Source organism: Mustelus asterias, unplaced genomic scaffold (genome assembly GCF_964213995.1).
Source record: "Mustelus asterias unplaced genomic scaffold, sMusAst1.hap1.1 HAP1_SCAFFOLD_1464, whole genome shotgun sequence".
Lineage (NCBI taxonomy): Eukaryota > Metazoa > Chordata > Chondrichthyes > Carcharhiniformes > Triakidae > Mustelus > Mustelus asterias.
Window position 1 is genome coordinate 1 of NW_027591409.1, and position 52,102 is coordinate 52,102.

At 54.1% G+C, this 52,102-nt stretch overlaps 2 protein-coding genes across 4 annotated transcripts; both read left to right on the plus strand.

Moving 5' to 3' along the window:
* Positions 1-5,576: 5,576 nt before the first annotated feature.
* Positions 5,577-20,805, plus strand: LOC144488323 (ras-related protein Rab-13-like). The gene is made up of 5 exons (XM_078206370.1): positions 5,577-5,649; positions 10,526-10,615; positions 12,879-12,944; positions 15,107-15,157; positions 18,580-20,805. Exons 1-5 carry the CDS (start codon positions 5,632-5,634, stop codon positions 18,655-18,657), a joined length of 303 nt encoding a protein of 100 aa, XP_078062496.1. The 5' UTR covers positions 5,577-5,631; the 3' UTR covers positions 18,658-20,805.
* Positions 20,806-24,744: 3,939 nt separating this feature from the next.
* Positions 24,745-43,139, plus strand: LOC144488324 (gamma-secretase subunit APH-1A-like). 3 transcript variants are annotated; one of them, XR_013496558.1, is made up of 8 exons: positions 24,745-24,953; positions 31,612-31,782; positions 34,631-34,704; positions 36,722-36,844; positions 38,133-38,260; positions 39,974-40,097; positions 41,439-42,512; positions 42,565-43,135. XR_013496558.1 is itself a non-coding variant. In XM_078206371.1 (7 exons), exons 1-7 carry the CDS (start codon positions 24,841-24,843, stop codon positions 41,501-41,503), a joined length of 798 nt encoding a protein of 265 aa, XP_078062497.1. In that variant the 5' UTR covers positions 24,745-24,840; the 3' UTR covers positions 41,504-43,135. The 3 variants fall into 3 exon arrangements, 2 of the variants coding, with proteins under 2 accessions (XP_078062497.1, XP_078062498.1); XM_078206371.1 differs by having other exon boundaries at positions 41,439-43,135; XM_078206372.1 differs by lacking the exon at positions 36,722-36,844 and having other exon boundaries at positions 41,439-43,139.
* Positions 43,140-52,102: the final 8,963 nt, after the last annotated feature.

The following is a 52,102-nucleotide window of genomic DNA, read 5'->3' on the forward strand; positions in this document are numbered from 1 at the left end:
TTCTCCTCCCCTCTCCCGTCTCTCCTCTCCCGCTCTCCGTCTCTCTCTCCCCCTCTCCGTCTCTTCTCTAGCTCATCTCTTCTCTTTCTCTCTCTTCTTCTCTCCTCTCTCTCTCCCTCTCCGTCTTCTCTCTCCCCCTCTCTCTCTCTCCCTCTCCTCTCTCTCTCCTCTCCTCTTCTCTCTCCCTCTCTCTCCCTTCCCCCCCTTCCCCTCTCTCCCCTCTCCTCTCTCTCTCCTCTCAGTCTTCTCTCCCCCTCTCCGTCTCTCTCTCCCCCTCTCCGTCTCTCTCTCCCCTCTCCGTCTCTCTCTCCCCTCTCCGTTCCTCGTCTCTCTCTCCCCCTCTCCGTCTCTCTCTCCCCCTCTCCGTCTCTCTCTCCCCCTCTCCGTCTCTCTCTCCCCCTCTCCGTCTCTCTCTCCCCTCTCCGTCTCTCTCTCCCCCTCTCCGTCTCTCTCTCCCCCTCTCCGTCTCCTCTCTCCCCCTCTCCGTCTCTCTCTCCCCCTCTCCGTCTCTCTCTCCCCCTCTCCGTCTCTCTCTCCCCCTCTCCGTCTCTCTCTCCCCCTCTCCGTCTCTCTCTCCCCCTCTCCGTCTCTCTCTCCCCCTCTCCGTCTCTCTCTCCCTCCCCCTCTCCGTCTCTCCTCTCCCCCTCTCCGTCTCCCCTCCCCCTCTCCGTCTCTCTCTCCCCCTCTCCGTCTCTCTCTCCCCCTCTCCGTCTCTCTCTCCCCCTCTCCGTCTCCCCTCCCCCTCTCCGTCTCTCTCTCCCCCTCTCCGTCTCCTCTCCCCCTCTCCGTCTCCCTCTCCCCCTCTCCGTCTCCCCCTCCCCCTCTCCGTCTCCCCCTCCCCCTCTCCGTCTCCCCTCCCCCTCTCCGTCTCCCCCTCCCCCTCTCCGTCTCCCCCTCCCCCTCTCCGTCTCCCCCTCCCCCTCTCCGTCTCCCCCTCCCCCTCTCCGTCTCCCCCTCCCCCTCTCCGTCTCCCCCTCCCCCTCTCCGTCTCCCCCTCCCCCTCTCCGTCTCCCCCTCCCCCTCTCCGTCTCCCCCTCCCCCTCTCCGTCTCCCCCTCCCCCTCTCCGTCTCCCCCTCCCCCTCTCCGTCTCCCCCTCCCCCTCTCCGTCTCCCCCTCCCCCTCTCCGTCTCCCCCTCCCCCTCTCCGTCTCCCCCTCCCCCTCTCCGTCTCCCCCTCCCCCTCTCCGTCTCCCCCTCCCCCTCTCCGTCTCCCCCTCCCCCTCTCCGTCTCCCCTCCCCCTCTCCGTCTCCCCTCCCCCTCTCCGTCTCCCCCTCCCCCTCTCCGTCTCCCCCTCCCCCTCTCCGTCTCCCCCTCCCCCTCTCCGTCTCCCCCTCCCCCTCTCCGTCTCCCCCTCCCCCTCTCCGTCTCCCCCCTCCCCCTCTCCGTCTCCCCCTCCCCCTCTCCGTCTCCCCCTCCCCCTCTCCGTCTCCCCTCCCCCTCTCCGTCTCCCCCTCCCCCTCTCCGTCTCCCCCTCCCCCTCTCCGTCTCCCCCTCCCCTCTCCGTCTCCCCCTCCCCCTCTCCGTCTCCCCCTCCCCCTCTCCGTCTCCCCCTCCCCCTCTCCGTCTCCCCCTCCCCCTCTCCGTCTCCCCCTCCCCCTCTCCGTCTCCCCCTCCCCCTCTCCGTCTCCCCCTCCCCCTCTCCGTCTCCCCCTCCCCCTCTCCGTCTCCCCCTCCCCCTCTCCGTCTCCCCCTCCCCCTCTCCGTCTCCCCCTCCCCCTCTCCGTCTCCCCCTCCCCCTCTCCGTCTCCCCCTCCCCCTCTCCGTCTCCCCCTCCCCCTCTCCGTCTCCCCCTCCCCCTCTCCGTCTCCCCCTCCCCCTCTCCGTCTCCCCCTCCCCCTCTCCGTCTCCCCCTCCCCCTCTCCGTCTCCCCCTCCCCCTCTCCGTCTCCCCCTCCCCCTCTCCGTCTCCCCCTCCCCCTCTCCGTCTCCCCCTCCCCCTCTCCGTCTCCCCCTCCCCCTCTCCGTCTCCCCCTCCCCCTCTCCGTCTCCCCCTCCCCCTCTCCGTCTCCCCCTCCCCCTCTCCGTCTCCCCCTCCCCCTCTCCGTCTCCCCCTCCCCCTCTCCGTCTCCCCCTCCCCCTCTCCGTCTCCCCCTCCCCCTCTCCGTCTCCCCCTCCCCCTCTCCGTCTCCCCCTCCCCCTCTCCGTCTCCCCCTCCCCCTCTCCGTCTCCCCCTCCCCCTCTCCGTCTCCCCCTCCCCCTCTCCGTCTCCCCCTCCCCCTCTCCGTCTCCCCCTCCCCCTCTCCGTCTCCCCCTCCCCCTCTCCGTCTCCCCCTCCCCCTCTCCGTCTCCCCCTCCCCTCCCGTCTCCTCCCCCTCTCCGTCTCCCCCTCCCCCTCTCCGTCTCCCCCTCCCCCTCTCCGTCTCCCCCTCCCCCTCTCCGTCTCCCCCTCCCCCTCTCCGTCTCCCCCCTCCCTCCGTCTCCCCCTCCCCCTCTCCGTCTCCCCCTCCCCCTCTCCGTCTCCCCCTCCCCCTCTCCGTCTCCCCCTCCCCCTCTCCGTCTCCCCCTCCCCCTCTCCGTCTCCCCCTCCCCCTCTCCGTCTCCCCCTCCCCCTCTCCGTCTCCCCCTCCCCCTCTCCGTCTCCCCCTCCCCCTCTCCGTCTCCCCCTCCCCCTCTCCGTCTCCCCCTCCCCCTCTCCGTCTCCCCCTCCCCCTCTCCGTCTCCCCCTCCCCCTCTCCGTCTCCCCCTCCCCCTCTCCCTCTCCCCCTCCCCCTCTCCCTCTCCCCCTCCCCCTCTCCCTCTCCCCCTCCCCCTCTCCCTCTCCCCCTCCCCCTCTCCGTCTCCCCCTCCCCCTCTCCGTCTCCCCCTCCCCCTCTCCGTCTCCCCCTCCCCCTCTCCGTCTCCCCCTCCCCCTCTCCGTCTCCCCCTCCCCCTCTCCGTCTCCCCCTCCCCCTCTCCGTCTCCCCCTCCCCCTCTCCGTCTCCCCCTCCCCCTCTCCGTCTCCCCCTCCCCCTCTCCGTCTCCCCCTCCCCCTCTCCGTCTCCCCTCCCCTCCCGTCTCCCCCCTCCCCCTCTCCGTCTCCCCCTCCCCCTCTCCGTCTCCCCTCCGTCTCCCCCTCTCCGTCTCCCCCTCCCCCTCCGTCTCCCCCTCCCCCTCTCCGTCTCCCCCTCCCCCTCTCCGTCTCCCCCTCCCCCTCTCCGTCTCCCCCTCCCCCTCTCCGTCTCCCCCTCCCCCTCTCCGTCTCCCCCTCCCCCTCTCCGTCTCCCCCTCCCCCTCTCCGTCTCCCCCTCCCCCTCTCCGTCTCCCCCTCCCCCTCTCCGTCTCCCCCTCCCCCTCTCCGTCTCCCCCTCCCCCTCTCCGTCTCCCCCTCCCCCTCTCCGTCTCCCCCTCCCCCTCTCCGTCTCCCCCTCCCCCTCTCCGTCTCCCCCTCCCCCTCTCCGTCTCCCCCTCCCCCTCTCCGTCTCCCCCTCCCCCTCTCCGTCTCCCCCTCCCCCTCTCCGTCTCCCCCTCCCCCTCTCCGTCTCCCCCTCCCCCTCTCCGTCTCCCCCTCCCCCTCTCCGTCTCCCCCTCCCCCTCTCCGTCTCCCCCTCCCCCTCTCCGTCTCCCCCTCCCCCTCTCCCGTCTCCCCCTCCCCCTCTCCCTCTCTCCCTCCCCCTCTCCCTCTCTCCCTCCCCCTCTCCCTCTCTCCCTCCCCTCTCCCTCTCTCCCTCCCCCTCTCCCTCTCTCCCTCCCCCTCTCCCTCTCTCCCTCCCCCTCTCCCTCTCTCCCTCCCCCTCTCCCTCTCTCCCTCCCCCTCTCCCTCTCTCCCTCCCCCTCTCCCTCTCTCCCTCCCCCTCTCCCTCCCCTCTCCCTCTCTCCCTCCCCCTCTCCCTCTCTCCCTCCCCCTCTCCCTCTCTCCCTCCCCCTCTCCCTCTCTCCCTCCCCCTCTCCCTCTCTCCCTCCCCCTCTCCCTCTCTCCCTCCCCCTCTCCCTCTCTCCCTCCCCCTCTCCCTCTCTCCCTCCCCCTCTCCCTCTCTCCCTCCCCCTCTCCCTCTCTCCCTCCCCCTCTCCCTCTCTCCCTCCCCCTCTCCCTCTCTCCCTCCCCCTCTCCCTCTCTCCCTCCCCCTCTCCCTCTCTCCCTCCCCCTCTCCCTCTCTCCCTCCCCCTCTCCCTCTCTCCCTCCCCCTCTCCCTCTCTCCCTCCCCCTCTCCGTCTCTCCCTCCCCCTCTCCGTCTCTCCCTCCCCCTCTCCGTCTCTCCCTCCCCCTCTCCGTCTCTCCCTCCCCCTCTCCGTCTCTCACCTCCCCCCCTCTCCGTCTCTCCCTCACCCCTCTCCGTCTCTCCCTTCCCCTCCCTCTCTCCGTCTCTCCCTCCCCCTCTCCGACTCTCCCTCCCCCTCTCCGTCTCTCCCCTCCCCCTCTCCCTCCCCTCCTCCCCCCCTCTCCGTCCTCTCTCCCCTCCTCCGTCTCTCCCTCCCCCTCTCCGTCTCTCCCTCCCCTCTCCCTCTCCCGTCTCTCTCTCTCCCCCCTCCCTCTCGTCTCTCTCTCCCCCTCTCCCTCTCGTCTCTCCCTCTCGTCTCTCCCTCTCGTCTCTCCCTCTCTCCCTCTCCTCGTCTCTCCCTCTCTCTCTCTCTCTCTCGTCTCTCTCTCTCGTCTCTCTCTCTCGTCTCTCTCTCTCGTCTCTCTCTCTCGTCTCTCTCTCTCGTCTCTCTCTCTCGTCTCTCTCTCCGTCTCTCTCTCTCCGTCTCTCTCTCTCGTCTCTCTCTCTCGTCTCTCTCTCCGTCTCTCTCTCCGTCTCTCTCTCCGTCTCTCTCTCCGTCTCTCTCTCCGTCTCTCTCTCCGTCTCTCTCTCCGTCTCTCTCTCCGTCTCTCTCTCCGTCTCTCTCTCCGTCTCTCTCTCCGTCTCTCTCTCCGTCTCTCTCTCCGTCTCTCTCTCCGTCTCTCTCTCCGTCTCTCTCTCCGTCTCTCTCTCCGTCTCTCTCTCCGTCTCTCTCTCCGTCTCTCTCTCCCGTCTCTCTCTCCGTCTCTCTCTCCGTCTCTCTCTCCGTCTCTCTCTCCGTCTCTCTCTCCGTCTCTCCTCTCCGTCTCTCCCTCCGTCTCTCCCTCCGTCTCTCCCTCCGTCTCTCCCCCTCCCTCCGTCTCTCTCCCCCTCCCTCTCGCTGCCTCTCTCTCTCTGGCTCCCTCTCTCTCTCTCTCTCTCGCTGCCTCTCTCTCTCTCTCGCTGCCTCTCTCTCTCTCTCGCTGCCTCTCTCTCTCTCTCTCGCTGCCTCTCTCTCTCTCTCTCGCTGCCTCTCTCTCTCTCTCTCGCTGCCTCTCTCTCTCTCTCTCGCTGCCTCTCTCTCTCTCTCTCGCTGCCTCTCTCTCTCTCTCGCTGTGCCTCTCTCTCTCTCTCTCGCTGCCTCTCTCTCTCTCTCTCGCTGCCTCTCTCTCTCTCTCTCGCTGCCTCTCTCTCTCTCTCGCTGCGCCTCTCTCTCTCTCTCTCGCTGCCTCTCTCTCTTTCCTCTTTCAGTCTCTGTCTGACTCTGTGGCTGCAGTATCCACAGTCCCTGTACTGCACAGCTATTCACCATGTGTGAACCACATTGAGACATTCCTGGAAAATGACAGGGTTCTGTTTAAATGCCCGTCTCTCTCTCTCTCTCTCTGTTTCTTTGCAGGGGATAATACTGGTTTACGATATCACTGATGAGAAATCCTTTGAGAACATACAGAATTGGATGAAAAGCATTAAAGAGGTGAGATCGATCTCCCCACAGAAATCCGGTCAGAATCTGCTCCTGGCTCCTGTACCCATCCAATGCCCTGACTGCTGGGCACCACAATCATAGAGTCATAGAGGTTTACAGCATGGAAACAGGCCCTTCGGCCCAACTTGTCCATGCCGCCCCTTTTCTAACCCCTAAGCTAGTCCCAATTGCCCGCATTTGGCCCATATCCCTCTATACCCATCGTACCCATGTAACTGTCTAAACGCTTTTTAAAAGACAAAATTGTACCCGCCTCTACTACTGCCTCTGGCAGCTCGTTCCAGACACTCACCACCCTCTGTGTGAAAAAATTGCCCCTCTGGGCCCTTTTGTATCTCTCCCCTCTCACCTTAAACCTATGCCCTCTAGTTTTAGACTCCCCTACCTTTGGGAAAAGATATTGACGATCTAGCTGATCTGTGCCCCTCATTATTTTATAGACCTCTATAAGATCACCCCTCAGCCTCCTACGCTCCAGAGAAAAAAGTCCCAGTCTATCCAGCCTCTCCTTATAACTCAATCCATCAAGTCCCGGTAGCATCTGAGTAAATCTCTACTGCACTCTTTCTAGTTTAATAATATCCTTTCTATAATAGGGTGACCAGAATTGCACACAGTATTCCAATGTGCGGATTCCATAAGACCATAAGACATAGGAGCAGAATTAGGCCACTCGGCCCATCGAGTCTGCTCCGGCATTCATTCATGGCTGATATTTTTCTCATCTCCATTCTCCTGCCTTTTCCCCGTAACCCCTGATCCCCTTATTAATCAAGAACCCATCTATCTCTGTCTTAAAGACACTCAATGACCCGGCCTCCACAGCCTTCTGCGGCAAAGAGTTCCACAGATTCACCACCCTCTGGCTGAGGAAATTCCTCCTCATCTCGGTTTCAAAGGATCGTCCCTTTAGCCTGAGGTTGTGCCTCTGGTTCTAGTTTTTCCCACTCGTGGAAACATCCTCTCCACGTCCACTCTATCCAGGCCTCGCAGTATCCTGTAAGTTTCAATAAGATCCCCCCCTCATCCTTCTAAACTCCAACGAGTACAGACCCAGAGTCCTCAACCGTTCCTCATACGATAGTTCCACTCCAGAGGCCCGAACATGTAACCTGGACCGACCTACCCGTGCGGTGCTGAGGGAGTGCCGCACTGTCAGAGGCGCCCCTCTGGAGGGGTCGTTAACCCCTCTGCCCCTGCTCAGCTGGCTGCAGAAGACCCCAGGCCCACCATGTCAGCAAGGCGCTAAGCTCTTAGTGAGTGGCCTGGCCATCGGTTGACCCTGAAAAGGCGATCTCATAGAATCATAGAAACCCTACAGTGCAGAAGGAGGCCATTCGGCCCATCGAGTCTGCACCGACCACAATCCCACCCAGGCCCTAATTCCATAGCCCCCATGCATTTATGCTCCCCCTCTCTCTGCCTCCCTCTCTCTCTCTCTCTGCCTCCCTCTCTCTCTCTGCCTTTCTGTCTCTCTCTCTGCCTCCCTCTCTCTCTCTCTCTGCCTTTCTGTCTCTCTCTCTGCCTCCCTCTCTCTCGCTCTGCCTCCCGCTCTCTCGCTCTGCCTCCCTCTCTCTCTCTCTGCCTCCCTCTCTCTCTCTCTGCCTTTCTGTCTCTCTCTCTGCCTCCCTCTCTCTCTCTCTGCCTTTCTGTCTCTCTCTCTGCCTCCCTCTCTCTCTCTCTCTGCCTCCCTCTCTCTCGCTCTGCCTCCCTCTCTCTCTCTCTCTGCCTCCCTCTCTGCCTCTCCCTCTCTCTCTCTGCCTCCCTCTCTCTCTCTCTGCCTCCCTCTTTCTCTCTCTCTGCCTCCCTCTCTCTCTCTGCCTTTCTGTCTCTCTCTCTGCCTCCCTCTCTCTCTCTCTCTGCCTCCCTCTCTCTCTCTCTCTGCCTCCATCTCTCTCTCTCTGCCTCCATCTCTCTCTCTCTGCCTCCCTCCCTCTCTCTCTGCCTCCCTCCCTCTCTCTCTGCCTCCCTCCCTCTCCCTCTGCCTCCCTCTGCCTCCCTCTCTGCCTCCCTCTCTCTCTCTCTCTCTCTGCCTTTCTCTCTCTCTCTCTCTGCCTTTCTCTCTCTGCTGCTCTCTCTCTCTCTCTCTCTGCCCCTCTCTCTCTCTCTCTCTGCCCCTCTCTCTCTCTCTGCCTTTCTCTCTCTGCTGCTCTCTCTCTCTCTCCCCCTCTCTCTCTCCCCCTCTATGGGGCAATTTATCATGGCGAATCCACCTGACCCGTAAATCTTTGGACTGTGGGAGGAAACCGGAGCACCCGGAGGAAACCCACGCAGACACGGGGGAAGAACGTGCAGACTCCACACAGACAGTGACCCAAGCCGGGAATCGAACCCGGGACCCTGGCGCTGTGAGGCAGCAGCGCTAACCACTGTGCCACCATGTCATTGTGTGGGAGCTTGCTGTGCACAAATTGTTTCAGGCGTTCCTGGCATAGAAACGCCTGTACCCAGAAACATAGAAACTAGAAGCAGGAGGAGGCCATTCGGCCCCTCGAGCCTGCTCCGCCATTCATTACGATCATGGCTGATCATCAAATTCAATATCCTGATCTCCCTCATATCCCTCGACCCCTTTAGCCCCAAAAACCTGAATCTAATTTCTTCTTGATGTGGAGATGCCGGCGTTGGACTGGGGTGGGCACAGTAAGAAGTCTCACAACACCAGGTTAAAGTCCAACAGGTTTATCTGGTAGCACGAGCTTTCGGAGCGCTGCTCCTTCCTCACCTGATGAAGGAGCAGTGCTCCGAAAGCTCGTGATTCCAAATAAACCTGTTGGACCTCAACCTGGTGTTGTGTAATTCCTTCTCCAAATCACACAACGTTTTGGCCTCGACTACTTTCTGTGGGAGTGAATTCCACAAATTCACCTCCCTCTGGGTGAAGAAATCTCTCCTCACCTCAGTCCTAAAAGGTTTACCCCTTATCCTCAAACTATGACCCCCTGGACTCCCCCCACCATCGGGAACATTCTTTCTGAATCGACCCTGTTAGAATTTTATAAGTTTCTACGAGATCCCCTCTCACTCTTCTAAACTCCAGTGAATATAATCCTCACCGACTCAGTCTCTCCTCCTATGACAGACCTGCCACCCCAGGAATCAGCCTGGTAAACCTTCGCTGCGCTCCCTCTATAGGTTACAACACCTTCAAAACATAAAATTCAGCAAAGGCCAACATGCCATTGGCCTTCCGCACTTCTTGCCCCACCCACTTCTCTGCTTTCATTGGTGCGGCAACATTAATCTCTCCCTCAATGTCAACAAAACGAAGGAGATTGTCATCGACTTCAGGAAGCGTAAAGGAGAACATGCCCCTGTCTACATCAACGGGGACGAAGTAGAAAGGGTCGAGAGCTTCAAGCTTTTAGGTGTCCAGGTCACCAACAACCTGTCCTGGTCCCCCCACGCTGACACTATAGTTAAGAAAGCCCCACCAACGCCTCTACTTTCTCAGAAGACGAAGGAAATTTGGCATGTCCGCTACGACTCTCACCAACTTTTACAGATACCCCATAGAAAGCATTCTTTCTGGTTGTATCACAGCTTGGTCTGGCTCCTGCTCTGCCCAAGACCGCAAGGAACTACAAAGGGTCGTGAATGTAGCCCAATCCCATCACACAAACCAGCCTCCCATCCATTGACTCTGTCTACACTTCCCGCTGCCTCGGGGAAAAGCAGCCAGCGTAATCAAGGACCCCCACGCACCCCGGACATTCTGGGCGGCACGGTAGCACAGTGGGTTAGCACTGCTGCTTCACAGCTCCAGGGACCCGGGTTCGATTCCCGGCTCGGGTCACTGTCTGTGTGGAGTTTGCACGTTCTCCCCGTGTCTGCGTGGGTTTCCTTCGGGTGCTCCGGTTTCCTCCCACAGCCCAAAGATGTGCGGGTTAGGTTGATTGGCCGTGCTAAAATTGCCATTAGTGTCCTGAGATGCGTAGGTTAGAGGGATTAGTGGGTAAATATGTAGGGATATGGGGGTAGGGCCTGGGTGGGATTGTGGTCGGTGCAGACTTGATGGGCCGAATGGCCTCTTTCTGTACTGTAGGGATTCTGTGATTCTTTCTTCCACCTTCTTCCATCGGGAAAAAGATACAAAAGTCGGAGGTCACGTACCGACCGACTCGAAAACAGCTTCTTCCCTGCTGCTGTCAGACTTTTGAATGGACCTACCTCGCACTAAGTTGATCTTTCTCTCCACCCCAGCTGTGACTGTAACACTACATTCTGCACCCTCTCCTTTCCTTCTCCCTCTGTACTCTATGAACGGTATGTTTTGTCTGTATAGCGCTCAAGAAACAATATTTTTCACTATATCCCAATACATCTGATAATAAACCAAATCTATGTACTCTATGAATGGTATGCTTTGTCTGTATAGCGCGCAAGAAACAATACTTATCACTGTATCCCAATACATGTGACAATAATAAATCAAATCAGATCATTAGAACATAGAACAGTACAGCACAGAACAGGCCCTTCGGCCCACGATGTTGTGAAATCATCATAGAAACCCTACAGTGCAGGAGGCCATTCGGCCCATCGAGTCTGCACCGACCACAATCCCACCCAGGCCCTACCCCCACATATTTTACCCGCTAATCCCTCTAACCTACACATCCCAGGACTCTAAGGGGCAATTTTTAACCTGGCCAATCAGCCTAACCCGCACATCTTTGGACTGTGGGAGGAAACCGGAGCACCCGGAGGAAACCCACGCAGACACGAGGAGAATGTGCAAACTCCACACAGACAGTGACCCGAGCCGGGAATCGAACCCGGGACCCTGGAGCTGTGAAGCAGCAGTGCTAACGCACTGTGCCACCGTGCCGAGATCATTGACAGATACTTTTCCTTTTCACAGAACGCTTCAGCCACTGTGGAGCGAATGTTACTGGGGAACAAATGTGACATGGAAAATAGAAGAAAGGTGCCCAAGGACAAAGCTGAGAAGGTGAGTCGGATGATCCCTTACCCCCACCATCCCCCTCCCCAACCTGCCGGTCTACCTCCTGGGGTCAAGAGCTTCAGACCACCCTGACCCCGGAGTGGCCTCAACGACTGCCAGTCGAGCTCCCCCCTCCCCACCGCCCCCGATGGTTCAATCTCTTCTCCTGAGACTGCGTCGCGCGGGATTCGCACTCTGAAATACGGAGCGCAGTTCCAACGCTCTGGCAGACCACTGGCTTCACGGGGGCTGTCGAAGCCCGCGCTGGCGGGGCGCGCCGACAAACCGGTCGGGAAGGTAACGACGGGAAACGGCGCTTGTGACGTAGCGTCGGGACTGGCCGATTGGAATTTGACAGCGCGGCCTGACCGGGCTACGAGTGGTGCGCCGAGTCCGGGTTTCAACCTTCGCACATATCGAGCGGCATAGCGAGGTATCGGGGCAGGTGGCGGACAGCTTGGACAAAGAGAAGGGTTGAAAGAGCATCTTAAAAGTGACAGCAAGAGAGAGAGGTGGAGAGGGGTGGGGGTGTGTGGAGAGAGATTTAGGGAGGGACTTTTAAAAATTCTTTCACGGGACATGGGCATCGCAAGCTGGCCAGCATCTGTTGCCCATCCCACGGTGGCACAGTGGGTTAGCACTGCTGCCTCACAGCGCCAGGGACCCGGGTTCGATTCCCGGTCTCGGGTCACTGCCTGCGCAGAGTCTGGACATTCTCCCGCCCCCCCGTGTCTGCGTGTGTTCCCAGACCGGAGAATCCCGCCGCTAGCAATCAAGGTGCCTCCTCCCACTGGCAGGAAACGCACGGCTGGGAGGCCAGAGAATCTCACCCCGAGTCTCCAACTTGTCCCTCACAGTGTACCATCTGCAGCGACTCGCCAAGACAGCACCTTCTAAACCCGCCACCTCTACCCCCTAGAAGGACAAGGGGGGGAGGTACAGCAGACACATGGGGAACACCACCGCCTGCAAGTCCCCACCCCGCCACTCCAAGCCATTCGCCACCCTGACTTGGAAATACATACACTCTGGCGCCCGAGGGAGAATTTAGCATGGCCAATCCACCTAACCCGCACATCTTTGGACACGAAGGGGCAATTTAGCATGGCCAATCCACCTAACCTGAACTTCTTTGGACACTAAGGGGCAATTTAGCATGGCCAATCCACCTAACCTGAACTTCTTTGGACACTAAGGGGCAATTTAGCATGGCCAATCCACCTAACCTGCACATCTTTGGACACTAAGGGGCAATTTAGCATGGCCAATCCACCTAACCTGAACTTCTTTGGACACGAAGGGGCAATTTAGCATGGCCAACCCACCTAACCTGAACTTCTTTGGACACTAAGGGGCAATTTAGCATGGCCAATCCACCTAACCCGCACATCCTTGGACACTAAGGGGCAATTTAGCATGGCCAATCCACCTAACCCGCACATCCTTGGACACTAAGGGGCAATTTAGCATGGCCAATCCACCTAACCCACACATCTTAGGACTGTGGGAGGAAACTGGATCACCCGGAGGAAACCCACGCAGACACGGGGAGAACTCCGCACAGACAGTGACCCAAGATGGGAATCGAACCCGGATCCCTCGTGCCGTGAGGCAGCAGTGCTAACCACGGTGCCGCCCTGTAGGGTCTGTTCATTTCTTAGAATAGACGTAGGCAGCACTGGTTCCAAGTTGAATCTCTTTTATTGAGCATCATTTAAAATTAACACGACAGAAGTGAAGATAACTGGAGAGAGAGAGAGAGAAAAGACAGAGGAAGCAGCAGACCAGAGGGACCAGTCCTAAGATAGACTTGATCCAAACTTTGGACAGGACAGGATCAACAGATAACTGTTGCTACAATGTATGAATTCTTATCTGTGTTATTGAAAGAGCTGGGAACACACAGTCTCCAACTTACATAAAGAATTGGCAGCTGTGAAATCTCTGTTTCGTCCTTTCTGCATTTTCAAATGCAGTCAATTTCTCAGCTCATCCCATAATTCCCAGCCGAGGGCCAAGTTAGCTTTAAAGCTTAGCATCGTTAGGCAGAAATACCTTAAGTTGAAGTCTGGCTTGCTTCAGACGTCATACAAAGGATCCCACATACCCCCCCACTAGAGGGGAGGGTGGGAGTAACTGCGTCACTCTTCCAAAGAGCCAGGCGCAGGCATGACCAGGCCGAGAGGCCGCATTTCGTCAGCACACACCCAAACCTGTACGTCCCATAACGAGCCTGAATACGTGTCACTTTGTGTTCCCTTGGCTGCAGCTGGCAAAAGATCACGGAATCCGATTCTTCGAGACGAGCGCTAAATCCAGTTTAAATGTGGAAGAGGTGAGTCACCAATTGTCTCGATTGAATCAGAGGCATTCTTTTTCAGTTAAACAAAAGAGTTCCCGCATTGGAGGCAGTCCATGGATGCTGCCATGTTGGTTTGAGTGATAAGGAGAGACTGGGACTTTTTCCCCCGGAGCGTAGGAGGCTTGGGGACCTCTCGGGCAAGTTCTGAAGTTGTCAGTTAAAAACAGGATGGTTATACGTTTTCTTTATCAGATTTCCCGCCCTTCGTTAGTTTAAAATTAATTTCTTTTCGTATACACAGATCAGCACAAATGTCTTGTCAAGTACCGCAGCCAACTGTACAGGGATGGGGATGTTTTGCTGCAATTATCTAGGGCGTTGGTGAGGCCACGCCTGGAATGTTGTGAGCAGTTTTGGTGTCCTTATCTGTGGAACAGAAGTCTCACAACACCAGGTTAAAATCCAACAGGTTTATTTGGTAGCATCTCCACATCTTATCTGAGGAAGGATGTCCTTTCCAACGAGGGAAATTCATCCGTCCATTAAACCCGGATGCTAACTCCCTTTTTGGCTACTTTCCTGTTATCTGGTTACGGTAGACGCCTCAGTAACCAATGTTTGGCAGCACACCGGTTAGCATTGCTGCCTCACAGCGCCAGGGACCCAGGTTCGATTCCTGGCTTAGGTCACTGTCTGTGCGGAGTCTGCACGTTCTCCCCCCGTGTCTGCGTGGGTTTCCTCCGGGTGCTCCGGTTTCCTCCCACAGTCCGAAAGATGTGCCGGTTAGGTGCGTTGGCTGTGATAAATTCTCCCTCAGTGTACTACCCAACAGGCGCCGGAGTGTGGCAACTAGGGGATTGTCACAGTAACTTCATAGCAGTGTTAATGTTAGCCGACTTGTGATACTAATAAATAAACTTTAAAACTTTTAACTTTAAAACTGTAAGGGTCAAAGTGGATGTTCCCACCGGCTCACTGAATAAACATGTGTTCCTGCATCCAGGGGCATATCTAATCTGTGTCTGGGCAGTGACTGACCTATTCATTATGTATCAACATATGTTCCCTTGTGAGAATCTTCCAGATATGCATTTCGCTAACTAATGAGTTCCCAGGCCTTTGGCTCTGAACTGTTCACCTTTCCCATGATGCCTTTCGTTAACTTGGTTTGGCCAAAGTGAATAGTGATTCATAGAGTGTTTAAAATACATTTAAAATATCATCATATATGTTTTAAAATTATAGTTACTTATTTAATTATCTTGCTGCATTCACACGTGTAAGCTACTCTTGTTTTAAGAATCATTTAACCCTTTACTAAGAGCTAAGAAAAATGTAAAATAATCACTTTTACCACCTTAAACATAAAATATATTAAAATAACACAGCATCAGCGCACCTATTATTTATTTGAATGGGTGTAAATTGAGAGAGGTGGATACTCAGCGAGACCTTGGAGTCCTCGTGCATCAGTCGCTGAAAGTAAGCGCGCAGGTACAGCAGGCGGTAAAGAAGGCAAATGGTATGTTGGCCTTCATAGCGAGAGGATTTGAGGGATAGGGATGTTTTGCTGCAATTGTACAGGGTGTTGGTGAGGCCACACCTGGAGTATTGTGTGCAGTTTTGGTCTCCTTATCTGAGGAAGGATGTCCTTGCTATAGAGGGAGCGCAGTGAAGGTTTACCAGGCTGATTCCTGGGATGGTAGGTCTGTCATATGAGGAGAGACTAAGTCGGTGAGGATTATATTCACTGGAGTTTAGAAGAGTGAGAGGGGATCGCATAGAAACTTATAAAATTCTAACAGGGCAGATTCAGAAAGAATGTTCCCGATGGTGGGGGGAGTCCAGAACTAGGGGGTCATAGTTTGAGGATAAGGGGTAAACCTTTTAGAACTGAGGTGAGGAGAAATTTCTTCACCCAGAGGGTGGTGAATGTGTGGAATTCACTCCCACAGAAAGTAGCTGAGGCCAAAACGTTGTGTGATTTCAAGAAGGAATTGGATATCGCTCTTGGGGCTAAAGGGATCGAGGGGAAGGGGGGGAATCCGGATATTGAATTCGATGATCAGCCATGATAATGAATGGCGGGGCAGGCTGGAAGGGCCGAATGGCCTCCTCCTGCTTCTAGTTTCTATGTTTCTGTGTGCTAATTTTTACGTGCTGAATGGGACTCTCCCTCTTTTTGTTCTGAACAGGCTTTTCAGTCGCTGGCCCAGGACATATTAACAAAGATGAGCAAAAAATCAGTAAGTTAACCACACGGCTGATTGCCTTGCACTGGTTACAATGCACCGCAGACACCTCTCCTCATTCGAGCCCTAAAGTATGGCTCCTGCCTTCCCTACACATGGGGAGGTGATGGCCTAGTGGTATTATCGCTGGACTATTAATCCAGAAACTCCACTAATGTTCTGGGGGACCCGGGTTCGAATCCCCGCCACGGCAGATGGTGGAATTTGAATTCAATAAAAAATATCTGGAATTAAGAATCTACTGATGACCCATTGTCGGAAAAACCCATCTGGTTCCCTTTAGGGAAGGAAATCTGCTGTCCTTACCCCGGTCTGGCCTACATGTGACTCCAGTGCCACAGCAATGTGGTTGACTCTCAACTGCCCTCCAAGGGCAGTATCTCTCTCTCTCCCCGTCTCTCTCTCTCTCTCCCCGTCTCTCTCTCTCTCTCCCCGTCTCTCTCTCTCTCTCCCCGTCTCTCTCTCTCTCTCTCCGTCTCTCTCTCTCCCTGTCTCTCTCCAGCTCTCTTTCTCTCTGTTTCTCTTTCTCTCTGTTTCTGTCTCTCTGCCTGTCTCTCTCTGCCTGTCCCTGCCTTTCTCTCTCTGCCTTTCTCTCTCTGCCTTTCTCTCTCTGCCTTTCTCCCTCTGCCTGTCTCTCTCTGCCTGTCTCCCTCTGCCTGTCTCCCTCTGCCTGTCTCCCTCTGCCTGTCTCCCTCTGCCTGTCTCCCTCTGCCTGTCTCCCTCTGCCTGTCTCCCTCTGCCTGTCTCCCTCTGCCTGTCTCCCTCTGCCTGTCTCCCTCTGCCTGTCTCCCTCTGCCTGTCTCCCTCTGCCTGTCTCCCTCTGCCTGTCTCCCTCTGCCTGTCTCCCTCTGCCTGTCTCCCTCTGCCTGTCTCCCTCTGCCTGTCTCCCTCTGCCTGTCTCCCTCTGCCTGTCTCCCTCTGCCTGTCTCCCTCTGCCTGTCTCCCTCTGCCTGTCTCCCTCTGCCTGTCTCCCTCTGCCTGTCTCCCTCTGTCTTTCCCTCTCTGCCTGTCTCTGGCTTTCTCTCTCTGCCTGTCTCAAAGTGGCAAAGATTAGTGGGAACCTAGAAGATTGGGAAATCTTTAAAGGTCAGCAGAAAGCCACGAAAAAAGCTATAAAGAAAAGTAAGATGGAATATGAGCGTAAACTAGCTCAGAATATAAAAACAGATAGCAAAATTTTCTACAAATATATAAAATGAAAAAGATTGGCGAAAGTAAGCATTGGTCCTTTAGAGGATGAGAAGGGGGATGTAATAACTGGAAATGAAAAAATGGCTGAGGCATTGAACAGGTATTTTGTGTCGGTCTTCACAGTGGAAGACACAAATAACATGCCAAAAATTGATGACAGGAAGACTATGGTGGGTGAGGATCTAGAAACTATCATTATCATGAAAGAGGTAGTGTTGGGCAAGTTAATGGGGCTAAAGGTAGACAAGTCTCCTGGTCCTGATGGAATGCATCCCAGGGTACTAAAAGAGATGGCGGGAGAAATAGCAAATGCACTAGTGGTAATTTACCTAAATTCGCTGGACTCTGGCGTGGTTCCCGCAGATTGGAAAACAGCAAATGTGACGCCAATGTTTAAAAAAGGAGGTAAACAAAAGGTGGGTAACTATAGGCCGGTTAGCTTAACTTCTGTAATAGGGAAAATGCTTGAATCTATCATCAAGGAAGAAATAGCGAGATATCTGGATATAAATTGTCCCATCGGGAAAACGCAGCATGGGTTCATGAAGGGCAGGTCATGTTTGACTAATTTGGTGGAATTCTTTGAGAACATTACATGTGCAGTGGGCAATGGGGAACCTGTGGATGTGGTGTATCTGGATTTCCAGAAGGCATTTGACAAGGTGCCACACCAAAGACTGCTACATAAGATAAAGGTGCACGGTGTTACGGGTAATGTATTAGCATGGATAGAGGATTGGTTAACTAACAGAAAGCAAAGAGTGGGGGTAAATGGGTGTTTTTCTGGTTGGTGATCAGTGATGAGTGGTGTGCCTCAGGGATCAGTGTTGGGACCACAATTGTTTACGATTTACATAGATGATTTGGAGTTGGGGACCAAGTGTAGTGTGTCAAAATTCGCAGATGACACTAAGATGGGTGGAAGAGCAAAGTGTGCAGAGGATGCTGAAAGTCTGCAAAGGGATATAGATAATCTAAGTGAGTGGGCGAGGGTCTGGCAGATGGAGTACAATGTTGGTAAATGTGAGGTCATCCATTTTGGTAGGAATAACAGCAAAATGGACTATTATTCAAATGGTAAAAAGTTGCAGCATGCTGCTGTGCAGAGGGACCTGGGTGTCCTTGTGCAAGAATCACAAGGAGTTGGTTTGCAAGTGCAGCAGGTAATTAAGAAGGCAAATGGAATTTTGTCCTTCATTGCTCGAGGGATGGAGTTTAAAAACAGCGAGGTTATGTTGCAGCTGTATAAGGTGCTGGTGAGGCCACACCTGGAGTACTGTGTACAGTTTTGGTTTCCTTACTTGAGAAAGGATATACTGGCACTGGAGGGGGTACATAGGAGATTCACTAGGTTGATTCCGGAGTTGAGAGGGTTGGCTTATGAGGAGAGATTTGAGTAGACTGGGGCTATACTCACTGGAATTTAGAAGAATGAGGGGAGATCTTATAAAAACATATAAGATTATGAAGGGAATAGATAAGATAGAAACAGGGAAGTTGTTTCCACTGGCGGGTGAAACTAGAACTAGGAGGCATAGCCTCAAAATAAGGGGGAGCAGATTTAGGACTGAGTTGAGGAGGAACTTCTTCACCCAAAGGGTTGTGAATCTGTGGAATTCCCTGCCCAGTTGAGGCTACCTCACTGAATGTTTTTAAGGCAAGGATAGATAAATTTTTGAACAGTAAAGGAATTAAGGGTTATGGTGAGCGGGTGGGTAAGTGGAGCTGAGTCCACAAAAAGATCAGCCATGATCTTATTGAATGGCGGAGCAGGCTCGAGGGGCCAGATGGCCGACTCCTGGTCCCTAGTTCTTATGTTCTCTCTGCCTGTCTCTGTGTGTCTCTCTCTCTGACAGATGGAGAGAGAGAGAAGAGAGACAAAACCTGTCTGCAGCTTGAAAACCAAGACAGCCTCCGACGCTGAACCAAACTGGAAGGAAAAGAACTCCTGTCACCTGACCTCTCAAATCGTTCTACCCCCGAACAATTCAAAAGGTTGTAAGCTCCCAGAAAGTGCGTTAGGCCCGGAGTAAAAATAAACAAAACCCCATTCAAGCAGGACAGCCAGGCAGAAACCTCGACAACAACGAAAAAAAAACCCAAAAGCTGCTTATAACCGCAGAGATCATGATTTTAAAAAAAAATTCTTAAAGTCACAGTAGCGTCACATGTGTTTGAATGTTATTTTCTGGTCTAACTCTTGCTTTTATGTTCTCCAAACCTAGGGCTTCGGCTCCCCGAGCACCAAGACGCCCCTGGACAATGCGCCAAAGAGCAGCTCCTCCAAGTGCTCCTTAGTTTAAGACTCTTAAAACACTCCACACACAACTCCCCCCTCCAGCCACCCACCCACCACCGCTGAAAGAGGGCCGCGGAACCTCCTCGGATTTCCCTTGGGGATAATTTATTGAAGTCGGATACCGGGGAAGCGGCAGTCGTATCGATCCTTCAGGAGAACGTGCCTGGTTTAACGTCGCTACAATCCCTGCCCCTCCCTCACTTCCCCCTGCCACCCTCCTGGGCCCACGTACCCTGCCATTCCTCAGCAGAAGACTATGATCCTCTTCGCTCGCTCTCTCTCTCTCTGATTGAGAATTCAGCCAGGTTGACCCTGGGAAATAGTATTCCAGGCCTTGTTGCTTTGTATTTTGAGTGCCACTGTGGTTGGGGGAGGGAGTGGGGGCGGGAGGGGGGGCGAAGGAGGGTGGGTGGCAGACAAAGAATGTTCTGAATCTCAGCCGCGGGCTTGCACAGAGTGGGGAGGGGAGAGGGAGAGGAGATTGAGGTTGCGTTGAGGTGTCCCAAGCGCTCAAACCTCTTTTACCAGAACCTTAACCGGCGTTGTGTTTTCCGCCGTTTCTGGACTTTTTTTTCCCCAAGAGGCACGACGGCACAGTGGGTTAGCACTGCTGCCTCACAGCGCCAGGGACCCGGGTTCGATTCCGGCCACGGGTGACTGTGCACATTCTCCCCGTGTCTGGGTGGGTTTCCTCCCACAGTCCGAGAGACATGCAGGTTAGGTGGATTGGCCATGCTAAATTGCCCTTATTGTCCAAAGATGTTCAGGTTAGGTGGATTGGCCATGCTAAATTGCCCCTTAGTGTCCAAAGATGTGTGGGTTAGGTGGATTGGCCGTGCTAAACTGCCCCTTAGTGTCCAAAGATATGTAGGTTAGGTGGATTGGCCGTGCTAAATTGCCCCTTAGTGTCCAAAGATGTGCGGGTTAGGTGGATTGGCCATGCTAAATTGTCCCTTAGTGTCCAAAGATGTGTCGGTTAGGTGGATTGGCCATGCTAAATTGCCCCTTAGTGTCCAAAGATGTGTGGGTTAGGTGGATTGGCCGTGCTAAACTGCCCCTTAGTGTCCAAAGATATGTAGGTTAGGTGGATTGGCCATGCTAAATTGTCCCTTAGTGTCCAAAGATGTGTAGGTTAGGTGGATTGGCCATGCTAAATTGCCCCTTAGTGTCCAAAGATGTGCGGGTTAGGGGGATTAGCGGGATAAATATGTGGGGTTACGGGGTAAGATGCCCTGCAGTAGAGTCGGTGCAGACTGGATGGGCCAAATGGCCTCCACCTGTACCGTGGGGAGCCTACGAAAGGGCGAGATTCCTTCCCTTTGGTATTGTGTTTTCTTTTAGATGTTCTGGCAGGAGTGTGTTTGGGAATTGCCCTCCCGTCGAAACAGAGTCCCAGTCGGTTGTGGAAATAAGGTTGGAAGGAGGGAATTGGGACCAGCAAGGCACTTATTTCCCTCCTCCCACCTGTACACGTGTTGCGGGGGGTGGAATGGGACGCACATGAATGCAGGTTGCCGCATAGCCATTGGTTAACATCGAGAGACCGGCGACAGAGAAATTGCGTTTTATTTGTTGAGTTCATCACTCCCAATCTATTTCACCCTCCCCACCCCGCACCATGAGGGGTCACTGTTCCCCCCCCTGCCCCCCCCCCTTGCCCCCAATATTCAGGATGGGGCTGGCACCAGATCCCGGAGGATCCTGCACACTTTGCGGATTGACCAAGCCGGGGAGGTTCCCCGCAGCGATCTGGGATCTTGCGGACGCTAGCCACAGCTGCCTCAGGCAACTCCGGGCATAGCCCCATCTGTGTCACGAACGGACGGCGCGAGAGTTGGCCGCAGAGAGGGGGGACGGAATCCGGAACGGCGGCGCCCCCCCTGGGCAGGGGAGGTACTGCCAAAATACTCTTGGCGGCAAAGGATTCCTTCTCCAATCGAAATCGATTACTACCAGCTATGTCGGGCTGGTTCTTCCCCCCCGCACCCCCCTCATGTTTTGCGAGACGGAAGCTTCCAGATGTTGGGGGTGAGGGTCCATCTCCTCCGGTTGGGGACCATGGCGTTCTTGTGGCTGCAATAGCGCCCCTGTACGATGCTGTTCTAATAAAAGATTTGCGGTTGCTGTGAACTTTGACCCAGTGACTAATGGACCTCTGTGACTCGAATGTTTGTTAAGCAGGATTATCCAATTGTGGACCGTCAGGGGGGGGGGGGGGGTGGTGTGGTGGGGGGGGGGGGGGTGTGGTGGTGGTTGGGGGGGGGGGGGAGGGGTGGGTGGTGGTGGTTGGGGGGGGGGGTGGTTTGGGGGGGGGGGGGTGGTTGTGGGGGGGTGGCGCTGGCATTTGGAACATGAGTGGAGAGGAACGTCCCTTACTAAGACAGATCGGTGAGGTTGGCACTGCCAAGCGCACAACAAAATGGGGGTCGGAGTAGCCCACTCGGCCCATCGAGCCTGTCCCCCCACGCTTATTTATTCTTTTAAAGTTTGCAGACGACACCAAGTTGGGTGGGAGGGCGAACTGTGGCGGGGATGCCAGAGAACTGTCTGTGCGGAGTCTGCACATCCTCCCCGTGTCTGCGTGGGTTTCCTCCCACAGTCTGAAAGACGTGCTGGTTAGGGTGGATTGGCCGTGCTAAATTCTCCCTCAGTGTAACCCGAACAGGAGTGTGGCAACTTGAGGATTTTCACAGTAACTTCATTGCAGTGTTAATGTAAGCCGACTTGTGACTAATGAATAAACTTCAACTTTTACTTTATCCTTCAGCGTGATCTGGACAGGTTGGGCGAGTAGCTTAGGGGTTTAAAAAAAAAGGACGGCATGGACAAGTTGGGCCGAAGGGTCTGTTTCCATGCTGTAAACCTCTATGACTCTGACTGGACAAGTCAATGACAGACGCAGTACAATTTGGATAAATGTGAGGTTATTCACTTTGGAAGCAAAAACAAGAAGGCAGATTACTACTACAGTGGAACCCCGATTTTATGTGCCCCGATTCGATTCCCAGCTTGGGTCCCTGTCTGTGTGGAGTCTGCACGTTCTCCCCGTGTCTGCGTGGGTTTCCTCCGGGTGCTCCGGTTTCCTCCCACATCCCGAAAGACGTGCTGGTTAGGGTGGATTGGCCGTGCTAAATTCTCCCTCAGTGTTACCCGAACAGGAGTGTGGCGACTAGGGGGATTTTCACAGTAACTTCACTGCAGTGTTAATGTAAGCCTTACTTGTGACACTAAATAAATAAATACCTGGATGGCTGTAAATTGGGAGAGGGGAGTGTGCAGCGGGACCTGGGTGTCCTTATCCATCAATCGCTGAAGGTAAGCATGCAGGTGCAGCAGGCAGTAAAGAAGGCAAATGGTATGTTGGCCTTCATTGCGAGAGGTTTCGAGTACAGGAGCAGGGATGTGTTGTTGCAATTATACAGGGCCTTGGTGAGGCCACACCTGGAGTATTGTGTGCAGTTTTGGTCTCCTGTTCTGAGGAAGGATGTTCTTGCTCTCGAGGGAGCGCAGCGAAGGTTTACCAGGCTGATTCCGGGGATGGCGGGACTGATGTACGAGGAGAGATTGACGAGGTTAGGATTGTTTTCACTGGAGTTCAGACGAATGAGGGGGGATCTCATGGAGACTTATAAAATTCTAACAGGACTGGACAGGGTAGATGCAGGGAGGATGTTCCCGATGGTGGGGGGAGTCCAGAACCAGGGGGTCAGTCTGAGGATTCAGGGTAGACCATTTAGGACGGAGATGAGGAGACATTTCTTCACCCAGAGAGTGGTGAGTCTGTGGAATTCATTCCCACAGGAAGTAGTTGATGCCAAAACATTGAATGTATTGAAGAGGCGGCTGGATATAGCACTTGGGGGCGAACGGGATCAAAGGTTATGGGGAGAAAGCAGGATTAGGCTATTGAGTTGGATGATCAGCCATGATCGTAATGAATGGCGGAGCAGGCTCGAAGGGCCGAATGGCCTCCTCCTGCTCCTATCTTCTATGTTTCATGGGATGTGGGGGACAGCACTTGTTACCCATTCCTAATTGCCCTTTGAACTGAGTGTCTTGCTCAGAGGGGGAGGGGCAGTTAAGAGTCGACCACATTGCTGTGTGTTGGGGGGTGGGGGGGGGGGGGCAGATGTCTGGAGATACAAGTAAGCCAGACCGGGGTAAGGATGGCAGATTTCTCTCACTGCGACAGTCCAGAACAAGAGGTCATAGAAATAGGGCATGGATTTTCTGGCCGTGCTTGCCCCAGGACTGGAAAATCCCGCCCGAGGTCAACAGACCTTTACATGGTTCGCTAACCCTCCCCACTCCGCCAGGATTCCCGTGCCAGGAGGAGCGGGAAAATCCACCCATATCGTGAGAGGAGACGTGATTTGATTTATTATTGTCACATGTATTGGGATACAGTGAAAAGTATTGTTTCTTGCGCGCTATACAGACAAAGCATACCGTTCATAGAGAAGGAAATGAGAGGGTGCAGAATGTAGTGTTACAGTCATAGCTAGGGTGCAGAGAAAGATCAACTTAATGCGAGGTAGGTCCATTCAAAAGTCTGACAGCAGCAGGGAAGAAGCTGTTCTTGAGTCGGTCGGTACGTGACCTCAGACTTTTGTATCTTTTTCCCGACGGAAGAAGGTGGAAGAGAGAATGTCCGGGGTGCGTGGGGGGTCCTTGATAATGCTGGCTACTTTTCCCGAGGCTGCGGGAAGTGTAGACAGAGTCAATGGATGGGAGGCTGGTTTGCGAGATGGACTGGGCTACATTCACGACCCTTTTGTAGTTCCTTGCGGTCTTGGGCAGAGCAGGAGCCCAGACCAAGCTGTGATACAACCAGAAAGAATGCTTTCTATGGTGCATCTGTAAAAGTTGGTGAGAGTCGTAGCTGACATGCCAAATTTCCTTAGTCTTCTGGGAAAGTAGAGGCGTTGGTGGGGCTTTCGTAACTATAGTGTCGGCATGGGGGGGACCAGGACAGGTTGTTGGTGACCTGGACACCTAAAAACGTGATGGGAGGCCATTCGGCCCATCGTGTCGTTACCGGCTCTCCGAACGGGCATTGCGATTCAGTTCCACTCCCTCCCTCCCTATGGAACCCCCTGACAGGGGGAGTGTGGGAGAGGAGAGGGGGAGGAAGGGGCAGAGCCCAGGCCACTGGAGACTACACTCCCCAGGAGGCATCGCGGTCCCGCACATGCGTGTTGCGTGACAGGCGACGTGGCCCGTCCAAGCTCGAGCCCCGCCCCCTCACAGCCTATTGGTCGAGGGGAGAGTGCCCCTCCGCCCTGGATTGGCCTGTGGGATGAGGCTGCCCATTGGTGGACAAACCCTGTCAATCATAATCCAAGAACCCACCCACTGGCTCCGATTGGTCACAGCCTCAAATGGGCCGACGATCCATTGCCTGAGGAGCCTGTCGATCATACCTAGAACCCGCCCCCGGTCTCCAATTGGTCAGTGGCTTAGCGAGGACCGTCCACTATTGGCAGAGAAGCCTGTCAATCATACCTAGAACCCGCGGCCGATCTCCAATTGGTCACTCGCTAAGGAAGACAGTCGGCTATTGGCTGAAGAGCCTGTCGATCATATCTAGAGCCCTCCCCCACACCAATTGGTCACTGGCTTAGCGAGGACCGTCGACTATTGGCGGAAGAGCATGGCAATCATATCGAGAACACGCCCCCGGTCTCCAATTAGTCACCAGCTTAGGGAGGACCGTCAACTATTGGCTGAAGAGCCTGTCAATCATACCTAGAACCCGCCCCCGGTCACCAATTGGTCACTGGCTTAGCGGGCACCGTCGACTATTGGCTCAAGAGCCTACCAATCATATCTTGAACCCGCCCCCACACTTGAATTGGACATTGCCTTAGCGAGCACCGTGCTCCTATTGGCCGAGCCGGCCGTCAATCATCTACGAACCGCCTCCCCCTTGAACAGGACGATGATTGGCCAGCCGTCTCGGGAACGTATCCATCCCATTGGCCAAGCAACCAGTCCATCACTGCTAGAGCCCGCCCCTGCATTGCAATTGGACACCTCCCTTGGAAAGGTGCGCACTCCCATTGGCGGGGCCGCCTGTCAATCAGGCCTCCCGTCGACGCCTCCGGGGCGGAGGGGAAGATGGCGGTGGGACTTTCAAATCAGAGCGGGCGTCGAGTGAGGAGGAGGTGGTGAAGGGAAAGGGAGGATGAGCGTGGCCGTTTTCTTCGGCTGTACCTTCATCGCCTTCGGGCCGGCGTTCGCGCTGCTGCTGCTGACCGTGGCCGCCGACCCGCTGCGGGTGATCATCCTGGTCGCCGGGTGAGTCTTCCTCTCCTTTGGTTTGCCTGGCCCCTCTTCCCTTCCCAAGATGGCGGGCTTTCTTCCCCCCCTTCTTCTCCTACGCTCTCAGCCTAATCCCTTCTCAAAATGGCGGCCAGCCTTCCTTCCCATCGTCCCCTGCTCAGAAAAGGCTGTTGTCAATCATTAAAGTCACCCGCGGCGGGATTTAAAGGCAAGGGCACCCGCTATGGGGGCGAGGCCAAGAATTTGCCAGACAGAAAATAAAAACTATTCTCCCCTCTCAACCACTCTTAAAACAACACCCAACTCCCATGGAGTGGGTGGGTGGCGGTGGTGGAATAGCAAAAGAAAAGGGGTTCCAGCCACCCCATCCTGGCTCCAACCCTCCTCCCCCTTACCTTCATCAGTGGGCAATTCGACTGGGTGGGGCATCGCCCAGGCTCGGCCGAGCTGTTCCGTTGTGGCTCGAACCGCTTTGTGGTTCGTGTTACCCCCCCCCCCCACCCCCCCGAGCTCATGGCCCCGGGGGTGTGGGGAGGAAGACGGTTGCCGGTGCAGACTAGATGGGCTGAATGGCCTCCTCCTGCATTGTAGGGATCCTATTGTTTGATGGTTTATGTCACGCTCGTCCCGGTTCAGAAGCCCCACTGTCCATTCTCTTCCCAGCTCCACCTGAGCCTTCTCCCATTGAGGTTTAAGTTTATTTATTAGTGTCACCAGTCGGCTTACATTAGCACCACAATGCAGTTACTGTGAAAATCCCCCTAGTCGCCACACCCCGGCGCCTGTTCGGGTACAAAGTACCTGAAGAGTATTGAGAGGCAGAGGGATCTGGGTGTACAGGTACACAGGTCACTGAAAGTGGCAACGCAGGTGGAGAAGGTAGTCAAGAAGGCATACGGCATGCTTGCCTTCATCGGCCGGGGCATTGAGTTTAAAAATTGGCAAGTCATGTTGCAGCTTTATAGAACCTTAGTGAGGCCGCACTTGGAATATAGTGTTCAATTCTGGTCGCCACACTACCAGAAGGATGTGGAGGCTTTGGAGAGGGTACAGAAAAGATTTACCAGGATGTTGCCTGGTATGGAGGGCATTAGCTATGAGAAGAGGCTGGAGAAACTTGGTTTGTTCTCACTGGAATGACAGAGGTTGAGGGGAGACCTGATAGAAGTCTACAAGATTATGAGGGGCATGGACAGAGTGGATAGTCAGAAGCTTTTTCCCAGGGTGGAAGAGTCAATTACTGGGGGGCACAGGTTTAAGGTGCGAGGGGCAAGGTTTAAAGGAGATGTACGAGGCAGATTTTTTACACAGAGGGTGGTGGGCGCCTGGAACTCGCTGCCGGGGGAGGGAGTGGAAGCAGATACGATAGTGAGTTTTAAGGGACATCTTGACAAATACATGAATAGGGTGGGAATGGAGGGATATGGTCCCCGGAAGGGTAGGGGGTTTTAGTTCAGTCGGGCAGCATGGTCGGTGCAGGCTTGGAGGGCCGAAGGGCCTGTTCCTGTGCTGTAATTTTCTTTGGACAATAAGGATTTAGCACGGCCAATGCACCCAAACCAGCACGTCTTTCCAACTGTGGGAGGAAACCGGAGCACCCGGAGGAAACCCACGCAAACACGGGGAGAACGTGCAGACTCCGCACAGACAGTGACCCGAGGCAGAAATTGAACCCAGGTCCCTGGCGCTGTGAGGCAGCAGTGCTAACCCACTGTGCCAGCGAAAAGGGAGGCATGGCAATGACAGTAACACTACATTCTGCACCCTCTCCTTTCCTTCTCCCCTCGGTACTCTATGAATGGTATGCTTTGTCTGTATAGTGCGCAAGAAACAATACTTTTCACTGTATCCCAATACATGTGACAATAATAAATCAAATCAAGTCAGAATTAAAGTATCTGGTTAGGAAACAAAAGTGATTGAAAAGTTTCACATGACTAGTGTTTGGGATCTGGGTTGCCTATTCCGTGGCACGGTGGGTTAGCTCTGCTGCCTCACAGCGCCAGGGACCTGGGTTCGATTCCCGGCTTGGGTCACTGTCTGTGCGGAGTCTGCACGTTCTCCCCGTGTCTGCGTGGGTTTCCTCCGGGTGCTCCGGTTTCCTCCCACAGTCTGAAAGATGTGCTGGTTAGGGTGGATTGGTCGTACAAACCTCTCCCTCAGTGTACCCGAACAGGCGCCGGAGTGTGGCAACGAGGGGGACTTTCACAGTAACTTCATTGCATGGAAGCCTTACTTGTGACGCTAATACATAAACTTTAAAACTTTAACTATGACTGTAACACTACATTCCACTGTGCCACCCCCTGGGGTGTAGAGAAAGATCAGTGAAAGATACTGTTTCTTGCGCACTATCCAGACAAAGCATACCGTTCATAGAGTACATAGATTTGATTTATTATTGTCACGTGTATTGGGATACAGCCCTAAGTTAATTTGAGTTTGTTTACTTGGTTGGTGTTGAAAGACATGAAGTATTGTTTCTTGCGCACTATACAGACAAAGCATACCATTCATAGAGAAGGAAAGGAGAAGGTGCAGAATGTAGTGTTACAGTCACAGCTAGGGTGTAGAGAAAGATCAACTTAATGCGAGGTAGGTCCATTCAAAAGTCTGACAGCAGCAGGGAAGAAGCTGTTCTTGAGTCGGTCGGTACGTGACCTCAGACTTTTGCATCTTTTTCCCGAGGGAAGAAGGTGGAAGAATGTCCGGAGTGCGTGGGGTCCTTGATTATGCTGCCTGCTTTTCCCTGAGGCAGCGGGAAGTGTAGACAGAGTCAACGGATGGGAGGCTGGTTTGCTTTGAGGTTCCAGCAGTGCTGAGTGAAGCGGGGGTTCTGCCCCTTGATCCGAATGTGGAAGTGATTCTGTGGCTCCGTCACTCACTCTGGGCTGCGGCTTTGTGTGTGGTTACGTTCCGGATTGCGCACTCCCTTTGACCTCCGCTGCGGAAGGGTTTGCGGCTTCCAGTTTGGCCCCCCCACTGTTGTGTCAGCTGGAGAAATAGCGTCCCGCTCTTTACTTGCTGTTGCCTTATTGTTTTTTTTCTAGAAAGTGCCAGAAGTAGGTTTTAAAATCTCAATCACAAGACTCCCCCAACCACCCCCTACCCCACAAAGAGGTGACATTAAGTTCATAAGATCCAGGAGCAGAATGAGGCCACTCGGCCCATCGAGTCCGCTCCGCCATTCGACCGTGGCTGATATTCTCCTCGTCCCCATTTTCCTGCCTTCTCCCCGTAACCCTTCACCCCCATTCCCAATTAAAAACCTGTCCAACTCCCTCCTTAAATGTACTCACTGTCCCAGCATCCTCCGCACTTTGGGGGGCAGCGAATTCCACAGATTCACAACGCTTTGGGGGAAGTAGTTTCTCCCCCAACTCTGTTTTAAATTTGCTGCCCCTTATCCGGAGACCTCTCGTCCCAGAATGTCCCACAAGAGGAAGCATCCGCTCCCCGTCTACTTTATCCAAACCTTTTATCATCTTGTAAACCTCAGTTTGACCTCCCCTCATTCTTCTAAATCCCAGAGAGTGTCGGCCTGAACTGTTCAATCTCTCTTCCCACGACAAACCCCTCATCTCTGGAATCAATCCAGTGAACCTCCTCTGAACTGCCTCCAATCCCACTACATCAGACATAGGAGCAGAATTAGGCCACTCGGCCCATCGAGTCTGCTCTGCCATTCAATCATGGCTGATATTTTTCTCATCCCCATTCTCCTGCCTTTTCCCCGTAACCCCTGATCCCCTTATTAATCAAGAACCGATCTACCTCTTTGTCTATCTATCAGCCCCTACACCCCCCTCCCTATCTCTGTAACCTCCTCCAGCTCCTACACCCCCCTCCCTATCTCTGTAACCTCCTCCAGCTCCTACACCCCCCTCCCTATCTCTGTAACCTCCTCCAGCCCCTACACCCCCTCCCTATCTCTGTAACCTCCTCCAGCCCCTACACCCCCTCCCTATCTCTGCAACCTCCTCCAGCCCCTACACCCCCTCCCTATCTCTGTAATCTCCTACACCCCATCCCCATCTCTGTAACCCCCTCTCCAACCCCAACACCACCTCCCTATCTCTGTATCCTCCTCCAGCCCATACACCACTTCCCGATCTCTGTAACCTCCTCCAGCCCCGAGACCCCCTCCCTATCTCTGTAACCTCCTCCAGCCTCTACACCCCCTCCCTAACTCTAACCTCCTCCAGCCCCGACACCCCCTCCCTATCTCTGTAACCTCCTCCAGCCCCTACACCCCCTCCCTATCTCTGCAACCTCCTCCAGCCCCTACACCCCCTCCCTCCCTATCTCTGTAACCTCCTCCAGCCCCTACACCCCCTCCCTATCTCTGTAACCACCTCCAGCCCCTACACCCCCTCCCTCACTTTCTGTAACCTCCTCCAGCCCCTACACCCCCTCCCTCCCTATCTGTAACCTCCTCCAGCCCCTACACCCCCTCCCTATCTCTGTAACCACCTCCAGCCCCTACACCCCCTCCCTCACTTTCTGTAACCTCCTCCAGCCTCTACACCCCCCTCCCTATCTCTGTAACCTCCTCCAGCCCCTACACCCCCTCCCTATCTCTGTAACCTCCTCCAGCCCCTACCCCCCTCCCTATCCCTGAGACCTCTCCAGCCCCGACACCCCCTGCCTATCTCTGCATCCTCCTCCAGCCCCTACATCCCCTTCCTATCTCTGTAACCTCCTCCAGCCCGTCCACCCCCTCCCAATCGCTGTAACCTCCTCCACCCCCTCCCCATCTCTGTAACCTCCTCCAGCCCCTACACCCCCTTACTAAGCCTGTAACCTCCTCCAGCCCCTACACCCCCTCCCTATCTCTGTAACCTCCTCCAGCCCCTACACCCCCTCCCTATCCCTGTAACCACCTCCAGCCCCTACACCCCCTCCCTATCCCTGTAACCTCCTCCAGCCCCTACACCACCTCCCTATCCCTGTAACCTTCTCCAGCCCCTATAACCCCCTCCCTATCACAGTAACCTCCTCCAGCCCCGACACCCCCTCCCTATCTCTGTAACCCCCTCCACCCCCTCCCCATCTCTGTAACCACCTCCAGCCCCTACCCCCCTCCCTATCCCTGAGACCTCTCCAGCCCCTACACCCCCTGCCTATCTCTGTATCCTCCTCCAGCCCCTACACCCCCTTCCTATCTCTGTAACCTCCTCCAGCCCCTCCACCCCCTCCCCATCTCTGTAACCACCTCCAGCCCCTACACCCCCTCCCTATCTCTGTCACCTCCTCCAGCCCATACACCGCCTCCCTATCTCTGTAACCTCCTCCAGCCACTACACCCCCTCCCTATCCCTGTAACCTCCTCCAGCCCCTACACCCCCTCCCTATCCCTGTAACCTTCTCCAGCCCCTACAACCCCCTCCCTATCACAGTAACCTCCTCCAGCCCCGACACCCCCTCCCTATCTCTGTAACCTCCTCCAGCCCCTCCACCCCCTCCCCATCTCTGTAACCACCTCCAGCCCCTACACCCCCCTCCCTATCTCTGTAACCTCCTCCAGCCCCTACACACCCTCCCTATCTCTGTAACATCCTCCAGCCCCTACACCCCCCTCCCTATCTCTGTAACCTCCAGTCCGGGGCCGATATTTATCCCACGACTGTCGACGCTTCTGTTTATTCTTTAAAAAGAAAGCAGATGGCCTGGGATCGATGTCACCATTGTTGGGATCTTGCTTTGCGCAAAATGGCCACCGTATGTCCCACGTCACGCAACCGTGACTGCATTTAAAAAGGGGGAAAAAAATGTACTTCCTCAGTGGTAAAGCACCGCTGTGGGGGGGCGTGAAATGCGCTATGGAAATGCAAGTGTGGCTGACAATTCTTAGAGAAATACGGGCGCGCTATTCAACTGCTGGGGCCGTCATGTTCCAACCACCATCCCTCTGCCGCTCAGTGTGGCTTCCCTGGAAAATGGTTACCCGCACCGTAGGCCGCACAGTGGGTTATCACTGCTACCTCACAGCGCCTGGGACACTGGTTCGATTCCCAGCTCGGGTCACTGTCTGTGTGGAGTCTTCACGTTCTCCCTGTGTCTGCGTGGGTTTCCTCCGGGTGCTCCGGTTTCCTCCCACAGTCCAAACGACATGCTGATTAGGTGGATTGGCCATGCTAAATTGCCCCTTAGTGTCCAAAGATGTGCAGGTTAGGTGGATAGGCCATGCTAAATTGCCCCTTATTGTCCAAAGATGTGTAGGTTAGGTGGATTGGCCATGCTAAATTGCCCCTTATTGTCCAAAGATGTGTAGGTTAGGTGGATTGGCCGTGCTAAATTGCCCCTTATTGTCCAAAGATGTGCAGGTTAGGTGGATAGGCCATGCTAAATTGCCCCTTATTGTCCAAAGATGTGTAGGTTAGGTGGATAGGCCATGCTAAATTGCCCCTTATTGTCCAAAGATGTGCAGGTTAGGTGGATTGGCCATGCTAAATTGCCCCTTATTGTCCAAAGATGTGTAGGTTAGGTGGATTGGCCATGCTAAATTGACTCTTAGTGTCAGGGGGACTAGCTATTGTACATGTGTGGGGTTACGGGGGTAGGGCCTGGGTGGGATTGTGGTCGGTGCAGACTCGAAGGGCAGAATGGCCTCTTTCTGCACTGCAGGGATTCCATGATTCTTACTTCTCTCTCTTTCTCTCTCTCTCCGCAGCTCCTTCTTCTGGCTGGTGTCAATCCTCCTCTCCTCCCTGCTCTGGTTTGTGGCGGTCCAGCTCAGCGACAAGGAGGACACCAGGGTTCAGCAAGGGCTGCTGATGATGGGGGCCGGGGTCTCCGTCCTGCTGCAGGAGGTCTTCCGCTTCGCCTACTACAAGCTGCTCAAGTAAGCAAGCGTCTCGGTGCAGGGGGGGGGGGGGGGGGGGGGGGGAAGGGAAGGGGCAGAGAGGGAGAAAGCCAATCGCAAGTCCCACTTCACCCGTCGCCAGCTGCTCGGGGCCTCGATCGCGCTCAGTCTTGTTACAACACCGAGGTTAATCCCCTTTATCTTGTGTCGTAAGACATAGGAGCAGAATTAGGCCACTCGGCCCATCGAATCTGCCCCGCCATTCAATCATGGCTGATATTTTCCTCATCCCCATTCTCCTGCCTTTTGATTTGATTTATTATTGTCACATGTATTGGGATACAGTGAAAAGTATTGTTTCTTGCACGCTATACAGACAAAGCATACTGTTCATAGAGAAGGAAAGGAGAGGGTGCAGAATGCAGTGTCACAGTCATAGCTAGGGTGTAGAGAAAGATCAACTTAATGCGAGGTGGGTCCATTCAAAAGTCTGACAGCAGCAGGGAAGAAGCTGTTCTTGAGTCGGTCGGTACGTGACCTCAGACTTTTGTATCTTTTCCCCGACGGAAGAAGGTGGAAGAGAGAATGTCCGGGGTGCGTGGGGGTCCTTGATTATGCCGGCTGCTTTTCCCCGAGGCAGCGGGAAGTGTAGACAGAGTCAATGGATGGGAGGCTGGTTTGCCCATAACCACTGATCCCCTTATTAATCAAGAACCGATCTATCTCTCTGTCTTAAAGACACTCAATGACCCGGCCTCCACAGCCTTCTGCAGCAAAGAGTTCCACAGATTCACCACTCTCTGACTGAAGAAATTCCTCCTCATCTCTGTTTTAAAGGATCGTCCTTTTAGCCTGAGGTTGTGCCCTCTGGTTCTAGTTTTTCCTGCTAGTGGAAACATCCTCTCCACGTCCACTCTATCCAGGCCTCGCAGTATCCTGTAAGTTTCAATAAGATCCCCCCTTCATCCTTCTAAACTCCCAACGAGTACAGACCCAGAGTCCTCAACCGTTCCTCATACGACAAGCTCTTCATTCCAGGGATCATTCTTGTGAACCTCCTCTGGACCCTTTCCAAGGCCCGGCACATCCTTCCTTAGATACGGGGTCCAAAACTGCTCACAATACTCCAAATGGGGTCTGACCAGAGCCTTATACAGCCTCACAAGTCCATCCCTGCTCCTGTATTCCAGCCCTCTCGACATGAATGCTAACATCGCATTTGCCTTCCTAACTGCTGACTGAACCTGCACATTAACCTTAAGGCTCCTTCGACAGCACCTTACAAACTCGCCACCTCTACCATCTAGAAGGACAAGGGGGGGTGGCAGCAGACACCACTGTTTGGTTTCAATGTTCAGAACATTGAATACAGGAGTTGGGACGTCTTGTTGAAGTTGTACAAGACATTGGTAAGGCCACACTTGGAATACTGTGTACAGTTCTGGTCACCCTATTATAGAAAGGATATTATTAAACTTGAAAGAGTGCAGAAAAGATTTACCAGAATGCTACCGGGACCGGGGTGGCACAGTGGTTAGCACTGCTGCCTCACAGCACCAGGGACCCGGGTTCGATTCCTGGCTTGGGTCACTGTCTGTACGGAGCCTGCACATTCTCCCCGTGTCTGCGTGGGTTTCCTCCGGGTGCTCCGGTTTCCTCCCACAATCTGAAAGCCGTGCTGGTTAGGGTGCATTGACCCGAACAGGTGCCGGAGTGTGGCGACTAGGGGAACTTCACAGTAACTTCATTGCAGTGTTAATGTAAGCCTTACTTGTGACTAATAAATAAACTTTAACTTTACTTTGATGGATTGAGTCATAAGGAGAGGCTGGCTAGACTAGGACTTTTTTCTCTGGAGCATAGGAGGCTGAGAGGTGATCTTATAGAGGTCTATAAAATAATGAGGGGCACAGATCAGCTAGATCGTCAATATCTTTTCCCAAAGGTAGGGGAGTCTAAAACTAGAGGGCATAGGGTTAAGGTGAGAGGGGAGAGATACAAAAGGGTCCAGAGGGGCAATTTTTTCACACAGAGGGTGGTGAGTGTCTGGAACAAGCTGCCAGAGGTAGTAGTAGAGGCGGGTACTATTTTGTCTTTTAAAAAGCATTTAGACAGTTACATGGGTAAGGTGGGTATAGAGGGATATGGGCCAAACGTGGGCAATTGGGATTAGCTTACTGGTTAAAAACTGGATGGCCTGGACAAGTTGGGCTGAAAGGCCTGTTTCCATGCTGTAAACCTCTAGGACTCTAAGTAACATTGGAATTAAAGGAAGTTTTCGACTGAGATGCTGTTCAAATAAAGACAAGGATCATTCAGTACCAAAACAGTAATAACAGAATCTTAGTCACTGTCAAACAACTGTATACAATCAGGTCTAATAGCATTCGGAGGGAGGGAGGGGAGCTGGGGCTGGGGGTTGGGGGGGAGGGGGGTGGAGGGGAGGAGTTGGAGGGAGGAAAGGGGGTCGATCTGTGCATAGAAAGCTCCCACAAGCCATCTCGCAGCAGCCCCAAGATGACTTTTTCTTTTGTTCTGGGTGATCGGGGGAGGCCATTCGGCCCATCCTGCACATTCCTGCCCTGCTGAAAGAGCTGCCCCAGTTTTGGCTTGCGCGAGGGTTATACATCGGCCCCGGTCTCTGGGGCGTACCCACTGCCCCAAAATTCTTTGAGATAGGGGGTGGGGGGATTCTTCCCTCCCCTGCCCCGCCCTTCCCTCCCAACAGTGCCACCCAGCAGAAAACCAGAAGGATCTGCTCTATTGTGCTCCCTGTGTGCGATAGAATTTAGCGGCTTGGAAGTGGGGGCATTGGTCGTGTTTCAGTTCCCACGTCCAGCAGGACAAGCACTCTGTAATGTTCTATCTCTCGTGTGTGTGTGTGTAGGAAAGCTGACCAGGGCCTTGCAGCCATAAGTGAAGATGGGAAGTCGCCCATATCGATCGGACAGATGGCATACGGTAAAGAACAAAACCCTCCGCGACCCATTGCGTAGAAACTACAGCGAGGAAGCGAGCTGTTGTGTCGAATCCCAGTGCTCTGTTTCGTTGTGAATTAAATTGCCGCGGCGCTCGTTATCTCCGTATAGGCTTCCCGTCCTGCAAATTCTCAGCCTTGATTTCCAATCCCCTCCTTGGCGCCTTTCCCACTTCTGTGACCTCTGAGAAACGAGGATATCGAAGGATATTTATCGATATAAAACGCTATTCTAATGGGATACTGTTTACGTGAATACAATACTCATTCATTAACTATAAAAAAATAGATTTCTTCACTATCAAAAAATATATAACTGGGTTTTTGTGGCTTTCAGAATCTTCTGCCGCCATTTCGTCTGTTGAATCTCTGTCTTGTTTTGCTGTCTTCACTGTCTTCTGTTGGTAACTTTTGCGATTGAGATGAGACTTTCTTTTAAGACATAAATGCAGCTATGAGCGATTCATCTCTCCCTCTCGATCTCTCAGTAAGACTGAGGGAATAGTGAGCTGACTCAACCAGGAATTGAGGAGAAACATCTTTATCCAGGGAGTGGGGGAGAATGTGGGACTCGCTCCCCACAGGGGGAGTGGGGAGGGAGAATGTGGGACTCGCTCCCACGGGGGGAGTGGGGGAGAATGTGGGACTCGCTCCCACGGGGGGAGTGGGGGAGAATGTGGGACTCGCTCCCCACAGGGGAGTGGGGGAGAATGTGGGACTCGCTCCCACGGGGGGAGTGGGGGAGAATGTGGGACTCACTCCCCACAGGGGGAGTGGGGGGGGGAGAATGTGGGACTCGTTCCCGTGGGGGAGAATGTGGGACTCGCTCCCCACAGGGGGAGTGGGGGGGGGTGGGAGAATGTGGGACTCGTTCCCACGGGGGAGTGGGGGAGAATGTGGGACTTGCTCCCACGGGGGGAGTGGGGGGAGAATGTGGGACTCGCTCCCCACGGGGGGAGTGGGGGAGAATGTGGGACTCGCTCCCCACAGGGGGAGTGGGGGAGAATGTGGGACTCGCTCCCCACGGGGGGAGTGGAGGGGGAATGTGGGACTCGCTCCCACGGGGGGGAGTGGGGGAGAATGTGGGACTCGCTCCCACGTGGGGGAGTGGGGGAGAATGTGGGACTCGCTCCCACGAGGGGGGAGTGGGGGAGAATGTGGGACTCGCTCCCACGGGGGGGAGTGGGGGAGAATGTGGGACTTGCTCCCACGGGGGAGTGGGGGAGAATGTGGGACACTCTCCCCCACTCCCCCTGTGGGAGTATGTGGGACTCGCTCCCACGGGGGGGAGTGGGGGAGAATGTGGGACTCGCTTCTACGGGAAGGGAGTGGGGGGATAATGTGGGACTCGCTCCCACGGGGGGGAGTGGGGGAGAATGTGGGACTTGCTCCCACGGGGGAGTGGGGGAGAATGTGGGACTCACTCCCACAGGGGGAGTGGGGGAGAATGTGGGACTCGCTGCCACGGGGGGAGTGGGGGGAGAATATGGGACTCGCTCCCACCAGTCCCAGATTCCCACCACCCTCTGGGTGAAAAAGCTACTCCTCAAATCCTCTCTAAATATCCTGCTGCTTAACCTTGAATCTCTACCCCCCTCCTCCGTTACTGACCCCTCTACTAATGCGGGGGGGGTGGAATTGCCTTCCCAACTGCCCTACGCCCTCTGTAGTAACCTCGTGCGCCCCGCAGTAACCCCGTGCGCCCCGATCAGTTCCCTCGCCCCTTCTCTACTCCGAAGGAAAACCGCTCCAGCCTTTAGAATGCAGTATCTGTGCACTTAAGGCAAAGCTTGACAAAGACAGGCGGGAATTGAGGGCTAAGATCGTGGATTGAATTGGGAAGGGGGCTTGAATATACTGGGGGGGCTGAATGGCCAGATTCTGCGGTGCCAATCCTGTGTAATCTGCCGCGATCCCTGTGCGGTGGGGGGGCCGTGTGTCCCGGGACAAGTGCCTGTCGAGTCCTCACTTCCCCCCCCTCTCCCTCCCTCTTTTTTGCAGTTTCCGGACTGGCCTTCGGAGTTATCAGCGGAGCGTTCTCCGTCATCAACGTCCTGTCGGACTCGCTGGGGCCGGGCGTGGTGGGGATTCACGGCGGCTCGCCCTATTTCTTCATTACCTCAGGTGGGTTGGCGAAACGGCGGGGGGCTGGGGGGGAGAGAGGATGGGGGGGGGTTTCCCTCTGCGCCCTCCGGCAGTGCAGCATCCCCTCAGCGCTGTGCTGCCGGCCTACATGGCGGGCTCACGTCTGCGGAGCCCTGGCCTTCCTCCCAGGGGCAAGGTGGCTCCCTCACTGAGTCACGCTGGACAGCTACGAATACCCGGAGCCCGCACTTAAAGGGCCAGTCACCCTTCTGACCATCGGCACTGTAAACACAACCCCCTTCGAGTGAATCATTGAATCCCTGCAGTGCAGAATGAGGCCGTTCAGCCCATCGGGTCTGCACCCGCTCTCCAACAGAGCATCCCACCCAGATGCTATCCCCATAACCCAACACACTTCCCACGGCCAATCCCCCTAACCTACACATCTTTGGACACCAAGGGGAAATTTAGCATGGCCAATCCCCCTAACCTACACATCTTTGGACACCAAGGGGAAATTTAGCATGGCCAATCCCCCTAACCTACACATCTTTGGACACCAAGGGGCAATTTAGCATGGCCAATCCACCAAACCTACGCATCTTTGAATACCAAGGGGCAATTTAGCATGGCCAATCCACCTAACCTACACATCTTTGGACATTAATGGGGCAATTTAGCATGGCCAATCCACCCTAACCTACACATCTTTGGACATTAATGGGCAATTCAACACGGCCAATCCACCTAACCTACACATCTTTGGACATTAATGGGCAATTTAGCATGGCCAATCCACCAAACCTACGCATCTTTGGACACCAAGGGGCAATTTAGCATGGCCAATCCACCTAACCTACACATCTTTGGACACCAAGGGGCAATTTAGCATGGCCAATCCACCAAACCTACGCATCTTTGGACACCAAGGGGCAATTTAGCATGGCCAATCCACCCTAACCTACACATCTTTGGACATTAATGGGCAATTTAGCATGGCCATTCCACCAAACCTGCACATCTTTGGACACTAAGGGGCAATTTAGCACGGCCAATCCACCCAACCTACACATCTTTGGACATTAATGGGCAATTTAGCATGGCCAATCCGCCTAACCTACATGTCATTCGGACTGTGGGAAGAAACCGGAGCACGCGGAGGAAACCCACGCAGACACGGGGAGAACGTGCAGACTCCGCACAGACAGTGACCCAAGCCGGGAATCGAACCCGGGTCCCTGGCGCTGTGCGGCAGCAGTGCTAACCCACCGTGCCGTCCCTCTCTTTGGTGCGCAGTGTAATTGAGGTGATTGCTATCTCTCCGCAGCCTTTCTGACCATGGCACTCGTCCTGTTGCACACGTCCTGGGGGGTCGTCTTCTTCGATGCCTGCGAGAAGCGGAAGTGGCTGGCGTTGGCCACCGTCGTTCTGAGTCACGCGCTGACGTCAGGCCTGGTGAGTCTACTGCCCCACCCATCTCTTCCCCCCCCCCCCCCCCCCTCCTCCTCCATAACCGTGACCTCCTGAGACCCCGACCCTCGCCCACCCGTGAGTGTAAACAGTGAGGGTTCCGTGGAGCAGCCAGGCCGGAATCCTGAGAACGGAACGTGATGCACTCTGTGGTCAAATAGCCCAGACTTGGTACATGGCGAGTGTCCTTTCGCCAAGGCGTTGGCTGGCGCCCCAGCCACCATGGTAAGGCCACCCCAGCGGGAGGAACTGCGGGAGAAGGGGGGGCTGATCGGCTGGCTGGGCGTGAGATGGATTGGCCATGCTAAATTACCCCTTAGTGTCCAAAGATGTGCAGGTTAGGTGGATTGGCCATGCTAAATTACCCCTTAGTGTCCAAAGATGTGCAGGTTAGGTGGATTGGCCATGCTAAATTGTCCCTTAGTGTCCAAAGATGAGCAGGTTAGGTGGATTGGCCATGCTAAATTGTCCCTTAGTGTCCAAAGATGTGCAGGTTAGGTGGATTGGCCATGCTAAATTGCCCCTTAATGTCCAAAGATGTGCGGGTTAGATGGATTGGCCATGCTAAATTGCCTCTTAGTGTCCAAAGATGTGCAGGTTAGATGGATTGGCCGTGCTAAATTGCCTCTTAGTGTCCAAAGATGTGCAGGTTAGATGGATTGGCCATGCTAAATTGCCTCTTGGTGTCCAAAGGTGTGTGTGTTCGATGGATTGGCCGTGCTAAATTGCCCCTTAGTGTCCAGTCAGCCACAGAGTTGACGGGAGAGATTCTCCGGCTTCCCATCCATACGTTTCCCGCCAGCAGGAGGTGGCGTGTCATTTGCGAACAGCGGGATACTCCAGTCCCGCCGCTGTTGGTGGAATTCCCCCTCGTGCCACCCCCGGGGGTGCACTGGCGGCGGGAATGGAAAATCCAGCCGGCTTGAATTGCCGGAGAATTCCGGCCACCGTATTTCCACCTCTTGGCCTATGGACAGCGACATGTTTCCCCCACCTTGGTGACTCCGTCTGCCTCAGAGGACGGTTAGGCTCCCAGAGGCGGGGAGTTGGCATCGTGCCCTGGCGATCACTATTTGGAGGCCATATGAAGGGTACACATAGCAAGTAACGTTCACGCCACACAAATGCCAGGCAATGACCATCACCAATCCCCCTAACCTACACATCTTTGGACATTAATGGGCAATTTAGCATGGCCAATCCGCCTAACCTGCACATCTTTGGACCACCACCCCTTGACGTTCAATGGTGTAACCATCACTGAATCCCCCCCCACGATCAACATCCTGGGGGGTCACCATTGACCATCGCTGAATCCCACCCACTGTCAGTGTTGGCTGTGGGATCTTGCTGTGCGTAAATTGTGGCGATGCTTTCGAGAGTTCTCTGTTGCCGGTGAAGTGATTTTTTTTTGGGGGGGAGGCGGGCGGGGAATCCTGGGGTTCGAGGGCAGGGTAGGAATGCGAGTCTCCCTCTCTGCCGCTCCTCCTTCCTCGAACGGAGCCGGGGATGGAAGGTGGCACCTCTTCTTCCCCCCCCCCCCACCACAGGTAAGGGTAGGCAAGGCCGGAGGCCTGGTGGGCAGGCTGTCCCGGGTGAGAAAGGTAGCCAGTCTTCGCCTGCTTCATCTGTCCCCCTGCGCCGCTGACCTATGTCTCATCTTTCTGCTCTCTCTCCCACCCCCCTCCCCCAACTCAGACATTCTTAAATCCCTGGTATGAGGGGAGCCTTCTTCCGATTTATGGCATCACGGTTGCCATGGCAGCCTGGGCCTTCGGGACAGCAGGAGGGTCGGTGAGGAATATCTGGCGTTGCGTCACGTGTAAGTACCCACACGGTTCGTGCCGGGGTCCTCCAGTCGTTTAGTCACTGGGATTTTTATCAATGATTTCCATTCTCGCTCTGGGTGTCTGTGTGTGTGTCTGTGTGTGTGTCTGTGTGTGTGTCTGTGTGTGTGTCTGTGTGTGTGTCTGTGTGTGTGTCTGTGTGTGTGTCTGTGTGTGTGTCTGTGTGTGTGTCTGTGTGTGTGTGTCTGTGTGTGTGTGTCTGTGTGTGTGTGTCTGTGTGTGTGTGTCTGTGTGTGTGTGTCTGTGTGTGTGTGTCTGTGTGTGTGTGTCTGTGTGTGTGTGTCTGTGTGTGTGTGTCTGTGTGTGTGTGTCTGTGTGTGTGTGTCTGTGTGTGTGTGTCTGTGTGTGTGTGTCTGTGTGTGTGTGTGTCTGTGTGTGTGTGTGTCTGTGTGTGTGTGTCTGTGTGTGTGTGTCTGTGTGTGTGTGTCTGTGTGTGTGTGTCTGTGTGTGTGTGTCTGTGTGTGTGTGTCTGTGTGTGTGTGTCTGTGTGTGTGTGTCTGTGTGTGTGTGTCTGTGTGTGTGTGTGTCTGTGTGTGTGTGTCTGTGTGTGTGTGTGTCTGTGTGTGTGTGTGTCTGTGTGTGTGTGTGTCTGTGTGTGTGTGTGTCTGTGTGTGTGTGTGTCTGTGTGTGTGTGTGTCTGTGTGTGTGTGTGTCTGTGTGTGTGTGTGTCTGTGTGTGTGTGTCTGTGTGTGTGTGTCTGTGTGTGTGTGTCTGTGTGTGTGTGTCTGTGTGTGTGTGTCTGTGTGTGTGTGTCTGTGTGTGTGTGTCTGTGTGTGTGTGTCTGTGTGTGTGTGTCTGTGTGTGTGTGTCTGTGTGTGTGTGTCTGTGTGTGTGTGTCTGTGTGTGTGTGTCTGTGTGTGTGTGTCTGTGTGTGTGTGTCTGTGTGTGTGTGTCTGTGTGTGTGTGTCTGTGTGTGTGTGTCTGTGTGTGTGTGTCTGTGTGTGTGTGTCTGTGTGTGTGTGTCTGTGTGTGTGTGTCTGTGTGTGTGTGTCTGTGTGTGTGTGTCTGTGTGTGTGTGTCTGTGTGTGTGTGTCTGTGTGTGTGTGTCTGTGTGTGTGTGTCTGTGTGTGTGTGTCTGTGTGTGTGTGTCTGTGTGTGTGTGTCTGTGTGTGTGTGTCTGTGTGTGTGTGTCTGTGTCTGTGTGTGTCTGTGTCTGTGTGTGTGTGTGTCTGTGTGTGTGTGTGTCTGTGTGTGTGTGTCTGTGTGTGTGTGTGTGCGCGTGTGTGTGTGCGCGTGCGTGTCGCTGACGGTTTACCTGCACTGGGCTCTCGGCCTCTCTCTGCCTCTCAGTTTAACCCCCTTTATTTGTGTTTCAGGTAAACAGGAGCTGGACCCACACGTCCTGGTGTATTCCGCACTGCGGCCACCAGCGGAAGATTGAGGACCACCCCTGCCTCTCCCCGCCCATCAGACAGCGATTACTTCCTGCGCGTCTCAAAAAGGTGGCGGTTCGGGATGAATGTCGAGTTACCTCGAGCAGCGAGCTGGTCCGCCCAGGGGAGGGGGGGAAGAGGGAGGGGATGGGGGGGGAAGAGATTGAACTGCCCCCGTCCCACCTCAGGAGTGAGGGAGGGAGATACCTATTACTGAACACAGAATGCAAGTTTTGATTTCGGATTTCGATCATGGTGCAATATTCCGATTCGCAGCCGGGTGTGTTAATTTTTAATTTTAAACGTCCTCCCATTATAATCGGGGGGGGGGGGGGTGCTATGACACTGGAGTGACTCTGGTTGCTTTGTGTCAGTCCCACGCTCCACTTGCATAGCTTCTGACCTCAACACTTATTCTTTGTAATAATTTATTTTGAAGGGAACTCTGTCACGTCGCACGTTGTTTCGCAAGGTGGGGTGGCAGTCCGGTCTCTGTTTGCATTTAGCCTATCTCCGGGGTGGGGGAGTGCGGAAGACCAAAAGGAAGGGGGATTCCTACCGCCTCCCCTCCAAATAAAGGGGGTGCAGTGGCGGGAGAGCTATGACTGTCAAGTCCTCCAAATGTCCCCCCTCCCTCCGCGGGGTCCCGTACTGGAGGAGAGTCGACGGTTTAGCTGCTTTGGGACCTTCAGGTGCCAATCCACCTAACCTGCACGGCGTAAAGCCCACCTTCCGCTCCTGCCCGTGCATTTCACCCCCCATCCCGCAATCGGGGAGCCAACCCCGAGGCCCCAAGTGCGTGCAGATTGTCGTATGGGCGGCACGGTGGGTTAGCTCTGCTGCCTCACAGCGCCAGGGACCCGGGTTCAATTCCCGGCCTCGGGTCACTGTGTGGAGTCTGCACGTTCTCCCCGTGTCTGTGTGGGTTTCCTCCGGGTGCTCCAGTTTCTTCCCACAGTCCAAAGATTTGTAGGTTAGATGGATTGGCCATGCTAAATTGTCCCTTAGTGTCCAAAGGTGTGCAGGTTGGGTGGATTGGCCATGCTAAATTGTCCCTTAGTGTCCAAAGATGTGCAGGTTAGGTGCTAAATTCTCCCTCCGTGTAACCCGAACAGGAGTGTGGCGACTGGGGTATTTTCACACTAACTGCATTGCAGTGTTAATGTAAGCCGACTTGCGACACTAATAAATAAACTTTATTAACACTGAAATGAAGTTACTGTGAGAATCCCCCAGTCGCCCACACTCCGGAGCCTGTTCGGGTTACACCTGAGGGAGAATTTAGCACGGCCGACGCACCCTAACCAGCATGTCTTTCAGACTGTGGGAGGAAACCGGAGCACCCGGAGGAAACCCACGCAGACACGGGGAGAACGTGCAGACTCCGCACAGACAGTGACCCGAGGCCGGGAATCGAATCCGGGTCCCTGACGCTGTGAGGCAGCAGTGTTAACCCACTGTGCCGCCTACGTGTCAGCCTACTTGTGACACTAATAAATATTCCGCAGTCCTGGCATGCTTCTGGAGCTCTCCGAGGGAGGATGCCAGTATCCGTGCACCCACCCTGCGTGGTGGCCGGCCTCTCCAATGAGGGTGTGCGCAGGAATTCGGGTGGGGGGGGTCCCTCCCCCTCCCCCTCCCCCTCCCCCTCCCCCTCCCCCTCCCCCTCCCCCTCCCCCTCCCCCTCCCCCTCCCCCTCCCCTCCCATCATCGGACTGCAGCTCAGACCGGGTCGCTGAACGGTCCACGTGAGCCGTGTCTCGAACTGTGGCGGATTCCTTCCCACAATCCTTTTTTTTTAAAAACACCGCCCTCCCTCGGGGACAGGTGTCACCCGTAGTTGTCGTGAGCCCCCACCCCCCACCTCCGATTCTGCCCCCCGCCCCCCCCCCACCAAATGCTGCAACACTCGCAGCAAACAGACCTGCTTTCTTTTTAGGAAGAACTTGGCCCAAATGTAAGACCGACCAATGCCCCGTCAGTCGGGTCAAAGCAATTTTGTGAGGCCTGTTTTACATATTTAAGAAAAAAATTAATTTGAAAGCACTACAGACGGACCCTAGAAAGGGGCCCTCAATGGGCCGTACTTCTGGCTTTGCCTTAACCCGCGGTTAAAAATGATAGCAGAGGCATCTGCGTTCTTGCCTGAATGATGTGGCTCTTGTAACAAGATGATTCTGTGGCAAGACAATGCGCGCACATTCTTAAAAATAGCATTACTGTTTGATTTTGAAATACAATATTTTAGTTACCTTTGGTGGAATTGTTATTTTTTTCCGTCAGTTTCGGTGGGGGGTGGCGGTGGGGGGCGGTCTTGTGTCACTGGAAGTGTGTATGACGACAGTGCCAGATTTCCAACTCCCCAACAACAATTTGCACCGCTACTGTAAACAAAACTCTTTTTTTTTTAAGTTGTCGAAGCTTTTCCGTTTTGCACTCATCAGGGCGAATGCCAGAATTTGATCTCTCTTAACACTGCTGCTTGAAAAGAAAATAGTTTTTTGTCGAACTTTTTCCTCATGCACTCATCAGGGCATACACGAGAATGGCAGATTTCAATTTCAAAAAAATTTATACCGCCTAACATGTTTTGTTGAAGTTTTTCCCCTTGCACTCATCAGGACAAATGCCAGATTTCAATCTCTCACAATTTGTACCACTGCTAAAAATAGGGCATTTTTTTGTGGAAGCTTTTCCGTTTTGCACACAGCGTGAATGCCAGAATTTAATCTCTAACAACAATTTATACTGCTCCTGGAAAAAAAAAACTTTTTTTGTCGAAGATTTCCCCTTGCACTCATCAGAGCAAATGCGAGATTGCCAAATTTGAGACTGACAACAATTCACACTGTTGCTGAAAAAAAATACATTTTTTTTGTGGAAGCTTTTCCGTTTTGCACTCATCAGAGCAAATGCGAGAATGCCAGAATTCAATCTCTCACAATTCAAAGTTGAAGTTTATTTATTAGTGTCACAAGTCGGCTAACATTAACACTGCAATGAAGTTACTGTGAAAATCCCCCAGTCACCACACTCCGGTGCCTATTCGGGTTACAGTGAGGGAGAATTTAGCACCGCCAATGTACCCTAACCAGCACGTCTTTCGGACTGTGGGAGGAAACCAGAGCACCCGGAGGAAACCCACGCAGACACGGGGAGAACGTGCAGACTCCGCACAGACAGTGACCCGAGCCGGGAATCGAACCCAGGTCCCTGGCGCTGTGAGGCAGCACAGCCAACCCACTGTGCTGCCCCACACTGCTGCTGAAAAAAGACTTTTTTTGTAGAAACTTTTCCTCTTGTACTCATCAGAGCAAATGCAAGAATGCCAGAATTCAATCTCTCACAACTATTTATACCGCTGCTGAAAACAGGACAGGTTTTGTCGAAGATGTAGGAGGGAATAAACGAGTCTGTGAGAGGCTTCAGTGAAATGGTTTTATTTCCACATGCATGTGGGAGAATCAGCCCAGACCCAGTGAAATCCTGTCTGTCCCGAGGCTGATTCTGAAGATACAAAGGCTGTACACATTACTTGTACTGTTCCCTGGGGTCCAGAGTATTGTAATACAGGATATCATTGATACAAATCGCTTGAATTAATTATCATAGAATCCTGACAGTGCAGAAGAAGGCCATTCGGCCCATCAAGTCTGCACCGACCACAATCCTATCCAGGGCCCTATCCCTGTAACCCCATGCATTTACCCTAGCTAGTCCCCCTGACACAAAGGAGAAATTTAGCATAGCCAATCCACCTAACCTGCACATCTTTGGATACTAAGGGACAATTTAGCACGGCCAATCTACCTAACCCGCACATCTTTGGATACTAAGGGACAATTTAGCACGGCCAATCTACCTGACCTGCACATCTTTGGATACTAAGGGACAATTTAGCACGGCCAATCTACCTAACCCGCACATCTTTGGATACTAAGGGACAATTTAGCACGGCCAATCTACCTAACCCGCACATCTTTGGATACTAAGGGACAATTTAGCACGGCCAATCTACCTAACCCGCACATCTTTGGATACTAAGGGACAATTTAGCATGGCCAATCTACCTAACCCGCACATCTTTGGACACTGACAGACAATTTAGCATGGCCAATCCACTAACGCGCACATCTTTGGACTGTGGGAGGGAACCGGAGCACCTGGAGGAAACCCACGTAGACACTGGGAGAACATGCAGACTCCACACAGACAGTGACCCGAGCCGGGAATCGAACTGGGTCCCTGGCACTTTGAGGCAGCAGTGCTAACCCACTGTGCTACTGCGACGCCCGATTATAGTTGATCACATTAGGTGGGTCTATTGTGCGTACTTCACATTAATCGGTTGTGCCCGGCTTTCCTTGTCTATCTGTTTTGTGATACCAAAGCGACGTGTGTGATAAATAGGTTTCGATGGTGTGATAACCATCCCATCTCCCCAGTTTCTGGGAACAATGGCTTCTCTAGACTCAGTGGAGCCTTGCTAATCAGTATCGACTCTGCATTGTTCACCAAGGCTTTGAAATGATTTCACCTGTAAAGTAACTGTGTTGGCAGCCTGAGATGTTAATTGGGGATGTCTGCTCGCAGTTAGGGTGGGCCCTGTTTTTTAACCCTTAGACATTCCTTCTCCTGCTGTTACTTGCACACCCTGGATTTGCCCCAATACTGGATTCTGCCCGACTACAGAAGAATTCCTCTTGCACTCATCAAGACATTCACAGGAGTTCAGGGCAAGGGATTCTGCCGAGTGCCCCAAGACAAAAAAATCTTTATTTGCCCCAGCGATTACTCAAGTCCTACACCACCAAACAAGCCACACTACGGGGGTCTGCTGGTTGGTTGGTGAGTTGACCGAATTGCGGAGGAGTTGTTCCCTGGACCATTGCAAGAAAGACGGAAAGGCTTGGATGAAACAAAAGCAGAAAGTGCCGGAATACTCCGGTCAGGCAGCATCTGTGGGGAGAGAAACAGAGTGAAATAGTTCAGATGGATAACCGCTTACGCAGACTCCCCGATGCTGCCTGTTAGAAGCCTACAGTGTAGAAGGAGGCCATTCAGCCCATTGAATCCACACCGACCACAATCCCACCCAGGCCCTATCCCCCTAGCCCCATGCATTTACCCTAACTAGTGCCCCTGACACTAAGGGGCATTTTAGCATAGCCAGTCCACACAACCTGCACACCTTTGGACACCAAGGGGCAATTTAGCATAGCCAATCCACCTAACCTACGCAACTCATAGAATCCCTACAGTGCAGAAGGAGGCCATTCGGCCCATCGAGTCTGCACCAACCACAATCCCACCCGGGCCCTACCCCCACATATTTTACCCACTAATCCCTCTAACCTACGCATCCCAGGACTCTAAGGGGCAATTTTTTTTTTAACCTGGCCAATTAACTTTGGACACTAAGGGGCAATTTAGCATAGCCAATCCACCTAACCTACGCAACTTTGGACACTAAGGGGCAATTTAGCATGGCCAGTCCCTCTAACCTGCACATCTTTGGACACTAAGGGGCAATTTAGCATAGCCAATCCACCTAACCTACGCAACTTTGGACACTAAGGGGCAATTTAGCATGGCCAATCCACCTAACCCGCACATCTTTGAACTGTGGGAGGAAACCGGAGCACCCGGAGGAAACCCACGCAGACACGGGGAGAACGTGCAAATTCCACACAGACAGTGACCCAAGCCAGGAATCGAACCTGGGTCCCTGGCGCTGTGAGGCAGCAGTGCTAACCCATTTTGTCACTGTGATCTGCCGACTCTTTTTAGCACTTTTATTAGTGAAAAGTATTGTTTCTTGCGCACTATACAGACAAGGCATACCGTTCATAGAGTACATAGATTTGATTTATTATTGTCACATGTATTGGGATACAGTGAAAAGTATTGTTTCTTGCATGCTATACAGACAAAGCATACCATTCATAGAGAAGGAAAGGAGAGGGTGCAGAATGTACTGTTACAGTCATAGCTAGGGTGTCGAGAAAGATCAACTTAATGCGAGGTAGGTCCATTCAAAAGTCTGATGGCAGCAGGGAAGAAGCTGTTCTTGAGTCGGTCGGTACGTGACCTCAGACTTTTGTATCTTTTTCCCCGACGGAAGAAGGTGGAAGAGAGAATGTCTGGGGTGCGTGGGGGTCCTTGATTATGCTGGCTGCTTTTCCCCGAGGCAGTGGGAAGTGTAGACAGAGTCAATGGATGGGAGGCTGGTTTGCGTAATGGGACTGGGCTACATTCACGACCCTTTGTAGTTCCTTGCGGTCTTGGGCAGAGCAGGAGCCCAGACCAAGCTGTGATACAACCAGAAAGAATGCTTTCTATGGGGCATCTGTAAAAGTTGGTGAGAGTCATAGCGGACATTCTTTCTGAATCTACCCTGTCTAATCCTGTTCGCTATGATGTGGAGATGCCGGCGTTGGACTGGGGTGGGCACAGTAAGAAGCCTCACGACACCAGGTTAAAGTCCAATAGATTTATTTGGCATCACGAGCTTTTGGAGCACTGCTCCTTCATCAAGTGAGCGGAGAGGTAGGTTTCACAAACATGGCATATAGAGGCCAAGACACAATTGCATAATAAGATTCACATTCCAACCATTATCTTGCAATCAATCCTGTTAGAATTTTATAAGTTTCTATGAGATCCCCTCTCACTCTTCTGCACGCCAGTGAATATTATCCTAACCGACTTAGTCTCTCCTCATATACAGACCTGCCATCCCAGGAATCAGCCTAGTAAACCTTCGCTACACTCCCTCTATAGCAAGGACATCTTTCCTCAGATAAGGAGACCAAAACTGCAAAAGAGGGAGGATATCTCGCAAATCCTGACTCCACGTTGTACGTTTTTGACCTGTGCTCCTGTTGCCAGCAGGGGGCAGCCACGGGCTTCGTTGTATCAGCATAAAGGGCCAAGACATTGGAGCGAGAGAAATCTTCCCAATCTCTGGACGCAGTGCAATGCTTTCATTAAAATATATAACGCAGAGATATTATAAATAGGATATATACACCAGAGAAAGTGCAGAGGAAAAGGAAAATACACAAGGATCTTGACAGCACCAAGATTTGCTTCTAAATTTCCCCCCCCACTCCCCCCGTGGGAGCGAGTCCCACATTCTCCCCGACTCCCCCCGTGGGAGCGAGTCCCACATTCTCCCCGACTCCCCCGTGGGAGCGAGTCCCACATTCTCCCCCTGTGGGAGTGAGTCCCACATTCTCCCCCCACTCCCCCCATGGGAGCGAGTCCCACATTCTCCCCCACTCCCCCCATGGGAGCGAGTCCCACATTCTCCCCCACTCCCCCCCGTGGGAGCGAGTCCCACATTCTCCCCAACTCTCCCATGGGAGCGAGTCCCACATTCTCCCCCCGTGGGAGCGAGTCCCACATTCTCCCCCCGTGGGAGCGAGTCCCACATTCTCCCCCCACTCCCCCCATGGGAGCGAGTCCCACATTCTCCCCCCACTCCCCCCGTGGGAGCGAGTCCCACATTCTCCCCGACTCCCCCGTGGGAGCGAGTCCCACATTCTCCCCCTGTGGGAGTGAGTCCCACATTCTCCCCCACTCCCCCCGTGGGAGCGAGTCCCACATTCTCCCCCCACTCCCCCCGTGGGAGCGAGTCCCACATTCTCCCCGACTCCCCCGTGGGAGCGAGTCCCACATTCTCCCCGACTCCCCCGTGGGAGCGAGTCCCACATTCTCCCCCCGTGGGAGTGAGTCCCACATTCTCCCCCACTCCCCCCGTGGGAGCGAGTCCCACATTCTCCCCCACTCCCCCGTGGGAGAGTCCCACATTCTCCCCCCGTGGGAGCGAGTCCCACATTCTCTCCCACACCCTTGGGAAACACTGAACAGGTTCTCCTTCTGACAGAGAGAGGTTCAGCTGAGATACGGCCCCCGACAGACCTTAGTGAAGGTTCTGCAAGTGGAAGGCAGCACAGAATAAGAGATGATCTATATCTCTGATGGGGAATCGCATTTGCTCAAGGGAGTGGGGGGAGAATAGGGGACTGGTTCCGCCACGGGGGAGAATGTGGGACTCGTGCTCTCGGAGGGAGAATGTGAGTATCGCTCCCACAAGGCGGGGGGGGGGGGGGGGGATGTGGGACTCACTCCCACGGGGGGAGTGGGGGAGAATGTGGGACTCACTCCCACGGGGGGAGTGGGGGGAGAATGTGGGACTCGCTCCCACGGGGGGAGTGGGGGAGAATGTGGGACTCGCTCCCACGGGGGGAGTGGGGGAGAATGTGGGACTCGCTCCCATTGGGGGGGAGTGGGGAATAATGTGGGACTCGCTCCCATTGGGGGGGAGTGGGGGATAATGTGGGACTCGCTCCCACAAAGGAGTGGGGGGAGAATGTGGGACTCGCTCCCATGGGGGGAGAATGTGGGACTCACTCCCACGGTGGAGTGAGGGGAGAATGTGGGATTTGCTCCCACGGGGGGAGTGGGGGAGAATGTGGGACTCGCTCCCATGGGGGGATTGGGGGAAGAATGTGGGACTCACTCCCACAGGGGGAGTGGGGGAGAATGTGGGACTCGCTCCCATGGGGGGGAGAATGTGGGACTCGCTCCCACGGGGGGGAATGGGGGAGAATGTGGGACTCGTTCCCACGGGGGGAGTTTGGAAGAATGTGGGACTCGCTCCCACGGGGGGGGGAGAATGTGGGACTCGCTCCCACGGGGGGAGTGAGGGGAGAATGTGGGACTCACTCCCACGGGGGGAGTGGGGGGAGAATGTGGGACTCGCTCCCACGGGGGGAGAATGTGGGACTCGCTCCCACGGGGGGAGTGGGGGGAGAATGTGGGACTCGCTCCCACGGGGGGAGTGGGGGGAGAATGTGGGACTCGCTCCCACGGGGGGAGTGGGGGGAGAATGTGGGACTCGCTCCCACGGGGGGAGTGGGGGGAGAATGTGGGACTCGCTCCCACGGGGGGAGTGGGTAGAATGTGGGACTCACTCCCACGGGGGGAGTGGGGGGAGAATGTGGGACTCACTCCCGAGGGGTAGTGGGGGAAATCGCAGAGATACATTGATGGAGGGAGGTGAGATGGAAAAACATAAGAGGGAGAAAGGAATGGAAGGATATGGTGTTGGGGGTGAGATGAAGCGGGTTGTGGGGTAGGAGGGAGGCTCAAGTGGGGCAGAGCAGTGCAGTTCCTGGACTGCGAGAACCTTGGAATTCACCCAAAGGGGTTCACAGAAAGTAAGATATTAAACATTTAATGAAACAAGGTTTCTTCTTCAACTCATTTCTTTTCTTACAAGTCATTTAAAGTGGATGTAATTCGGAGATATCTGGGGTTGGAAAGCTGGTTAGGGAGCCCAGGCTGTGGTGAGATTGGAGGACGTGCATCTTCGCACAAGGCCGACTGGGGACCCCCAATGCAAGGTTAATCTCGGTCAGCGAGAATGCAAGTATCCATCCATACAAACGGCTATACTGAGGCAGCACCTGTTAAGGTCGGAACAACCATCCCAAGATGTCCCACAGAAGTGTCATCAGACAATCGAAGGAGACCTGAGGACAGGAGACTAAATATTGGCTTGATTCCTGGGATGAGGGGGGGAATTTGCCTCACGGGGGTAAACTCATGCCTATACCTGTTGAGAGTTTAGGAGATTGAGAGCCAATCATCGATTTGATTTATTATTGTCACATGTATCGGGATACAGTGAAAAGTATTGTTTCTTGCGCGCTATACAGACAAAGCATACCATTCATAGAATACTTAGATTTGATTTATTGTCACATGTATTAGTATCACTGAAAAGTATTGTTTCTTGCGCGCTATACAGACAAAGCATACCATTCATAGAATACTTAGATTTGATTTATTGTCACATGTATTAGTATCAGTGAAAAGTATTGTTTCTTGCGCGCTATACAGACAAAGCATACCGTTCAGAGAGAAGGAAAGGAGAGAGTGCAGAATGTAGTGTTACAGTCACAGCTAGGGTGTAGAGAAAGATCAACTTAATGCAAGGTAGGTCCATTCAAAAGTCTGACGGCAGCAGGGAAGAAGCTGTTCTTGAGTTGGTTGGTACGTGACCTCCGACTTTTGTATCTTTTTCCCGACGGAAGAAGGTGGAAGAGAGAATGTCCGGGGTGCGTGGGGGGTCCTTGATTATGCTGGCTGCTTTTCCCCGAGGCAGCGGGAAGTGTAGACGGAGTCAATGGATGGGAGGCTGGTTTGCGTGATGGATTGGGCTACATTCACGACCCTTTGTAGTTCCTTGCGGTCTTGGGCAGAGCAGGAGCCCATACCAAGCTGTGACACAACCAGAAAGAATGCTTTCTATGGGGCATCTGTAAAAGTTGGTGAGAGTCGTAGCGGACATGCCAAATTTCCTTAGTCTTCTGAGAAAGTAGAGGCGTTGGTGGGGCTTTCTTAACTATAGTGTCGGCGTGGGGGGGACCAGGACAGGTTGTTGGTGACCTGGACACCTAAAAACATGAAGCTCTCGACCCTTTCTACTTCATCCCCGTTGATGAAGACAGGGGCATGTTCTCCTTTACGCTTCCTGAAGTCGATGACAATCTCCTTTGTTTTGTTGACATTGAGGGAGAGATTATTGTTGCCGC

Coding starts and splice junctions, on each gene's coding strand:
- LOC144488323 (XM_078206370.1), top strand. Junction 10,616..12,878: donor CCAAGGACAAAGCTGAGAAG/GTGAGTCGGATG, acceptor CCTTGGCTGCAG/CTGGCAAAAGATCACGGAAT. Junction 15,158..18,579: donor CAAAGATGAGCAAAAAATCA/GTAAGTTAACCA, acceptor CTCCAAACCTAG/GGCTTCGGCTCCCCGAGCAC.
- LOC144488324 (XM_078206371.1), top strand. CDS start 24,841: ATGAGCGTGGCCGTTTTCTTCGGCTGTACCTTCATCGCCTTCGGGCCG. Junction 24,954..31,611: donor GTGATCATCCTGGTCGCCGG/GTGAGTCTTCCT, acceptor CTCTCTCCGCAG/CTCCTTCTTCTGGCTGGTGT. Junction 40,098..41,438: donor TATCTGGCGTTGCGTCACGT/GTAAGTACCCAC, acceptor TTTGTGTTTCAG/GTAAACAGGAGCTGGACCCA.